This window comes from Pagrus major, chromosome 3 (assembly GCF_040436345.1).
Source record: "Pagrus major chromosome 3, Pma_NU_1.0".
Lineage (NCBI taxonomy): Eukaryota > Metazoa > Chordata > Actinopteri > Spariformes > Sparidae > Pagrus > Pagrus major.
Genome location: NC_133217.1, coordinates 12,310,310 through 12,382,398, shown reverse-complemented (window position 1 = coordinate 12,382,398; position 72,089 = coordinate 12,310,310). Strand labels below are relative to the sequence as shown.

General features: G+C 42.3%; 2 protein-coding genes across 2 annotated transcripts; one reads left to right on the top strand and one right to left on the bottom strand.

The window, feature by feature from the left end:
* Positions 1-44,502: 44,502 nt before the first annotated feature.
* Positions 44,503-49,281, bottom strand: trappc3 (trafficking protein particle complex subunit 3). The gene is made up of 5 exons (XM_073463683.1): positions 49,132-49,281; positions 47,511-47,608; positions 46,357-46,456; positions 45,362-45,544; positions 44,503-45,197 (listed from the first exon to the last, which is right to left on the bottom strand). The coding sequence occupies exons 1-5, from the start codon at positions 49,171-49,173 to the stop codon at positions 45,078-45,080; spliced, it is 543 nt and encodes a 180-aa protein (XP_073319784.1). The 5' UTR covers positions 49,174-49,281; the 3' UTR covers positions 44,503-45,077.
* Positions 49,282-50,165: 884 nt separating this feature from the next.
* smap2 (small ArfGAP2) lies at positions 50,166-69,021 on the top strand. The gene is made up of 9 exons (XM_073462900.1): positions 50,166-50,372; positions 62,902-63,035; positions 63,853-64,017; positions 64,180-64,239; positions 64,548-64,605; positions 64,734-64,891; positions 65,190-65,370; positions 65,617-66,176; positions 66,259-69,021. Exons 1-9 carry the CDS (start codon positions 50,267-50,269, stop codon positions 66,382-66,384), a joined length of 1,548 nt encoding a protein of 515 aa, XP_073319001.1. The 5' UTR covers positions 50,166-50,266; the 3' UTR covers positions 66,385-69,021.
* The last annotated feature ends 3,068 nt before the right edge of the window (positions 69,022-72,089 follow it).

Here is a 72,089-nt window from a genome sequence, read left to right as displayed (position 1 = left end):
CATCTTGTCTTCAGCCAGCTCATTAGCAGGACTGGTGTATGGTTACATGAGCAGAGACAAGGTGGGTGGAACATGAGGAACTGCGCAGTATTTCAGCAGGAGAAACAGCCTGCAGCTGCAGCCTCAACAGTTACTGTACCTTCTTAGCCTCTTCTGTGCATGCATAGTTTCGGAGGAATGTTCCAGGTGTTTCATGGGTTCCCATGAGGTGAAATCACAAAGAAGACATCAAGTGTTCACAGCGAAGACATGCCGAAAACGTGGCTTGTTGCTTTGAGATTAGTTGGACGTGGCCATAGAGGCTGCAGGAAGGTGGTGCACCGTTTCACACTTAAGTGTCAGGATTTTCCTCTTTGTGTAATCGACGCATCAGCTCTGATTAGCTGAAAAATGATAAAAGAAAGACCAAACTGGTGAAAATTCAAATCCAAATGTGTGCGAGGATATTCTGATGTTTATTTAATTGGATAAGTGTGTTTGAGAGAGTGTGTGCATGAATGTAAGTGTGGAAATATTAAAGGAGACACGAGGCCCAGTGTCACACAACTGGAATTTGGAAAAAGAGGAGCTGAAAGAATAAACTAATGCGCCTGATCAAAAGCCATAAAGAGGACGTTTGACAACATAATTCAAGTAAGAAGCCCACAGTTTGGGGCTCATTCCTTTGTTGTGGTGTGGGCCCTCTGCTTCCATCTATTCATGTCTTTTCAGGGACCAAAAAAAAAACGCTATTTACACATGACAAACTGCAAAGCACTTCCTTCTGCCAGGCTCTGCAAGGTGAGAAACAGCCTCGTCATTGATTTCAAATGTAACAGGAAACAGTCCGAGTGCCAAAGACGCATTGGTTTAGGTGTTATTCTGCTAATAGTTAAGTTCCTTTTCTCAGAAGAAAATAGAAGTCATATGTGATACTTTCAAGGCCGAGCTTGTCCTGATCAGCCAGCAACTGTCTTGAACCCGACATACTGCGAAAGTCTTTATTGATCCTTCGGAAGCCAAGTCCAAATAAAGGAAAATGGGATTCCCATCATGCATCCTCTTGACTCTTTCCGTACATGTGTTTCAATACAAAAGTGGAACAACAATATATCTTCAAATTACATTTAAAAGTCAGAGTCCAAAGTAAAACTCCCAATCCTATCCTTATTTTCATGCTTGTCAGGTCATAGCAAAAGGCCAATTCTGAATGAAAACATCCTCTATTGCAGTGTATCATTGCCTCAGAACTTGAGAAGGGGCTGGAAGCTCTTCAAACTGCAGCTCTTGGGAAAGCAAGAGAAAACATTTCCAAGCATGTCAGATTTTACTCAAACACATATCACCACCTCTTCCTCAGAAACAGGTAATCTCTGTCAGAGATAGGAAAGAGTTTCGATGGACTTGGGAGTCAAAAGTTGGAAGGTCATTTAGAGGGCTGTTTACTGGAGTTGGAGTAGACTTCTGGCAACCTTTTAAATGTAATTATATGTTTTATCAACTTCCTAGAAATAGAAAAAGAAGTTTCTCTTCAAGATGCAGACTTACAATTGATTTATCTGCACTTTGAGAGCCCACAATCATTAGTAAGTGGGTTTTTGTTTTGACAATTTCACACAAGCAAATATGATGAAATCAAAGTTTTCCTATTTCATAAGCACAAATTGTATAGTGTTTATTTGAAGGCTGGACTCATAGTTGTATTAAGACAATTGGACACCATGTCTCCAAGATGGTGCCCCATTTATTCCAAGGAAAGTTGCCCAACAGGCACATCTGAGCAACTGCCTAATGCTGCAGTCCATTGCAATGGAACAATCTTTCAAGTCGGAATTCCAAGTCACCAACATAAATACGCCTGATGTCACCGCAATATGGTAGCGCACGCAGCCAACAGTATGCAGAATTGCCTTTTCATCAATTTTTTACTCTTTGTAGACTTGCCATACAAACACCAGTGTGCCTTGTTCACCCATGTTTTCCCATGCAGATGGACTGGGACGCATTTAGAGTGGAAGTCGCTAATACAGACTCAGACCTATAGATGTACGACTTGCAATTGATTGCAGCATTACACTGAAAAGGCTCATTTCCCAAGGCTTTTAATGCCCCGCAAATTATGCACTGATTTAGATCTCTATTTGTTATTATTGCTCAGTGTCCTGACCCAGTGTCCTGTCCGGATTACTACAGGTAACGCATTGAATATTTTCCTCATTAAAGATATTATGTCACAGATCAGCCTCCCATCTGCTATTCAAATGAATGATAATTTTTATGGCCCGCCTCACCACGGACTGAGGTCCTCAGTTTACTATTACACATAGAGCCGTGCATCAGTGCCTTTCCCCCCCAGTTAGAGGTCGGTGCATTTGCTAATATACAGCCAAACAGAGTTGTTGATGGGACACGGGATTGGGAGATGGCGGAGGTAAAGAGTCCAACGGCCAAGTAACACATACCTGTCCCTCGGCAAGTCACACGACCTGCATTTCTGACCTGCAATTGTCTGGCTTTAAGTGAGATTTTTGGAAAAGATCTGACATTTTATCCCTTCAGAGCTTTTAACATTGCTCCGTGGAAAAGGTTGAGTTGAAACTACAGCATCCTGTGAACTTCAGTGGAGTTTTGACTAGCTGTTGCTTTAATGCTCTTTTAATGAAGTGTGGCCAGGAGCCTGGTCTCAGTAAGAGGTGATTAGTTTAAATGTCAAAATGTCAAAAACTGAGACTAAACTGACACAGCCTCCTGACTTAGCCATACAACCAGCAGCTTGCACACAACCAAAATGAAGAAATTCAAAACAGCACATACACTGCACTGTGCACGCTCACACGCTGGCATGCACACATGCAAAATGTCTAGCCAGGTGTATCCACTCAGGAGGTATAATACACCTCAGGCCACATTTTACAGGCCCTTATAGCTTATAAAAGCTGTGAACCTTTCTATGGCAAATACCTGCCTGCTCAGAGGCAGAAAATTACATTGTAGGCATTAGATCATTTTGAAACAATGTCCATGTTTTTATACCTTTTATTTGAGGTCTGTGGCTTATCCGTCTGAGCCTGAACATCAGGGGCCTCGTATAACCTGCATTTTAACACGCCATTATGTTGTTACACTCAGACGGCCTGCTTCTGTTCAATATTCCCAACTTTGGATGACCGCTCTTTGGCTTTTCCCTCACCATCTGTGTCAAAGGGACAATTTTCATGAGGTATGCCAGCGTGGGCAAAGAATGCCGAAAATGTGGAGGAATTGCTAAGATCGGATCGCAGAGTGCAGGGGGGTGAGACTGGAATCTGCTGCCATTACAGCATCTTGCTGGAAGCGCGAGGGAGGAAGGACAGCTACAGTATATACAGTATGTCCACATGAGGTTGAACATTGCATCTTTGCGCACACAATCGTAGAAACAAGACACGGTTATGCAGTCGCACACTCTGACTGACCCTCTCCCCCTCCTCTCACCGTCTCCGTGTCCTTTGGACTACCTATAAGAGTCCCTGATTGATGGCTGCAGGTCAAACATTTTGGCGGAGGATCCAGCGATAAAAGATCACTGGAGGTGCTGTTCAAATCCCTCTCCCCTTCTCCCACTTCAGTGAGAGCAGCTGGAGGCTAAAACACATCTGACCCTTGCCCTGTATTTGACCTGGCAGTTAAAACAAATACACACACTGCTCCCTGGACGGCTTTCCCTCTCTCCCTCTGTCTCCTTGTTAAATAAATGAACAGATAGCGCTCATGAGGATCCTTTTCATCTTTATGTCCTCTCCATGACTCTTTTGTTCCTTAAATTTTTCGAATTCATTTCATCTCTTCAGGAGTGCATTTTGAAAATGTCATCTAATCTTTTCAGCAGTGCATCTTTAGTTTTCCTGGCCTGATGAGAAGGAGGAAATAAACACAGAAATCCACGCACGCCATTGCTTAACCAATCCAGTCATGGGAGGATGGCAGGTACAGTTTGGATGACGACATTATTTGCCAGAGAAAAAGAAAACAGATGAATGGTGACTGTGGGAATCATTTTATCATCCCCGAGGTCTCGTCATGCTCTCAACAATGCCAACTATTCCTACCGCCTCACTGCCCACTCCTCTCACAACAGAGCGATTCATAGCCAATCAGCGCCGAACCTTTCCACTTTGTCTTTGCGTCTCCCCCAAAAATTTATTTTGACTACTATCTCTGCACTGGAGTCTAGACATGCACCTCATCACTGCTGATTCTTTTGTAAATGAAAAGAGGTGGAAAAAAAAGAGGAGACTCAGAGAGTGATGGAAGCATTCCTTCCAGTTCCTAAAAAGGGAACTCACAGGCACATTTTTGCCATAGTTCAGAACGGAGGAAAGAAACCTGAAGGACTTTGATGGATGGTCTTTGTAAAAGATACGAACAGATGAGTGTAAAGAGAGACAGAAAAATGCAGTGTTTGTCTCACGGAGTTAATATATTCATCAGCCTTGATTTGGCTACTTTTTGCTTCAACATTGTCCAGTTCCATGATGAAGCTGAAAATGAAGCATTAGCATTAAGCATTTTTTAAGCATCATGAAATTAAATCTGTAGGATTGGTGTACATGGGCTCAGACTGTCATTGCCTGTGATTGTCAGTATGAGATTTAAATGGAAAATGAATGACTGATGGTGATGGCCAGGAAGATTCAGTAGTCTTGCTGAGAGTCACGAAAACAATTTATGTACCAAAACCTGTAGATTATATTTCATGGCAGTTTGATGAACTGCTGTGATACGATTACGTGTTTACCTCTGTTGGTATCCAGCTACGCAGATAGTTTCAGTGTTGTGTGCCCAGGTTTTGACACCTGCCTCAGTTGGATAGAGGTGAATGAAACGTTGTTCGTGTTGCTTACTAAACCTTTGAAAGCATGCGCAGCAACTTTTCTTTCCAGAAATAATATTCCAGCTAGAGGCAGACAGCTCTCAACCTCGGCATATAAAACCAAAACTGTCCCACTGGCTGGATGCCACTACGGGTAAGAGATAAAGTATGTTAAATATGATTTGTGTGGTCTGATGCTTTAAAGGAAAGTCTTTGTTAATTACCTAACGAAGTCTTAAAGGTCCAATGTGTAAGTGTCTCATTACAACTCATCGAATACTGACGCTTTCGGTTGGTGGTCGACCCGACCTGCCTGAATGGGACTCAAAAGTCAACTTTCTTATAAATTGGACCTTTAATTCCACGTTTTTGGTCTTTGTTTCTATCTGTTCTGATATCTTTATAAAGTAACCGATGAGATCTTCAAACAAGCAGTCATTGCTGCACTTTCATTCATGCAGCAGTGTCCCCTTGTTTCTAGATCTAAGCCGTCAAATACACCTGATATGTTGCTAATAATTCATCATTTCACAGGATTACTTTGGCCGCACAACTACTGCAAGTGAGGTAAGTCAAATTTTAACCAAAGTCTGTCAGCTGTAATGGGTGTTTGGAATGGACAGAGCTTAAAGAACTTAAAACCCTTAACTCAAACTTAACTTAAAGAACTTAAACCCATCGGCTATCATCTGGTGACCATTTAGCCTCTAGTGGCAATAGCCAATGTTTCAGCGTGTGCGGTGTAGCCAGCCGGGTAAGTAAGAAATCGATATCTAGAGATGAATTAATAAGCGACTAAAGGCAAATGTTATTAATATGGACAGAAATGATGGCCACTAAGAAAATAAAACCCATATGAATGGATCTGAAATGTTCCTCTAAGGCCGTCACACCTTTCTCAGACAAATTCAGTTTTACACTTTCTCCTTTGCCGTGCCAGTTCGAACACTCCATGCCTGCCTTTTTTCACTTAGGCCAGTCAAAACATATACAGTCAGCGCTGCTCCTGTCCTCTCCAAGCACGCCTGATCAAAGCCTGGTGTTGAGGAGCGTTTCACCAGACCCTTTGCTTCCCATCAGCAGATAATTCCAAAATCCTGTGAAATCCCAGTCCGTGGCTTCGCTCCGAGCTTCTACCGGATATATTGATCAAACCTTGTAGAGGGAAAATGTGTCCAAAGCGTGGCCACACACCTGTGACCACTTGCAGAAAAGAAAAAAAGCATGTGATACAGCGGGACACCAGTGTGGAACAGGGAAATACTAAATGTTGATCCAGGCTCCCCAGAGAGGAGGTGGAAGAAAACTTGCTTTGCGGGGTCGAGAAAAGATTCTAAAAGAGGAATTAAAGAAGGAGGAAGGTGGGAACGCGATCGTGTCCTTGAACGACAGCGAGAGGGAAAATGTATTTCATATTTGCTATCGTTGCACAACTGAAGTGTGCAACTGAATTCACTGTTTGTTTTCTCACTTTCATTTTCCCTCCTCTATTTTGGCTTAAACGAATTTTCTCATCCTTACCTAAATACACAACTGTCACTTCTCCAAATATTCAACGTCTAAGGGAGAAGAAATGTTGATAATCTGCCCAAGAGTCCTCCAGCGGCAGCAGCAACCCCATCGCTTTCATCCGTCATTTCCCATTTATGCAGGAATCCACAGCTACGGCTTTAACCGGGCCTGTTTAAACACATTTGAGAAAGTTCTATTGTGCAATTCTTTCACGTAAAATAAACATATTTGGTCATTTTTTCAGTCCGAAATTATCAACAACACCAACACTAACGCGGACATGTTTAAAACTGCTGGATAGAAGTAATCTGTAATTATGTTTCCATCCAGCTGTGCAGGCAATCTTACATAAACATGTAACCAAACAGTGTAATGTGAGTTACATGTGCTTTGACTGGCAAAGAAAATAGAAACGATAAAAAGAACAGAACAGCATCAGGAAACACTTTGCTATAAATGGTGTGTCATTACTTATTCATGAAATGTGTTTCCATTGTTATTTAATGCAGAAATTCTCATGGCTTGTCTTTCAAGGACAAACAAAGCACAATATTTTCCTACCACAATGATTTCTTTAGTTTTGGCAAAGGAAAATATTGAATAACAAATATTATGGAGAGGTCAGAAACTACTGTCAAAGTCCTTGTATGGTGTTAGTACAAAACCAGTCTGAGAAATGCCCAATTTCTGAGGAAACGAGGAAAAATAAATATTCTCATCAAACTTGTTGAAAATATGTTTCAGTGATGAAATGAATAGATTGGTGTAGCCCTGGGTACAAAATTAAACGTACCTTTCTTGTAAACAAACAAAAGTTATGTTCACACACTGAGTGTATCTTAAATTTGACAAATGTCCCCCTCATAAACGATTTGCAAAACCAATTTTAACTTACGGTATTTTAAAACCCAAATGTTTGCTCGCTGGCAGTCTTTTTCTTCACGTCTTCGTCGGTCAGAGGAATAATGTGAAACCAGCAGCAGGATGTAAAACGCTCCACTCAAAAGTTTGAGTGTCCTTCACAAACAAAATGAGGACCCACTCTCTCCACAGCACGAGCTAACAGGACACCTATATAAGTTTTATTTTCCACACTTCAGCCTGTGATGGATTCAAACTCAAGGCCCTCTCGCTGTGAGACAGCAGTGCCAACAACTGTGCTTAAGCTTCAATGTTAAAAAAATAAAACAATGCATCACTTTAGGCTTCAAAACATTAAAAGCATTGCAATAACTTGTTAGGGATGTAACTAATAATTTGGGTTATTCTGGCTTCTAAACGTGTTTTAAGAGCATTACGTGCTCAAACTAGCACTCTACTTCATACCGTTTATAGCATTGTATTTCAAATGTAAGTAAACCTGAGACAAGAATGGCTCACGCTGTGCGCTGAGTTAGCTTATTCTCTGTCAGTGGAGAGTCTTAAAGGACCTCTTGAGTCAAGCCTTATTCCAGAGATGTTGACCCACATTCTCACCACCCATAGTCCAAAAACCACGTCTTGGGACTCTCTGGAATAGGCAATAAATAAATAAATAAACACCTTTCAACACTGCAGTGGTTTAGGATCACCCCTGGGTGTACAACATTGCTATCTGAGAAGGTCATCCTGTTTGCACCTGGTTGATATATGCATGTGAGATGCAAGTATCTGCATATACAGAATGTAGGTACATCTATATGTCTCTTTAATAGCCTCACTCTGCTCAGTGCACATAAGCCTTAATACTTACAGTATCTGGTTGTTCACATGCTGCTCTGTGCAAGATTGGAAAATATGAGCGCAACTTTTATTGCTCTGCAGGCTTTGGGGACATACAGCGAGGCCTCCTGCTGTGTAACTGGACAGTGATTGATGGCGGGGCTGATGGGATAGCGACTGGACCACCGAGACCTCCAGGTGCTCTGGAGTCTGAGGGCCAGCTGATCTAGAGTCTGCCCTTCTGCATGTGGCAGCGTTAAATCTCTTACACACTAACTTTATATCACACAAACACATAAACAGATATGAGCAGAACTTGTAGACACAAACACATAATCCCGCATACACCAGGCTGCAGCACCGGCAGAGGCATTAAGTCAGTAATCCAGTTCACTATGATGGGCTGCATGTATTTTGGCCTAGCGCACCAACCCTCCTTCAGTGAAGAATTATCAACAGAGAAAAGTGAAGCGGACGTTTTCTGAACGACTGCAGCCAGTTCTTTTCACACAGCTTAGCATGGCTGCTGTTGGAGCTGTGTGCGGATACGCTTGGCACAGCAGATCTCGTGTTCTCTGTCTGTCTTTCTTTTCCCTGTCCTTCATTCTTTCATTTTTCTCAACATAATAAGGCTAAGAATCTTACCTACCCTGCGACAACACTGTTAGGGATAGTCTTGGCACCTTTTGCATTGAGTATAGCCATTGAACATTGAGCCAATCTTTTAAATTCTATTATAAACACAAGAAAAACAGACGTCAAACATACCTTTGTCTGAAAAGGCTACCCAGTGCAGCAATTCCTCCTTACTGCTGTAGGTGTGTGCTTTGTGCTAAATGGATTAGCTTGGCTGAGGGGCTGTGTGCTTTGTGCTAGTGTTAGTGGCTGAACAATACTTTGTCACTGCCGCTGCAGCTCACTCGTTCGCTTGCTCGGGGCTGTGTGCTTTGCGCTAGGGTTAGCACCGAACGAGTCTGTTGCTGCCAGAGTGGGTTTGTTCTTTGGCTCAGGGGGCTGTGTCCTTTGTGCTAACAGTAGCGGCTGAATGAGTCTTTTGCTGCAACAGCGAGCGTGTGCTTTGGCTTAGTGACAGTGTGCTTTGTGTTAGTGAGTTAGTTGGCTGCTGAAGTACCTAATGTCTCATTCAAATGTAAGAAAACACCCAACATCACCGCCGTCAAACTAGCATGTTAGCATTGGGAAATTTTGGCTTTTTCGCTTCTATTTGTGTGCTAGCTAGCTCGCTGATAGCTTTCGCAATATATCCCCTTAGCCATGTGGAAGTATACAGCCAGGTAGCCTGTCCAATCTTTCCATCCAAGTTAGATTCCTACGACAGCCACAGTTACTGGATTTTTTTACTTTAATTAGTTGGAACATTTGATTTATTGATTGCTGTCAGGATGTTAAGAGATTTTCAACAAATATAACAAAAAATGCTTGGAGAATAACTTACCAACCCTAGCCTGAAGCAGTTTCAAAGGTATTTTTGCACCTTTTACTCTGTTTTTGTTTCTAGGAGGAACATCTAAACTCAAACTCTCACTGTCTCTCTCTCGCAGACTCGGTCCGTGGGCAGCAGGGAGAAGCAGTGGGCCAGCTAATCATTTGCGGAATGTGGCGTGGACATAAGATAGGCCCAGATTGGGAATTCACGGAGCCAGAGGAATGGTAATTACTGTGGAAATCAAACACCATCAATTGTGAGGTTTTTCAACATTTCACAGTGTCCCTCTCTCCCTCTCCCCTCCCAAAGCCCCTTCTCCTCTCGCTCCAACTCAAACGACCCTCACTGCCACTCCCTCGGGCCCTCAGCCCTCCCTCCTGCCCTCCTCTATTTTTTTTCCACTATTTTCCACCCTATTCCGCTCCTCTACTTCTACTTGCCTCTCTCTCTGCCCGCCCATTTATTTTCCTTTAATTTTTTCCGCCTCACTCCACCCTCTCACTTTATCTATCTTCACTTTGTTTTTCCTGTCTTTCGCAGTGCACCCATTTATACCTAATCCCTCGGTCAAAATCGTTTTGTTTCCCATCCTGTGCGCTCCGCCCACACCCGTTTGCACACACACTCACTCAAATGACCACATAAGACAAATGACCCTCATCACTGTACGTCTGGAATGTAAAAACACTGAAAAACGGCGCCCAAAACATTTGTTATACATTCCAAGTGCTTTTAGAGACTCTCATTTACTTCTGCACTCCGCTGTCTTGCAAGAAATTACAAGTTAATACTAATTCTCTCCATGCATTTGTCTTGCAGCTCAGATGATAAATGAGTTTCAGTATTTCTTTTTTCCCATGTGTCTGTCTGCCTCTTGCCTCCGACTAGAAACCACACACATGCTTGCGTGACCTCAGTGGTAGTTAGGGGATTGCGGGGTGACAGGTGATTACAGGTCGGTTATAAAGTCTCTGTTCCCCAGTGGGTAGTTAGACTGTCGACCTCACATATACCCACGCTGGGGTACGTGACACTAGCCAGCCTCGCTGCAATCAAAGGCACTTTTTGACAGTCGGCCGCATGTGTTCTTGAGCATGCCTACCACTTTGTGTCAGGCTCACGGGTGCAGATATCAAAGTGCTGTTGTTACGTAAGGATCTCTCTCACACACACAGCCTCTGTCCTGTCCTCCATCCCATCATTCCTTTTTGACAAACAGCAAATATGAATTGGACAAATAGGGCCTCTGTCAGGGGTGACTTCCAGGGATAAAGAGGAGAGCGTTCCTCGGAGGGAAAGAGGCGGAGGTCGAGCCCCACTTCATCCATCTTCCCTAGTGCGCACGTAACCCCCCACGGCAGCCTCCTCCGCCCAGCTCCAGTCAGATGTGTGATGGTCAGTGCTGCCAGATCTCGCGAGAGAAACAAACCAAGCCAATTCAAAAAGAAGCTAAAGTAAAAATGTTTTGCTTTTATTTATTCAGTGAGGGTTCACTGAGAGCAAAAGAAACAACCTGATCGCTGTCACACTGTTACACACTCAATCTGGAACAGTTGGAGTCATGGGCTTTGCTTAAGGGGCACCTTGGTGGCAGAAATGAGGGCGGGGCAACCGCTGCCTTTCACCTACTCCACCCATTGAAGGTCACTGTGACAATGTTAGTGAAATAGATAATGAAATGCCATCAATCACGCCAGTTTGATTTAAAATGTCTCACTCATTGACTGTCATCTGTGTGTATGGGTGAAGGGGAGGGCCAGAGGTAACGGGGTTGTGAACCGTTGCTGCAACAGGACAGACTATCATGTATTTAAATACCCTATTATGCTTTTCAGGTTTTTTTCTTTTCCTTCAGTGTTTTACATATGTTTATGTGCATGTGAAAGGTCTTGAAAGTTAAAATTCCCAAAGTCAGGAGCTCCTGTGTTTGAAATGCCTCATCAGTACTCCTTTAATTCTGACTTCTTGACTTCACACCATGTCGCACATTTGCACAATTTATGCCTATTCACGGTAGAAGTGAAGCTAACTGGAAGCTGAAAGTACGACAGAGTCGATCTGAGAGACGCTAAGCATTGCTGGCTCAGGTGTGTGTGAGCTGACCAATCAGAGCAGACTGAGTATTCAGGAGGAGGGCCTTAAAGAGACAGGAGCTCAAAGCATTTCAGACAGAGGGGGAACAGTATGAGAAAACTGATGTGTTTTTTGAGCATTAAAGCTTGTAAACCTCTAACCCAAAATAAAGGTATGAACCTGAAAATGAGCATAATATGTTTCCTTTAAATAACGGGTATAGAGAGAGGAGAGAGGGAGGAAGCCCAAATAAGCAAAAAGACTTTCGAAACAAGCCCAAAAAAACCCAGACTACCAATATTTGTAAGAGACTTTGAAAGAAAAGCAAGTTTAAAGATGCTTATAATAAGCGGTCTTGGCAATTGTGGTAAAGTTGTAGATCACAGATTTCTCTTGACAGTCTTCAAGTTGAGGCCTACTACTGATTTGGCATCAATTAAGATGTTTCTCCAAGCCAAAAATGTGTTTCTTTTTATTTATTCCTGTAATTTGTCCAACATTCATCAAAGTTTTGTCTCTAGCTGGAATGATACTTGGTGATGTAAAGGTCCAGCGAGGTTTCGAAAACATCTGAGCTCAATGACCTGGTCAATGAGGGGAGTGCTTTATGAGGCCTCTGAAGCTTATCTCCCATGAGCCCCCTGTGCAAAGTCAGCCGCCCGTCTGCGAGAAGACAAATAGACGGAGGAAGCGACGCATTAAGGGGGCAGGAAAACTCACACGGACGTGGACACACGCACGCGCGTCTGCATATTCGCAGGGCGGTCCAGACAGCAACAACGCTCGCTGCCAAGTGTCACTGGGCAGTGTTTGTCGGGACATAACATTCACGCTGCGCCATGGCAACAAGCACTTCCTGCTTTTCCTGCGCTCGCTGCGTGATGAGACAATCTGAGGAAATCAATTTTGCTGCAGCGGTGCAAAGCAGTGGAAAAGCACAAACATGCACATTCACAAAATAGCATGAAATGAAGTAATTTGGGAATCTAACACGAATTTCTGCATTTTATAGGCACAAATACTTTCTATATTTTATGTTTCAGCTAATTTTAATGTCATATCACATTTTGTTTACACAGCCAGCAGTGTGTCTTTCACTTCTGCTCGGCTTGATTGACACGGCAAAACAATGGACTTTTAGCATTCAATATCAAGTGGAGAAACCCAAACACGGTCTGATAAAGAAACTGTGAAAAAAGAGCTTTCACCACATTAAATAGAACCAGCCTCCATGTTTCATCACTTGGTGGAGCGAGCAAGTGTATCAAAATAAATCCACATTTGCATACAATACTGATGGGGGAAATGTTACGCAGGTCTAAACAAATCATAATCAAAATAAACTGCACTGTCGCTTGGGTTAAAATGCTTCCTGTTTGTGAAAGTGGGCCTATCATAATATCCTGTCTGCACTCGGGCGCAAACAACAGATTGGACGCTTAGTTAAACAAACATGTCGGGGCTCCGGAGGCAAAAGTGATCTCACTAGTTCAGATGCGGCTCAACAGGTGGAGTCAAAGTGTCATAACTTTATAATGCAAGTATGCGAACTGGAAAATGTTTAAGGAAAAGCGGAAAATATTTATATATGGAAGAAAATAGGAAAAAAAGAAGTGGCCTGTAATTCATAAACTCAGAAAATATTCATGCTGGTGTGGCCTCTCATAAATCAGTTAAGTAAACAATAAACATAACCATGGTGTCATATTCTAAAAAAAAAAAGATCATACTTCTACATTTGCCAGCTCTCGTGTTCATTGAGCTCAGTCTCATACTTCGCCACCGTCCTTTGGCACTGCCAAGAGATTGACAGATACATTGATACATTGAGTTAACATCTGAATTAAAATTGCTCTGTGGTCTGGATGCTGTCCACCTGTTGATCTGATGAGAAATCTCATTTTTGTTGTCCTCCCAGTCGGCAGTGAGCCGAGGCCACAGCCAATGATGGAAGAATGTGCATCTTTGAATGATGTAATTGACATATTTCACAGTGAAGACCGTGAAATATGTGAACGTTGACTGTAAAAGTATGGAAAGGTCTTTTTGCCATTGTTGTTAAAATCTTTCAGTAAAGGTTTCCACAGCTTAGTTCCTTCATAAAAGCTCATTTTAAGTCATTTTGGTCCTGTTTGATTTTTGACATCGCTTTGCTGCAAGCTTTCTTATTATTGATTTTGAGATGCGGTTGTTGTAATTTTCATTTATGGATGTTTTGAACTAATATTGCACCTTTACGTGCTGGCAAACAGTGAGTGTGGAGGGCAAAAGAGGCTCTTTCAGGTTGCAAATTGGCCTGTAAACCAGTGTTTTCCACACACAATTGGCAAACCATTTAAGCATTTTATAGGCTACTTTCATTTCTTGAAACCAACTGCCGGAATGACGCCACCCATGATGGAATAACTAGGTGACAATCTGCCCTCGCTCTTCCCCCTCCTGTCTACTGAAAATCCTGAATGGGAGGTGTGTTTTTTGGGCGACTTTATGATGACATTGCTGGTAGGAGAAAAACAGAAATTAAAGGCAAGCCAGCGTGCGTGCATGAAGATGGACAATAAAAGCAACACTATGTGGGACTAATGAACTCTCACTGCTATTCTGAAGAAGGTTGATTGTTGTGTTGACAGTCTGTGGGAAACACTGACCATCTTACAGTACAGAAGAGGAAGTCTTGGCCAAGATATCCTTCATCCGGATACCTTTGGCTAGAACGGAAGCCCCAAAACATCGGCCGCTGCACCCGAAGGCTTAATCATCATCAGGCAATAGCCGTTTTCCAAGATTGGGTCAAAATTTCCAAGAGGATTTTCAATCAACAATTCAGCGGTGCATATTTGCATGGACCAACCTTGAACTCGACAGAAAAATATGCTATTTTTTGCAGGGATTCCACTGAAATGAATGAATATCAGCAAATCGTATCAACGTCTGCTGTGATAAGACACTCAGCACCAGGCAACACAGAGGCACCACTTCCAAAACATCAACACTGAGCTTGTGAAAGACTTTGGCACGTGTATTGTATCAACCGCAGCACACAGTAAAGTGTGTGTCTGCAGTGTTATGTCAGGAGTGGCCACTTCCATACGCTGTCATGCACTAAATGTGCTGATTAAAGAAACCAGAAGGCTGCGACTAAAGAGCCGAACAGCACTGTAACGTGTCAGTCAACTTTTATGGATTACATTCCACTGTTAGATTAATCATCAAGGACGCAAGCACCCGTGAAGTGAATCGGCCCCCGACCGACACATGCACACAGACACACAGGCAAACATAAGGGAGCTAATAAAGGGAATCAAAGCAGGGAGCTCCACTCGGTGATGACAGAGTGCCCTGGGCCTCCGTCACACGACCCCCGGATGGTCTGTCTGCTCCCATGGTAACCCCCATGCGCTGATCTCATCTCGCTCATAAACAACATTCGATACCCCAGTAAACACAAACAGTGCAGCCAGCATCCATCATCCAGTGGTCAGAGCGCACTCTTGATTTACGGTTTACTGCTTTGTTGGCTTGTTTTCACTTTTGTTCCCAGAATTCCTCTTTTTCGTTTGGTTTTGCATTCCCGTGCTATGACCACTCGATGCGTTGAAAGTTTTGCGTGCATGTGTGCGTGTGTGAATGTTGTGACATTCATCGTGGTGAATGTTTGACACCTGGGAGTGACTGTTAGGACGAGAGCAGAGCCACTGTGTCGTAAATCTCGGTCTGATTTATTTTGAGGTTAAGTGATGTATTTCTTGACCTCGGCAGCATGCTATTGACACAAACACAGACAGTGATAAGGAAGAATCAGTGTGGGTGTGTGTGTGTGTGTCTGTGTCAGAGGTCAATATTTTCATCTTCAGCTTCCCACAGTTTTAAAAAGATTAAACAAACACGTGGTTAATAAAAGAAAAATGTGCAAACATCTATCTGTGAAATGGACCATTTAGAAATAATGTATATTTACTTTTATACAAAGTGGGAGTCCAAGGAACTCAACTCACTCAAGTTAATGTGAAAAGCAGCCACAGTGAAAACACAATATATTAAGTAGAATTCAAATACTCATAAGAAGCAGGCACTGATGGATTTTGAGGCGGAGCCCACAATATGTCTTGAAACACAACATTTACCCAAATCCACATGACTTGACTTCATAAAGAGTCTTGGCAAGCCACTCACCCACCCTATGAGGTAGTGCAGGGCACCTTTTCAGCAATGTACATAAAGTCCCCTCCATTAATCTCAATTTGGATGTATATAGCGCCGGTCCCTGCCACCTCGATTACGCCAAATCACCCGCACTCCCCGCCCATTAATCACTGGAATCATGTGCAGAAAGCGTCAGGGATCATTTCAGGAAATTCTCTGCGTTTTTTCCCCCCTCACTTCTGTCTTCTGTTCCTCTATCTGCGTTTCACTCACGTCCGTCGCTCAGCGGTTTGTTTTGCCACGGGAGCAAGAAATGCTAGATTGTGGAATAACAGTCTGCGTGACACAGTGAGAGACAAGACAGGTCGCACAGCACTGAAAATGGAAAACACGTGTACCAGTGTGTACCTGGTGATAAATGCCCTGCCGTGTACTAAAGCCCTTCTCCATAACTGAGTTTTTAACTTCATCCTAACTCAGTTTGGCATCTTTGTTCTGCAGTTATTAATGGTTATTAGCACCTAAAACTAAACTGTTTAAAGTGAAATTTGAATTCTCCCCTCTTTCTTTGTAAGAAAATATTAATTATAATGACACTGCAGCTATTGTGCACAGACTGCATAAGAAAAATTCGAAGGAGAATAGATTTGTAGTTGGACATATTTGTAAAAACAGGCCTCTGGGCGGGCAGCGATTGACTGACATCTGAGAACACACATTGCCAGGTGACGCAATGGCATATCTATAGGCAGAGGTGGAATGTATGTTCATATTGTGTTTTCATGAGTGTATTATCATCTGCAACTAACTCAAATTAAAACTTTATTTCAAAATCACAAAAGGGTCTGGCGAAAAGACAAAATAAAACATACAAGAACATGAATATAAAATAAGATAGGACAAGAGAGATAAACTAAGAATATGTTATCATTCATTTAGAATGAGCCTTTTGTAGCTACAGAGTTAGCATATTTCACTAATCCTAACACTAATTCCTAACATTAATTTTCATTTGTGTTACCTTAACACCTGCTGAGTCTTTGGCAGCTCCCACACAGTCAGTGTTGTGTATATCCTATATAATACAGGAGAGGGGGTCTAGTCTCTTTACCATGGGTACAGTTGTAGTGACAGCAAATTAGTTAATGTTAACGTTTCTGCAAAAGACTGATAAGGTCACGTTTGTACGTGCCACAGGCCTATGTACACTATTCACATTTCTACAAAACATGTCATATCACGTTCACATTACATGCTTATGACCTGACTGTCATGTCAGGAGGGGGAGGGGATGGTGGTGGAGGGAAATCTGTGTTTCAACACACAAGCACAAACTAGATATTTTTCAGGAGACCTCTGGACATTTTCCAACATTGGGTCGGAGGCGTAATCACTTCAGAAAAATCAATGTCAATGTCAATGTCAATTATATTTAGGCTAAATAGGAGCACAAAAATGAATTTTAATTTCGTTATGATTGATACTGAGTGATTAAAGTTCAACTCAAAAACAACCAGGCCAGTGAGCCGCATGGGATTATCCAGAAAAATGTGTTGATATACTCGCAAAGTATGGCAAACTCGCCCACAATACCCACAGCTGAAAACATTGCCACATAGAACAGTGTGAACTTGCTGCAGCTTAGTTTTGTTTGTCCACTTGCTCTGTAAGCAGTGAGACGGAGCCAGGAAGATGAGACATTAGTTCACAAAGGCTGCAGAAAAGTGTGAAAATTGAGACAAAGCACAGAAAATCATGCATCGGTGGTTGTTGTGCAAAACATTTCAACGAGCTCAGCATTCCAAGTTACTTGTGTGCTTGTACGGGCCAGCCGAAATCAGCCCGAGACTTCCTTAATATGTCAGATTTCCATATGGTAAAAACACAAAGCAAAGCCACCTTGTTCTGTACTGTTACTATAATTTTATAAAGTTATGTTAACAAATCCAAATTATGGAGCAAAATCCATAACACATGAATAAAGCAAATCATCTGGGAGCAGAGGTAGTGAACACAAACAGCCCTTTTCTGTTCTGTTTCTCCGTGTAATAAATATTTATACCTGAGCGCAGAGAAAATACACATGCAAAAAGACAATCACCTGGCTTGGCTCACACGGCCCTCGAAGCCTGCCAAAGACTCGAAGCTTGCATGAGAGTCTCGAGGCTGCGGCGTGTATGAGTCGTTCTCTAAAAGCCATTGCGGCTGTCTGTGGACCTCGGCCTGATCCTGGAGCTAAAAATAAAAGAGACTGCGATGTACAGTTCCCCCCATATTGGCTGTGTTTGGTTACCTAATAAAATATTAGCTCTGGAGGGAACAGTATGGAAGCCGTAAAGAAGCAGGGGGTGACTGGGTTCATAAAGGAGCGACGTATCCACCTGCATTATATGCATGCAAGATGTACATGCACACACGCACACACACACTGCAATTATGATTGTGAACAAAGCACAAGCGTACATGCCGAGACATAAAAGACATCCATCCGTCCTTTTTCTAAATCGCTTATCCTGTTTGGGGTCGTCTTATCTTATGGAGCACACATAAGTGCACACATCCCTACACACACACACGCGCACACATACAAGACGTTGAAAACCAAACAGTGCAGACGTTGCCCGAAGGAGTGTTCAGCTGCGGCGCAGATGTGCCGAATAGTGGATGGACCTAGTACACAACATACACATATTCACCTTTGCTTGCAAGTGTGAGAAAGATTCAAGCCAAGGTAAATGTTCAGAGGGGTGGGAGGTAAGCGCCACACACCCTCTCAGACAAGGTGAAATATTAAGACGCTCCGATGAAAAAGAGAATGAAAGAAACAAAGGAAATATTCCCCCCGAAACAGCTGCAGGGTCAGGAAGAGAGAGTAGGAGGAAGTTGGAATGAAAGAGAAAAGGAATGAGGATGGTAGCGAATGGAACCGAGACATGAGGTTCAGATTACGGCTCGATGCCATGAACATCCCAATGGGAGAAGCAGCGCGTCGAGCCAGGAAAACTGGCAGCGTGTGGCTGGAGGTATTCGGTGGGGGGCACGAGCAAACAGGTTCATTTATAAGGCATGTCATCACGCTGCCCTGATCCAGCACTCAATTGCGAGGGGACGTTTTGTTTCCTGTGGGGAAGCACATTGCACAAACAACATTTACACGCTCAAACACAACCTGTTTACGCCCCCGTCGGCCGTTCCTCCCCCCACACCCCACACCCCACCCCCAATTGTGTTGCACAACGTCGGGGCGCATCTGACTTTTGGATAAACTGTTTGGAAAGGCCAGCTGTCATCTGCAAACAGCATACACAAAACAACATGAAATTATCCATCGTTTCAGCGTCTAATCATGTGTAATCAAGTCACGTCAATTAGGCAGCGGAAAGCTTGCTTTCATGGTTTTTGTAACTTGAAAAAGACTAACGGCTCAGACGCACCTCTTCCTGAACAAACGCGCCGTGTTTTTGTTTCTGTGGTCTTAATGCACCGCCGATAAACAGGTAACAGAAATTAGGCGCAGATCCTCATCTTGAAGCAATCAAAGCAAAGTAGTCTCTGAATTTGTTCCTAATGGAGGCCAGAGTGTATGCAGATTATTACGGGGCCTGTTTCTGATCTGAGAGAGAAAACAAAACAAAACAACAAATCCACAGCACTCCGAGCTAGAAGGAGACACCGACAGACGGGAAGTCAATATTAGTGTGTCAACCCACACCCTTAGTCGATTGTGACAAGAGATTCCCAGTCAACATACTTTACTGAGATAACCTCTGGCCTAAATCATGATTTCATGACGTCTGCTGGAGTGCCTCTTGGTATTTTAACTGTTTTGCTTGGCACAGTAAAACACAAATAATCTGTTCTTGTAAATATTAGGTCTGATCATGGACCTACCAGAAAACAAAATCCTTCCATACTGAGAAATCAGCCAGGACGGTAATGACTGGATGTCAACAGACACAGGTAGGAAGCGGGACCCTTCAGCCTCGAGCTGCTCTCCACACCCGAGGGGCATTAGAGGGCCAAGCAGAGACAAAGACGCCACACACATTTGGATGGACCCAACTATCCCACAGATATAATCACCCCTGGAAGAGTCTCTGCTAGTCTGTTTCCCATTTCAAACCTCAATGAATCCCATCCTCATCCTTTTAAAAGTGCACAGACACACACACACCATGGCCTGGAGAGATGGTTACACTCTATGTCGACTCAGTGGAAAATTTCAGAACCACAGAAACAAAGGCATTTGGTAGAATCGGGGAATAGAACTCAAATATATCTCGAGTGATTGGTGTTTGAACAATCATTTCCGATGTAGAGGTTTTATAAACTCTGACTAATACCAGCCAGAGGCTCATTTTAGAATGATAATTAATAATAATCACCTAATCATAGCCTGACGTGTCAGCGTCTTGTCACTGAGTGTAATGTGCTCAAACAGCTTCACATTTTAAAGGGGCAATATGTAAGAATTTAGTGGAAAACGTTCATAAATGAACTAAAATCATCAAGAATAACAGTTTTGACATTATGGCATCTATTTATTGTGTTGAAGAGACGTTAGCATGCTAACCAGCTAGCCCCAGCCTGTCCCAGGCTGAAGCTCCTGTGCTCACACACATCTGGTCCCCAAGCTCCCAGTCCCAACCTCTAGCTGCATGGCTAATTGAGCTAACTAGCTAATGTAAGCTACCATTCGTAGCAGTTAGTGGTTACACTGCTCCTTATTCGCTTTAAAGATGAATTCGACAGGTGGCCAATTCTTAAATATTGCACCTTTAAGTAAAAACTTGCAAAAACTGACATCTCCTGGACTGACAATCTCATATAAAAAGATTAAAGGCAGGACTGTTTTTCAGTTTAAATTATCAGAAACAGTTTGCTAGTCTCACAAATGCAAATCCCCGTGACAAACCCCAGAAGGTATTTTTGTGCACATCATGGACAAAAAACACCAAAAAATGGAGAAAATGTTGCAGTAGCCTGGCGGCCAGCAGTGTTGTTTTCATGACAGCAAAGCCTGACCCTCCTTTGAGTTGATCTATTTAAAGACAGTGATTATTAGTAAGTCCTAAAGTGCTCTCCTCTTTCCTTTTCCATTCTGTATGATAGAAAAAGGAAAACGTGTTTGTAAGTTGTAACATTCACTCATATGCGCTTGTTTCAGAAATGGTCTTGGCCGGAGCCTTGTGTTTCCAGTGTGGGTTCTGAGGATCAAAATGGAAACATATTGAAACCATGGTACAGATCCAGCTCTCTTTTACTTGTGTACATTCTTCATAGGCACTGAGCACTGCTGAATCAGAAAGAGTTACATAACAAACGTTGCGAAACCGAGAGGCTCAAGGCAACAAAATGCCCCTGGTCGTCTCAGTTGTGTGACGGCCTCGCATGAAAACGCACATATTCTACTCCTTTCAGCTTGTACATATTTCTGTAGCTCTCCATTTCAGAAAGCTTGGAGTACCATCATGCGCCTCGATATTCGGCTCCTTTTAGGGAGCCTGAAGTGTATAATCAAGGTCTGGAATAGGCCCTGCACCGCCAGTTTGGCTCTGTGGACCCACAGCCACAGTTGGACCACGACCACCTCTTATTCTCTTCCCATGGTAATGGTGGGAATGATCAAATCATTAATGTCCTCTGTGTTCACAATTCAATTCAAAAGGGAAGGGAGCCAAATTGACCACAGGCTGTTCAACCACCAAAACAAGACTGCAGACAAGCATATTCTGTTTGCCTCTGGTTAAAATCAAACCATAGAGTCAGAGTAGGAATGATTTTACCATACAGCAGGATTACAATGACACTAAACATGTCTCATTTTTATACCATCATCCATCACGGGAGCCCATATTACATTCAACAGGGTATCAATGGAAAATCAGGGGATAGGATAACTGGAACACACTTGATGGTATTTGACTGAGGGCCAGAGTAATTCTTATTACAACTGTTGTCCTCATTGTTTTTTTCACTTTTAGCCATTGACGTGGCTTTAGGGACGGCGGTGTTGGTCTGTTGGTTGGCCCACCAAACTTAAATATCTCAACAGCTATTGGATGGATTGTCTGAAATTTTGTGCAGGCATCTGTAGTCCCAGGAGAATTAAGCCCACCGACTTTGGTGCTCCCTTAACATTTCATGTAGGCCACCAGCAGGTCAGATCTAGCAGCAATCAAGTGAAATATCTTGACATCCACAAATTGATTGGTACAGTTTGGTACAGACATCCATTGTTGACGCCCAGAAGATGACGCCTCTGAAGTCCTTTGATTTGTCCTCCTCCCATCAGGAGGTTGACATTTGTGGTGAAATATTGCAACATTTGGGTTGCCATGATATTTCATACAGACATTCACACTTAACTTAGGATCAATTGCTGTAAATTCAATGGCTCTCCTAACCCTCCCTCTGTCATCACCGGGTCAAAAGTTTAATTTGTCCAATACTTTGGTCTATGACCAAGTTCGTGCAACTACTAAAGACACCATAGTCAGTAGATAAACATCATGCCTGCCAGACACCAGAATATTAGAATTGTCATTGTGAGTATGTCAGCACGCTGACATTAAAGGATAAGTTCAGCCAAAAATGAAAAGTTTGTGATTATCTACTCACACTCGTAGTTTCGTAGTCCAAAAAACATTTGTGGAGCTTCACAGAAAATCAGCACTGCAGCATTCTCCTAAACAACTGAAGTAGATGGGGATATTGTTTGAAACGTAATAAAGACAACTGAAAAATTTTTATATAAGGCTCCATACAGCTTTAGATCCCAAACTGTTTAGAAAAGACATTATCTACTGTACAGCTCGACGTGCAGATAAGCTTGTGCACCCACCTCAGACCAGGTGTGCGTGTCCATTAGCTTACCAGCTAAACTGAAGTGTTTGGCTTTAAAAGGTTGTAAATAACATCTTTTATATCAATCTGGGATCTTGGTGCTTCCAGAGACTTGGGTTACGCCGGATGAGCTTTACAGAGCCATACTGTGGGGTTTTTTTGGTTGTTTTTTTGTCTCAAAAAAGTCCCCATCTACTTCAGTTGTTTAGGAGAATAGAGAGGAGAGAGAGAGTAGATAATGACAAAATTTTCATTTTTGGGTGAACTTTTCCTTTAATGTCAGCATGCTAACATACAATGCTAATACACTGATGTCTGGCAGGCATAATGTTTATCATGCTTACCACTGACTACAAATTTCACCTAACTTTCCATCGTCATGGGGGCGAGTAGATAATGACTGGCTTTTCAATTTTGGGAGAACTGATCCTTTAACAGTTAGCTAGAAGTGCCGTTGTGTCTCAGTACAGCTTCACAGACCTCTGACTGTGCAAAGACTGTGAGATACTTTATAGTGACCACACATTGATGTGAATAAGACTAAGAACGGTTTGGTATAAATCGTAAAAGCATTCACAGATTTTCCTTCAGAATTTAATCAAGTGAAATATTTATGACAGCGTGTTGAGTCTGGACTTGTTTTATGGTTTGACTTATCATCTTATTCTTTTTATGTGTGGTATCTATCAAAGCAAAACCATTTGGATGTGTAGACATGATGTCAGGAAAAACACAATGGTAATGTGGTGCCAATTTTTCCTGGTTATATGATTTCATCCACCACCCTCAGGGCGAGCATGACAAATATCACTGATGTGCCTGTTACTATTCCACGGTTATAATAAAGGACATGCCGCGGTATGTCGTGCTCACTGGTCAGGAAACTATCCTAAAAACATTTAAATATGAAGAACAGTTCAAAGTGTGGAGCAGAGCTGAAGGAACATTTGAGGCACAGATTTGTATACAAATGTTTTTCAGGTTTTTATTGGGAACATTCCCCATTGGCTCTTACATTTGAGAGGCCGAATCTACAAAACATATCAGCTATTAGGGAAAAAAGACATAAATGGGGTCAGTGTGGAGTCGCTCCAATTAGAGAACAAAAAACATGTGTATCAGATGCAGGTTGCCAAAATCTAATCTGTACATAATAAAGGTCTTCAAGATTGAAAGCTCACAGGACTGCTGTGCTACACACATCTCCAAACTCGTGCGTCCTTCTACGCACACTCACAAACACACACATGCTCATTTTCGTCCTTTCAGATACCATGCTCAGTAGTAACTTGGCATCTCTGTGGAGTTCAGCAGGTAGGGCAAATTCTCTTTCAGGACCCGCCATCGAAATCTCCGGGGCTTTGGAGCGCGTCATTGGCCCGACGCTTCAAAACACTACCCAAATCCTGGAGATCACCCTGAGAGGGAACATCTGTGGGCTGGGACGGCCTGCAGATGAGAACAGACTGCGCTGTGTGTGTGTGTGTGTGTGTGTGTGTGTGTGTGTGTGTGTGTGTGTGTGTGTGTGTAAGTGTGTTTGAAAGGGAGATTGTGGTTGTATGTGGTTGAATGAATAGGTGGGTAAGTTATGATTTATGTCAAACAGTGCTCATGTTCATGTTTGTGTGACATGTATAAGTCCTTCTGTGGAAACCTAATTACTACTTTTACTATGTATAAGTGTGTGTGTGTGTGTGTGTGTGTGTGTGTGTGTGTGTGTGTGTGTGTACTGTTTACAAGGTACATAATTCTGTAATTGGGATCATATGCATGAATCGACCAATAAGAGGCGTGTGTGTGTGTTCAAATTCAAGTTCCTTTAAATAAGACGAAGAGGAATTAAAAAAGATGTAAAAGAAGCAAAAAGACAAATAGGATTCAAAAAGAATAAAACATGAAAGAATAAATGAAGAATGACACAGCAACACATTAAAGGTGCACTATGTAGTTTTGGGGGGAAGATATTTTAATCAGAAGAGAAAGATCTTCATTGACTGATTTTTCTTTTGTTTGTTTGTCATACCAAATTAAATAAACAAACTCTCTCTGTTTTCATAACGAATAAACAAACTGACCCTAAAGGACAACACAATTTCAAACTGTTTTACTTGGCGGACCCTGACACCTTTCTAGAGTTCTGGGGACCTTATTTTCCTCTGAAAATAGCTTGTTTATTCAGTTATGGAAGAAATAAATATATTTTATTTATATCATTGCCTAATTAATATTGTAAACATTAAAAATCTGAGTTTGAATGTATTACTACATAGTGACAATTGACAATTCTAACCAGTTAGCCCTGTGCTAGCGGTGTAAAGACAGACACATCCCCGGTGCTTCGAGCTCCCAATCTGGACTGCTAGCTGCACAGCTAACTGAGCTAACTAACAAGGGTAGCTACAGTTACTGTGGTGCTATGCTGCCCCCTATTTGTTTTGAGTATGAATTTGACAGAATCAAATTCTTTCATATTAGACCTTTAACAATACAACAACAAGTATCATGCAGCAGCACACACTACACACACAGATTGCATGTACACACAATGGACACTGAAATATGCTGACAATTGAACTGAAAGACTTTCTGACCCTAGAAACAGTATTATCAGTAGAAAGCAACCAGTGTTTATGAGACAAACAACCTCTTGTTGTCATGCAAATAACTACTGCCCTTTCTAACAAGCAAAGGTAGAGGCAGCATGATATTATACAGAAGCAAAACCTCTTGGGAAGGAGGTCGGGTTGGACGGTTTGGCGAACAAAGCTTGTTACTCTGACCTTACTTGACTGCGGTTAGTGTCCCGTCTCATACCAGCAGTCAGTGCTGGTTTCATGTTAACCATGGAGGAAGTCTCTCTCAAAGGTTTACCACCATGACCATTCCTTTTCAAAACCTTAACAAAACAATTTTAATTGCCTACAAACCAGACTCTAACCATAGTGGTGGCGGATGAGAAAACATCAGTATGAGCTTTTTCTATAGCGGTCATACAGGTTGTTTCGGACCGCAATGACAACCAGTTTCCTCAATTAGGTATGAAGAATTGACTTTATACTAAAACTGTCAAGTGCAACATACATCGGTATAAGTAGTGCAGGATCATGGGAGTTACCCTCATTGTGAAACGACCACCATTGCTGATGATAATCTACCTACATGACTATGGAAGACAGCTTCCTTCCTCGGAAGTTATAGCAACAGGATGACCTTAAATAACCTTACCTTAAATAAAACTGGGATTTCTCTGCGGTTGAACATTGTTGTAAATATTTAGAATGAACACAACTCAACAAAATATCTGACAAAAGTCTAGTCATTATAGACATTTAAAAGGAGATATGTTACACATTATATCTTTAAGATACAGTCGCTGAGAAATGCCAATCCAGGGAGTGAATATGAAAAAACTACTGAAGAGTTGAGAGTTAAAATGTTGCACGGAAATAGGAGCTGGTGTGCAGGCTCACACAAACCAGGGTTACAAGCAAACTGAATTTGGAGAATATTTGCAAAAGAAAATGCAATTGATTGCTTGTTTCCATCCACTACCTTAATCTGATGATTATAAGTTGCTTTGATGAGATAAGCAGCAGGTGGCAAACTCCCACACACTGTCTACAGTGACTTGCAAAAATACATTTAGTTGCCATGCTTTTGCACTTGGCCTTTCATCAGGCAAATCCTTTGCTACAATGAGAAAACGCCATCTTAAATATGGAGTGGCTGCAAGCCCGCAAACAATCGCACCCCCCACTACCGAAATGTACTGTATTTTTGCAATTTTGACAGTTTGCTGGAGTTTGCTCACAATTTTTGGTCCACTAGTCCCTCTTCTGGGCAGGAAATCACAGAAAACCATTATACAAATGCAGAAGAAGAAGGCGCAACAAGATGACCCCATTACAAAGGGCCAGTCGCAGTTACAAAATACATGCATACAAAATGTGCAAAAAAATACATCGATGGAAACACAATTCACACACACGATTGAAGCACACTGCACACACTCATACAGCTAGCTAAACTGCACACACACTGTACATATGTCAAACTCTCCGTAACCACAGTACAGCCAGATGACCCGCACAATCCCTGCATACATTCTGTACCCCAAAAACCATAAGCACAACACAAACACACACAGACACACACTCGATCCACTGCACATACACACCTCCCACACATGCTGCACTTGCAGCCAACACCAACTCTGACTGACAGCTTAAGCAGATTCAGCCTATCTGTTCCCATCAGGTGTGATGACTGGCGGACTGAGGGGTTAAATCCAAAACTCCACTCTAAACAGAGAGACGGGCGTATGTTTAAACAGGTCGTGGCAAACTAGCCAAGGAAAGCAGGACTTTGTGGCCACCTCAGCAAACAGCTCGATTAAAAGGATTTACCAATGATTTCTCGGTTAAAGTTACAGTGGAAATATTTGGACAAAAGGCCGCTATCAACATGAATTACCACTGACATGTTTGCACGTTTGAAAGAGACAGACGGAAAGAAGGAATGCTTAACTGGGTGAAACCTAAGAAAAACAAGAAATAGAGAAAGACGCAAAGAAACAAAGAAGACATAGTGGAGATGAAAGTGAGGTGCAGATTTTATGAGGGCAGCCGTGAACGTCCCTGATGTGCGTTTCTCTGTGGGAAGCATGTCGGAGGCTGGGTACACTCCAGTATGTGGTTTTCCCAAGGCCAAGTAGATCCAGCTCGACCCACCTCTCTCTCATAGACACACCACCGCTCAGAGGGAGGGAGAGCCAGGGTTTTCCTGTTCATGTGGAAAAAAGCATGGAAGAGGGGAGGAGAGAATGAGCGGAGGTAACCCTAGCCACCGAGGTGGCCCTCTGGTAGGGCCCAAATCCTACTATTCTCCTTCCTGAGTGTCTCAGCCTCTCTCACTTTCACGGATACATACAAGCGAGCTGAGCACGTGGGGCGAGGCGCCGTGCATGGACGTCGACAATCAGGGTGGGGTCTGAACACTGCTGAAGCCTCTCCCTGTTTTTGACCACAGTTACGTTACATGCCGGTGGGTGTCTGGTTAAGAAAATAAAGCAGTGCGTGGGCCCAGTCCAGGCTCGTGTATGAAGCATATGTCTCCAAACACAGGAATCCAAATTCCAAAGGCAGGAATTTAGCAGAGCTCTTCAGTTCGACTTCACTGTGGCGTGGAGCTCTTTTGGTCCAAAATGTGATTATCTCCCTTACAAATTGTTTGAAAACAGCAAGAGTACAGGGCCTGATTTGCAGCGATACAGGGTATAAGATTCAACTGTCACTGTCAGACACAGGGGATATTTGTCTTTGTCTATATCTGGTATACACTTTCTTTCCGCTCTCTCCATCATTGTGTCCTGCGCTTTCCTCTTCACTTCATCTTCTCCTTTCTCTCTTTCTGTGTCTCTCTGGGGGACATTGTTCAGGCAGGCCTCCGCGTTTCTGCTCTGATCCCAAAGAGGGCCCCGCTGAGGAGGGATATGGATTCCATAAAGCACTCAGCTCTATAAACGTCTCCCGATCCACATTCAGCACCTGGTTAAATATTATCCCAGCAGCGCTTTGGTGACGTCCTCAGAAAACACGACTGTATCGTCCGATGACAAATACTCTGTTGTGATTAACGACGTGCTTCTTCAAACAGCACATCTGCTGTTTACGATGGTAACGCTGACAGATTTACTACTTGAAATTCTTTGTCATTTTTGAAACAATGGGTCTTTCATTTCACATAGAAATAGGCAAAAGCTTAGCTTTAGCGAGCTAGCTAATTGAGCTAATGTTAGCTCCATGAGTCAGCTGAAAACTCGTACAGACTTTTTAGCTGAACTATTTTAAAATTTATGAGGAATTGGAAGTACACATTTTTTTGTATGCACTACATACACGATGAAGCCAATGTTGAGATAAAGATGTGATAAAGGAACAGAATTGTTTTCGTATTGCATTGTAGAGTTAGTTTTAGCATTAGTATTGTCGGCCGTGATATGTAAGAAAAAATGTAAGATCTTATTTCGTTGACATAAACCTGTTAGACTGCTTAGCTTACATACTTCTTATTTTCACATAGCATGTTTTTACTTTTAACTTTAAAGGTCCAGCGTGTAGGATTTAGTGGCATCTAGGGGGGAGGTTGCATATTGCAACCAACCGAACACACCTCCACTCTCCCGCCCTTTTCCAAGCGTGTAGAAGAATTATAGTTTCGGGTAAAAACATAATTATGAATACTATATTCCAATATACCCTGCCAATGGATCCTTCCAAATACTACATATAGCCAAAAGACTATAACTTCAATTCAATTCAATAGAGAGTGGGACAGAGAGGCTAACGTTAGCCTAAACTGTGATAGCATCAAGGAACGGCTTTACCCAGTCAGTAGGGTTGTGAGTAGGGTTTATTCTAATGTAAATTGTAACCCTGAAAAGTAATGTGGTTGCCTAATGATGTGCCTCTGCCTTTGGAGTACTGGAAGGCTTGGTTACTACAGATTGTTCTGAGCTAGTTAGCTGGAAAGGCTAATGGTTGCTGCTAATGGAGCTAAACACACCTTTTAGTGTATTTCTTGAACTTGTGCGTTTGTGTCTAAAAAAATATGTCCTCCAATCTCCTTAAATCTCTTTTACAACAGACCAATGCACACTGCTTTGGCACGCTGAGAAAATCTCAAGCCTGACAGGTCTTACCCGCCTACTTATGATTTCTGAGCTATGATTGGACGGTTGCTGTTTGGGGGAGGGCTTTAGCAAGTGGTCAATTGTGGGTTTTTCAACGTAAGTCCCTTTTTTGGAGAGACAGTAAAAAAAAGAAAAACACTCATCATGGGCTGAAAACTGTACATTTTTTGACAGCTTCTTAAAGGAAAATACACTTTATCTGATTAAGTTTGAACAATGGATGCCATTCGGGCATCCCCAGGGCTCTGGTGGGTTAGGAACCCGGCACTGACACGAATCTCATCAACCACACAAAAAGACTGCATCCACAAATGACGCCAAAGAAAGTTCAGAAGCAGGACAGAAGAGTATGGTATCTTGCGGCTGCCCTGAGTAACAGCTGAACTTCCTGTTAGCGTACCAAACCATTACGAGAGTGTCTGTGAACACCTGAGTCTGATCTGTCTTATCAGTATATCTGGTATAAAAAGGGATCTCACTTGGATCCGGCTAGATGTCAGAAACATCCTGTTATGATGGGTTTCAATGATGTAACGAGTTAGCATCAGCATATTAAGACTTAAATGAAAACACACCATTTAATGAGGATCCTTGGCTACTGTGCATGGGAACCATAGAAGCATGTGACACTTTCAGCCTCGGCAACCCTCTCCTCCACATGGAATGACTTATGTTCTGTTTCTGACTGCCAGAATGCTTTGCATTTTAAAGAACAACCACAGTCATGTTTTTTTTATGATTTTATGATGAGAATGTCTTAACTCTGAGCCATGCTGCACTGTTAAATAATAACTTCAGGCGTGCTGGAGAGGCAGTCCAGGCCAGGGTTTAGAAATGGACAAAGAGAACAAGAAACAGATCATTTTTTTCCCCCATTTGCCTCGATGTTTAAGACTCTATTAATTACTCTATGACATGAATTAATAACATTTCATTGGTTTGCAAACGAAAGTCCTGTTAGCAGGTCGTGTTGCTGCCATGTTACCTCTCAGTCAATCCAAGCCTGACAAGAAATCTCACATGAAGTCAAAGATCTCTATCTAGATTCGATTTGATAAATAAGATTGTCCCTTCAGTTCAATCACAAAAGCAGGCTCAGATGTCAAACATGCTCACTTTTAATGGGCTTTGGCGGCTCCGAACTACAACAGAAGGCTATTGGGTTTCCACAGCTGCACTCTGCACGGTTCACAATTTGGGAAACCGATTTGGAAGGATGGATCCAAGATCGAGACGGAATCCAGTGGACTTGATGCGACCTGGACTACCTCAGCCAGTGCACACTGACAGTGATGGAGAAGAAAAACAAAAAGGCTGGAGGGAGGGAGAGGAATCGCAGAGGAAATGAATATCTTACAGTAACACATGGTGTGAAAGAAAGAAATGTCTCTCTCGCTGACCTCCTTGTGTTTTTCATTCCTCCCCTCCCCCTCGCCCCTTTCTCCTCCACCCCTCCGTTGCGCTCCATGCCGATTGAAATATGCAAGCATAATAGTCTGGGAAATAGGATCGAGAGGTTTATGAAGGAAAGTGCGTTTGGGCTGGGCCTGCTATGCGGTGTCAAGTCCATGTTGAAGACCAGCGAGAGAGATTTATGCTGTGTGTCAAAAGCATGAAGGTAAACGGGAATTATCAATTTGAAACCATAATACCACGAAGAGAAAATGACGCAGAGGAGAAGCTGAGTGAGTAAGAGATGAGGATGGAGCAGGACACTGAAAAGAGGAAAATGAATCAGTGGTTTATGCCAAAAACTGCCCAGGAATGACTTCATGAATATATGGTTTGCTGTGGTTTCACTACATGTACAGAGGCCAGGCCTCATCCAATCCAACCCCTTAATCCACCCCTCTATCTGGCATGTGTAACATCTCTATTAAACAATTATTTCTCTTCTAATTTCTTCTCCCATATCTCATCCCCTCAGCTAGCCAACATTCTCCCACAGCATGGGACATCCTCTCCAGTTTCACCTCAAAAGTGGTTTAGGTATTATGGGCAGCGGGATGACCGTTGTTCCCCTCCGCTGCAGGACAGCTTTGTTTGCCCTCGCTCATCCAGACACGGATAATAGCAGCCGATTATCTCGCGCCACTGGCTTCATAATTACTTTGGAGGGTCTGTGTGACAGATCCGTTCCCACCGAAGCTTGTCAAGAGGAACCAATCAGTTCCTTCAATTAGACTGATAGATAGAATGATAAACCTGGGAACAGACCCTGCATTAAACTCACCTTCTCACCTCTGCAGAGGGTCTGAATGAGGTTTGAAACACCGCCTGAAAAAGGCGTCTGCGTGCCTCAACCAAATCTGTGACTTTTTGTAAGCGTTTATAGCGTTACCCCCATCTGAAAAATGATCAAGTCTTGCACGTTATCTTTACCTTACAGGGCAGCTTTAGATGCGAGATCACGAGAATCCATCTTGTCAGGCATCTAGCGATGTGCTTGTGTCTGAACCACAGCGGTTCAGACCAATCAGTGTCTGATAAGGACCTACTGGCAGCTACTGACGTGAGTTTACGTGTAACGACCAACGAGTGGAGCAACTGTTGATTTGCAAAAACAATGGCCGCTCCTCTAGGGTTTAGCATCACTTATATCAGAAATGGAGACTATATTTAATTGAAAGAAGGGCAAAGAACGGTACTGTAGGCTTTTCTCGATGAAAATATGTTTTCGCTCTTCTCTTGAAGGACTTCAGCAAGTCAAGTTTGATTTACCAACTTAGTGCTCCCCTACTACATCATATGGTTCAAATTTGAAAGAGCTTGCATCTGCATTCGCCGCAATTGCCATAACCTCTTCAGGCTTCTCATGCTTTTGTTGTCAGTTTTAAGTGTGGTCAGTCATAATTGCTTTAAACACCCATACCAAGGTTTTAAGTTTAGCTGTCCTCCTCATTGCTAAATTAGCACAGATAACTAGTTTTACCTGTTAAGGCGCCACAACTTCTCACTCTACATTTAGCAGTTTGGATGAAATTTAACTTTAATGCAAACCTCTGGTCCTTTGCATCATCTGAGTTGACAATAGAATAAAAAGAAAATCACCACGCAACAGAGATCGGAAGCTGCTGTCACGTGCTTAAGACAGACAGACAGACTGACCTGGCCTGGCTTGGCCCCAAATGACGATTCACATTTCCTACGCCCATTCGACAGGTCAAACAAGTGCATTCCACTTCCTTTTCCTGCAGTGACCTCATCCGTCAGCTGTGGCGAGCATCGACAATCCTTTCACGTCAGTCTTCGGGTGACCTGAAACATTAGACAGGAAACGCAGCTACCATCCCACAGTCCTTTCAACATGAACATGTCTCTGTTGGATTAAAGAAAGTTCTCTGATGTTCGCTACTATATACATGAAACGATGCAGATGTGAGGTATTTGATTTTGAATGATTCCTTACAACTGGAAAATTCGGACACAGTGTACATACACTGTACCCATACATGCAAAAAGAGGACGTGTTCAGTAAATGGAAATAATTATACGTTTCCTTGGAGCTGCCTGTTGGTGTTAAAGGCCTGTTTGGCCTTCTGAACACCAGTAGTGAGGGTGGGTCTACAGGTGGTGTGATGTGTCTTTGAACACATCACACCACCACTATTTTGGTTCTTACTCCGTCACACACACTTGACATAAGTGCCCAAGATGTGAAAATGGAAATATCAGATGCAGTTTTCCAAACGTCTTGCTTACGCTTACACCTATTTTTAGGCACAGAGCACCTTTTTTAAAATGAAGTACACAACTCTATAAAGAGGTGCTAATGAATGACTCACATTTCGTGGAAGCCTCCACTGCGCCTGTCATTCTTTCCTTGCTGATTCAAGCGTCCACACCTTGCATCACTGACAACAGCCGTCCTGTTATTTTCACGGTCGCCATAAATGCCGATGCTTAGTCTCTCAGTTTTTAACTTACTTGTGCAGACAAGTAATCATATAATGGTGAAAGAGGATCACTGGGTCACTCTTTGACAACCCATTCATCCATCCATCTATTCATTTATAAGTCTACTCAACAGCCTTTCTCTCCGTCCAGTTCCACTCTTTCTGTGTTTCCTGTTCACACACTTAAAGAACATCGGCTGTTTCAGCTACAAATCACAGTAAATCTCTTCTTTCTAGGCAGCCTCTCACTTACCATTCATTGTTCTGCTATAACATCTTGCTGAGAATATATTAGCTTGATATAATTCATCATAACAATTAGAGTAATTTCATTTGAATTACATTATTGTCACAAGTTAAAGCTACTGTAACTGATTTATTTTTCATTAAAATAAGTCTTAAATAGCTCTATATTCCAACAGTAATCGCTGCTATAGAGTATTTGGTCAGTAACCCATGTTTCATGCAGTAAAAGAGAAAAGTAATTTACTGGTATCCCTACCCACTTTATCCAATCAGGACAGAGAACTCCAGAAAGAGGCGGTCCTGTCTGCTCATCAGTGCTCGCTCATGTGGTGACGTAAAGAGTAGCGAGGGGATTGTTAACTGCAAGACATGCAGGAAGTTAGCTAATATTACAACAACACTTACAGCAGCTTTAATGCAACTTTTAAGGTCGTACAAACATTAACAAGGTTGTGTGTTTCCTGGAATTTAAATTGTAGGGCAAAATCAAAAACTAAACGCAAACTCTTTCAGAAGCCTTTTCTGGCATATTTTTCTTGTTTTTTTTACCGTGAAGGTGGCCACATTAACATCAACCAATGGTGCTGGGTGAAAGATTAATGGATCACCTTAAAGTTGAACAAGATTAAGATTATACAGTCACACTTGTTATTTCGGCACATACTGTTTTGAGCTAAAAGCTAATGTCAGCATGCTAACGTGCCTAAAATGAAAATGTTGATGTTAAGCAGGTCTTATGTTTACTATGTTCGCCATCTTAGTGTTAGCATGCTAACATTTAGCAAAGTAAATAAATATTGGACACATTGAACTTTGGACATGATGATGGTGCGAGGTGAAAGGATCCCCAAAGTGATTAATCCAAAGACGATAAAAAATGTTCTCCCTGGTCTTTCAGGTCTTTTTGTAGCATGCGCAAATCCTCAATGGTAGAAAATCAATCTAAAAACAAAATAATTACTATAAAATGGTGCAGTATGTGTGATATGTGTTCATTCTTGGATATAGTGCTTTAAAGCAAATCAACCTTCAGTTGTACACGTGTGTGTTTAGCGCCACGTGTATGTGACCATCATACAGTACGTTGTGTATGAAGGTGTTGAGAGGTACGTCATGTGTCACAAGGAGCCCAGTGTTAGTGTTGTGTTGTGTGTCGGGGGGGTCAAGGGTCACTGAGGTGTGAAGAAGGAGAAGGGGCACCGGTCGAGGGAGCTGAAACTGTGATTGACGGCACCCTGTTATAATTACACACCTATGTACAAACCTGGATTTCTTCCTAACACAATCACCCCCTTGGCTTATTATTTTGTGTTCCTTTCCTCTCCTCACCGTTGTGCGCCAATCACAGCTCAATCCTCCACTGACATGTTTTCCCAGAGCTGGTGTTATTGCTAATACGGTTAGCGCTGGAAAACCAAACAAAACATGACACAGCACTCCATCACCTGGCCTGATGATGTCATGATGTCATAAATACCCCGCTAGAGCTGCAGCCCCACCTTCCTCCTCACACGTGTCAACATTTGGTGAGCCATGGGCAGGTGTGTGTGTGTGTGTGTGTGTGTGTGTGTGTGTGTGTGTGTGTGTGTGTGTGTGTGTGTGCAAATCAGTGACATTTTTCGGAGGTTGAGTAGTGACAGGGCATGTTTTTAAGACCCCCCTTCATGTTGTAAAGTTGAACCAGACCATGCAGCACCAGAGCTGGGTGTGAATGGGGGGGTTGTGTCCCTGAACAGTCCACTCTTTGAGCCGCCACAACCAGATCCACCCTAGCGGATCGAGCATTCATGGCAGAGGTGTCGCCATCAGGATGGTCGGTGCCTCTGGCCTCAGGCGTTAGAGTAGATGTAGTGTTTCAGCTGAATTGTGGTCACATCACATCACGTTACTACAAAATGTATCAACACTGGTGAGATCATTTATGATTCCACCTGGCTGTTGCTCAGAAGGTAGAGCGGGTCGTCCAGTAATCGGCAGGTTGCTGGTTCGAATCCCCAGCTCCCGGGGCTACATGTCGAAGTATTCTTGAGCAGGATATTGAACCCCAAATGCTCCTGATGAGCAGCTGGCACATTGCATGGCAGCCTCTGCCATCAGTGTATGACTGGGTATTATTCACAAACAGTGCTTCCTCTAGTGGTATGTGGAGGAATCCTAGAAATGTTTTTGACGATGAAACAAGTTAATTTAAAAACATATAATATCATCAAAACACTGCAGGATTCCAAAATAAAACACCTAAACTGACACTTGAAAAATAAGTAATGCCTTTGCTGTTACATAGTCAAGTTCATGCATGTTGCACGTGCATAAGTCTAAACTCAAACTGTGATGGGCAAGATAGTAAGCAGAGTTTAAGTAAAAGGTTCAAAAACACTATAAACATGGCTCCAAATGGGAACTATGTGCCGAGCAGGAGGAAAATGAGCTGACAGTGCTAACATTAGCAGCTAAACAGTAATCTGGATACACTCGGCCTACGTATTTTAATGTCGGTCATAACGGTGGTACTCGGAGAGCCTATTTTTTTCCGAGGTGGTGCACAGTGGAAAAGATTTGAGAAACACCGATTACATTTATCTGCGTTAGTGATTTTTCATTATATTGTGTTTTCAACAGGGTAATCATGTTTAATGCTCTGATAAGAACATCATGTGATGATTCACTGCAGTCTGGAGACACAAAGTTGTTGAACGTACCCTCAGAGACAGATGAACGTACCGCTCAAAAGAAAGTGTCATTTCTCATCATTTTTGCACTCAATTCACACATCCTATTGCACTCATTCACACCTGCCAAGAAGTAGATAAACCAGAAAAGGGGACAAAAGGAGATAAAAGCGAGGAGAAAACATGTGATCGTTGGATGCTCCCGTGCTGTCTGAGTCATGCTTTTGTCTTCCAACGCACATCTCCGAGGACATCCAGGACCCGTTCGCTCAGCTGCACTCGGTTTTATGTCCGCTGAAAATGTCTCCATGTTGTGTGCAAATGAAACCAAATGTGGTATTCTGAAAAAAAGACATTGTTTTCAGTGATTATGTTTCACTTTCCTTTGTTTCTTGCATATACAATTTTGGTCGAACTGATTATGGTTGAATTTCTGAATCAAAGAAACGCTTTCATAGAATTAAAGAAGGGGAAATAGGAAATAATTACATGGTTTCACAACATATTAACAACAAAATCGATTTGTAGTGACTGTGAAACATAAACCGCAGTGTGTTCAGAGGACAGAGGCTGGAAAGACTCAAACACACAGGCAATCTCACTTGGTGACAATCCCGCTGTTTTCTGAAACCCTTCATGCTTCTGGTCCGGAGAGAAAAGACTTGATGTTTGCGTGTGTGGCTGTTTGTGATTGCCTGTATACATGTGTGTGGTTGTAACACGGCCACAGAGATCAGAGTCCGTCTGGCTTTTTAATCTTTCCCTGCATGAAACCATATGACTGTTCTTTAACTGGCTAACTGATGTGGATGCTGACAGTCAGAGGTCCAGACGCTGACCTGCAGCATGAGAGGCCCGGAAACCATCCGACAAAATGCTACACAGCTTTTGACAACTTCCTTCCCCTTCCTCTCCGCTCTATCTGTCCCCTTGGAGCAGGACCCAGTGGGTGTTTTGTCTGTGTCGGATTTACGGTAGATCCAAGCACCACTGAGCCCAACCTGGCCGGCTAATTGGAAAAAGGTTTGCGCGTTATGAGGCCCGCGGAGAGCGCTTTCAGCACCTCTATGTTGAACGAGTAACGAAATCACAGAGGGAGGCTCGCAGGTGAAGCAGATGCACACATGTACACGTGTGGGGGGAGAAATCCTCTGCATGTATGTACACACGCAGACGCAAACGGCACGTTTTCAAGGCCATAAAATTAAGAGGAACTTATGGCTCGGGGCACACATTACTGAGTGACATGAGCGAGGAAATAGGAAAGGTAAAAGTTGGACATTCAGCTACACATGTTTGGCACGAACGTCGCCATTTGAGAATAGACTCCCATTATACATCCCTAATATGATGTATGTATACATGTCTTCTTGCACTCTCTCAGACAGAGTGAAGTAAAACTCTATTGTACACATGGAGCCATGGGACATCATGACAGGCAATAAAATGGCCGAGAAAATCGCCCCTGCTGTATTAGATGTGTCACCTTCTAATGCATTTTTAAATCTAATGTCTCTAATCTCATTTGACCTCTTATCTCCGTAATGGATCAGTGAAGAAGCACGCATCTGTGCATTTGGGTGTGTCAGATGAATACAACTCATTACATAAATCTCTCATCACCCCGAGGCCTTTGTGTCTCTGCCCAGCAGGTGAAGAAGAGGTCTCAAACTTGGCAGCGATAGAAAGACTTTGAAGGCCTTACAGTTGGGCAGACACGCCACCGCAGAAGCCAATATATTGGATGTGTAGAGAAACACTACACATGTCAATGTGAACAACTGTCTGGCCTTGTAATAAAGACAAAAGAGAGTTACAAAAACAAATTTATCATTTTTATCAACCACACTACAGGCAGAGTTCTAGAAATGGCAATGTTAGTCGATCCACCACTTTGCTCCAAGTATGCTGCGGTATTGAAAATTGACGGTTATCATACTGTGAACTGTTTAATACCGTGATATTGTGAAATTGTGATATTTTTGGAGATGGTTATTGTAACCCAAACATCTCATACTGTTGCAAGCCAGGTTCAGACTAAGACATCTCAACAACTTGGCTATTGGATGGTTTGCCATGAGGTTTTGTCCCCCGAGAATGAATCCAATTGACTCCTGACATTTTGTCAAGCACAAAATGAGGTCAGGAAGTCATGAAGTTGACATTTGGTTTTGAGTGAGCAACTATGAAACGTGTTGCCACAGGATAAACTATCTTTGCTGATCCCCTAACGTTTTATTTAGCACCACAATCAGGAGAAAATGTAACTTTTTCGACCAAAACTACCAATATTACCATAATTCCTTGGCCACACTTTGTGTTAAGTGCTAATTAGCAATTGTCAGCATGCTAAACTAAGATAGTGACAATGCTAAATATTACCTGCTTATCACTCTCATGTTAACATTGTCATTGTGAGCATGTTAGCATCCTGGTGTTAGCATTTTTCAGACAGCTACGTAAAAATGTAGGGAAGAAATTAAAAAGGTCTACTGAGTGCTATTCTAATAAATTGATGCATTGAAATATTCCCAAGTGGAGCATGACATGTCACAACCATTCGCCATCGGTAATGAAAAAATAACAACTTGCCCAGCACCATTTCTTCAAAGCCTTTTTACTTTATGTCGCAGCTGAACGTGTTGGACTGACGCTGATCGGTTTGGGCATTGGCTTTAATGGAAACACATAATTAGCATTTCATTTGGAGCCATTTCAAATACCGCATACCAATTTACACAACAGTTGAACGGAAATACAGCTAATAATGCCCCATCACGCATCTCCCACACTAGGAATTTTTCATAAGCCTCGGTCCACCTGTCAGACTCCAGTCAGTGTCATTTTCCAGTGTGACAGCTTGAGGTGTTTTATATGGAAAGTCATACTCACAGACCTGCAATGTCTAGCCTGCATAATAGGACATCCAGACCCCTTCCAATCACATTGACTGTTGTGAAAGGTGCTCGCAGTGGGCGGATAATAAATGACTTGCTGAAGACATAAACCCTTTGAGCTGGTGTCTAGATTTATGCCGGGACATCAGCTTCGGATATCATGCTCTAAAAAGTTAGATAGATGGCCTGCCCGGGAGAGCTACGTCATCAGAAGTACTTCGATCTAATCAGTGTATGGTGTGTGTTTTGTCACTCCATGATTTTGATGTGACACACACACGGTCGGTTCATGCTTGGCAGTGCTGAGCGGCGATATCCCGTCCAGTGCAGCTGGTGTGCAGCCTCCAGGCAGCCCTGTGCTCTGGGAGGGAAGCCTGGTTTGATTTTAGTCCAGGGCAAACCAGGACTTTCACATTCCTGCTTTTCAATTGGAATTAACGTATTTGTTACTGCCTGGGAGACTGATATAAATATATTCTTACATATGTGCATTTGGAGGAAAAGGCCCTGGAATAATGAAGACTAAGGTGAGGTGCCGTTTGCCCTCAGGGCTAGCAGTGTAATATTACATGACACTTTTTTTTTCGCTTTCTCCCACTCATTCTCCTCACTCCATCTTCAAGTGAGGCCGTTCCAAGCTGGAAAGTTCTGCCGCTGTTACATAAACTCCAGCTCGAAACGGCTGCGGGGTCAGGAAAAAGGGAAGAAAGAAGGGGGGAAAAACAAGACAAAAAGTCGAACGCATTGTGGGAAAATGAGGCACAAAGATAAAGAGGATCTGGAACAGGTAAAACCTGTATCATCAGGAGCGTCGAGAAACTCCTCTTCATCAGATCCCAGGGAAAAGAGGAAGAACAAAAGAGCAGGAGGAAATTGGAAGCAGAGTGAAGGCAGCTTAGCAGCTCCCATCCAAAAAGCCTGGAAGAAAGGGAAGGAGGAAAAACTAAAAACAAGGCATTAAATGGCTCGGAGGCGTCCAGGGCTCCGGTTGAAACCCTTGTGGAACCAGCCAGGTCATTGCTGATACAGAAAAGAGACCCAGCTTTGGACCAACATCATTCTGACATGTCTTCCTGCCGAGAAGATGTTTTCTTTGTTAACACGAATCCCTTGCGACACTGGCGATCCAGGATTTTATTGAACGGGTTAGCTGGATCTGATCCATGCTTTTATTTTGGAGCTCGGGGAGGCGTGCTTTACTAGTTTTGTTTCTCGTTTCGCCCTTCCTGCCAACACTCCTGACGACCCAAACATAACTTCAGGAGGCCTAAAAGTTTTCTCACTTTCTATTAAATGTAGAGCCACATGCTAAATGGCTGAGCAAAGCATGAGTTATTAGATTTATAGGAAGTGCTCAACAGTTTGTCTGGAAGAGGGTGATGATTCATATTCCAAATGGCTTGCAGATGCTGCAGCAGATCTTAGTGGGTACACACTGTGACTAAATAACAAATCATCTCGTAATTACCTCTCAAAACCACATCCACGTTTATTCGCTGAGGTGTTTATGCCTGTAAATCCTCACGAACATCCACGCAAACCGCTAAAATCACACTTTCACCCGGAACGACATGATGTGTCGAGCTTAGATATGATGTAACAACTCCCGTTTTCCCGCGAGCATCTTTTCAGATACGCAGCAGAGACACGCTCATTAAATCGACCACTTCGCCCCACCACTTCAGAACATTATTCAGTCTGTCTGGGATCTTTTGCTGCCATGAACACACTTGTTTGCTGACTCACTGCATTCCCTTTTCAAAGAGCGCCATCCATCCCGCTGTCATGCCCTCTCTTTCCACTGACCAGACACAAAACACACACTCCGGAAACCTCTGAAAATCTTGGGTGACTTCCATCCTCCGTCAGCCCTTACCTCACCTGAGAGGCAGCATGTTTCCCATGACTACCACACATCCTCTCTTTGATTTAGAAACTGCCTGAGCACATCAGCAAAACATTAACAAGGCTTAAAAAAAAAAAAAAGAAAAGGAAAGGAAAATCGAAACAATGAAAAAGGACTGAGAAAACAAAGTGGGACAACTAAGAGAAACGATGGATGAAAATGGATGGAGTGGAGATAGAAGAAAGGGATGCAGTATTCAATAAGCGGCGGTCAACACCAGGCTGTGCGCTGGGCTTTACTGTCACAGCGTGCCTTTCACCATTTGTTTCCCATAAAGGCCACATGGAAACGTTTAGCTGGCTTAAAGCACATCGGCGCACGTTGTCTCGGGCCCGTAACATTTGCTACTTGTTTTCCAGGTCTGTCCTAATAAAGTTTTCTGAAAAGTATGGTCGGCCTCCATAAATAACGTAAACGACAATAACAAGATAAAATATGTAATAAATATGGCGCATGCGTCAGTGGGAGACATCAAACAAACTGAAATATGAGAGAAGGGAAATGTCCGTCTCCTAGAGTGCACACAACTATTAGAAGAGAAAGAGAAGGGAAAAAACAACAGATAAAAATAGTATCTCTGAAGCAATTCCTCATGGCCAGTGAAGGTCTTAAAGGTACCATATTATGCTTATTTTCAGGCTCAAACTCTTTGCGTCTAGTAGAAAATGTCCAAATGCTTTACTGTTAAAAATAACATTATTTTTCTGACACTGTCCATTGATGCAACACCTCTATTCACCATGCTTCAAAGAGTCTGCCCACCTTGTTTCTGCATCTTCTCTGCAGGTGTCGTGGCACAACACATACCCATACCTAACCAACTGAATAACCTCCCAAAACAACACGACTGTTGCAGCGTCTCAACAACAGGCGTACCCGACCTTTGTCATGCAGCTAGAGTTTGGGTTTAGGCGACAAAACTACTTGGTTAGGTTTAGGAAAACACTTTACTAATGTTGCATTCAGGTGCTCCTCAGATTTCCTGAGTTGGGGAGTGGTTCTTCCATTTTCGGTGTGTTCATGTGCGTCATGTAAGAATGTGGGAGCAACATGGACGCCAAAAAGAAGTTGTTTCGTTGATTAGAAGTTCCTTTTTATCACTCGGAGCGTTTGAACAACACGTTGACAGCTGTTTCCTGTATTTGGGTGACAAGGCAGAGAGGAGGAACAAAAGGAAATGATTATACAACACATGACCATGGTAAAAGTTTCTGACCATCAGCCCAATGTCTACTTTTGTCCTCCATGTTCCAGCGTCATATGACGTCAACTCTGCAACTCGAGCACCAACATTTTCTCTGACTTCCCGAGTTGAAAGTTGAAAAAACATTTTCCAGTAATTCCGACAGCACCTCAATGCACAGTAACATAAATTATGTTAGAAGTGTACCGATGTTACGTGTGTACGTAACTTAACTGTGTTAGTCAGTTAAAAATAACTCACCACTGACTTTTGCTTTCACACTGGACACAAACAACACTCTCCTGGATGACTTCCTGCTGTTTATCCCAACCATCCACCCAGACCTCCTCCTTATGCAGACTTTATTGCCCTTGATACTACTTCACCTGACTTCCTCCTTTGCTGCCGTAATGATTGCTGCGGTTGCCGCCTTCCAACAAACATCATTACGGGTTGTAATGAGCTTCTTTCACAGTCAACATATGGTCGTTTTTCTGATGGGAACGGGCTGTTTGGGCTGTGGGTGAGTTTCTGAAAGCTTTGTGCCTCTCTCCATGGATTGAGACACTTTCACTGTATTTATATAGAACCTAGACCTGCTTTATAATCCAGAAAGACATGCTAATCTCACTTTCTAGAGTATGGGACCTTAAAGTGCCTCAGCAACTCTTTTTTTTTCTCCTTGTGTTTTCATTCTGTGACAACATCTGCTGTCTTGCGAAACTAATAGAAATCACAGATGCACAGCTTACGAGGAGTGAAGTCATCAGGCAGCATTAGTTGGTTTGTAGTCATCATACTTTCTGGTTTAATGGGTAAAACTGTGAAAACAATCAACACAAAGCTCTCACTAGACATATTAGTAGAACTTAAAGTGGTGGGAGACTGAATAATTGTTTGGACAAGGTCCTTCTAGTGTGTATTAACACCTATTTGTGAGTACAGTGGCTGTAATAAATTCATCCTCGCGTTGGCCAGCGCATACAGTATGTGTGCATATATACGTGTGTTTGTCAAGTCAAATTCCTGCAAGCATATGGCAGAATAATACAGGTTTTTACAAATACACAAACCCAGCTGTCCATCCATCCCCCAGGTACACGTCTCTAATTCTGCCAAGTCATTTACATTGAGCTTCTGCACAAAAACTATTTCCTGCCCGCTTTCTATCCAACATCCACATCACGGGCCTACAGGGTGCATAGATATGTGCACGTAATGTGTTGAGAGCTCGCCTAATGGCGCCGAGCTTATTGCATTCTGACGGCCGCCACTTTCCACTCTTCATCCTTTTAAATGAGCACTACCCTAGACAGGAGTGGGCAGAGGCTTAAGACAGCAAATAATACTAAGAAATCCCATCCTAATACATCTTCTTCGGGATTATAAAGTACAAAGACTGCATGTTGTCATCGTTCGTCTAATCTCCTGCCAAATCAAAACTAGAGTCCACATATTGGCATCGGCCACTCTGCTCATCTACTGCATATTGTCTGCTCTTCTCATATTCATAATCTGAAAATGAACTTGTTATTTATGTTGTCTGGCAGCTCTAGACTTCACTCCCACAAATAAGGGAATGTATCTCTCCCACAGTACCCATCTTTGGCCAAAAAATGCTAAAATGTACATAACTTAAGCCTCGTGCTGAAAGCTGCCCACAGCTCAGGAAGGTAATGTGCACAGCAACCTCTGGTGGCCTCTTGGAGGATTTCACCTCGACCGCCTGAAAACTGTAAAAGCATAAATGGGTTTGTGTAATAGCGGCTATAAAATAGGATGTGTAGAGCCTGAAGGTTTCCAGCAGTCTAATAGCTGACAGATTTCTCCAAAAGGAAATCCCTATCTTACAATCTCATCCTCTAAGAGCTTTCAGCAGACTCATGAGTTTGGTACTAATGTTATTGTTCTGTTACACAATGAAACAAAAAAGACTGAGAATAAGAAAAACATGGCTAATGCTCTAGTGGTATCCAGACCAGATTCTTCCTCCTAATACAAGACCAGGGAGGATTTGTGTGTGTGTGTGTGTGTGTGTTGTGAATGAGCGCCTGTGTTTTTAGTTATTGATGAGGTGTGCAGCAGGTCTAAATGAGAAGTTCTGTTCGTTACCTCTGGGTGATGTAAAGCCATTCACAGGTGTGACAGCCAGAGCCGAGCACTGGTGAGTCCTTTTCTACGAGCACGCACGCACACACACACACAACCGCAAGCACACAGATTACTTCCATGTACCCTGAACAAACATAAGAGAGGCATTAGGTCTGTTATTGTTTGCCTTGTAGAGCGGCTGCGGTACTCCAAAGGAATAACGCTCCCACAGTACACTGGAGCAGAACTGACAAGGTGGGACAGAGGACACAGTGTGTGTGTGTGTGTGTAACTAGTTAAAACTGTTCCAGGTTGCCCAACAGGCATGTTATAGAGTGTCTCCACTCACACAAAACACATATGACAAGCATCATATTAAATATGCCGCATTTATTTGACATATCCATCCACATAAATTAACATGCCAGATAATTGGCAGCGATATAGAGTGTGATTTCTTTAAAAAAAAAAAAAAACAAGACAAACATTATGATGTAAGGTTTTCCAGCCGTACACCGGGAACAAAAAAAAAGTTCATACATGATGAAAAGACGTTTCTTCTATTCAGATAACAGATAATAAAAGGGACTTTCCATGAGGGATGGCAACAGATAAATGGTCAGAGGCAACCTCTTCTTTTCAACAGGGCCATGTTATTGTGTTGTGTTTCAATAGTGTACAGTGTTTCTATCCTCTGCGTATCTCAATAGTCACGTCTTATTCCTAGCATTCTTCTCCAATCATACAGAACAAAAAACACGGTAGATGAAGATACCAGGAATCGAGGTTGCAAAGTAACGTCCTTCAGGCTATCGAGATAAGCTGCTCATCTTGATGTTCTGAGTTCATTCGTTCCTTTCAGTCTGTGTGTGACGGTGTTGTTCCGTTTGTGACTTGGTCCTCCCCGAATGAGACACAAAAGGTTGAGGGAAGCCATCTTTTCCATCACTCGTCTCCTGCTGGGAGGTTCTCCTCGATCCTCTTGATGAACTTCATGCGGATTTCTGTCACATTGTCCCCTCTCAGCGTGTCCTGAGCAAATCTCACATCCACAGCCATCTGGACCTAAAGCAGACACACAAACACGTATGTTTTTATGTCCAAACTGAAACTGGTGCATTCACTTGTGCAGGAATTCTATCGACGATTGAATTCTATGTTGACCATCAATTTATTTAAAAAATATATAATGAGAATTGCCTTTTTGATATTATTAGTGTTGACCTTACCATCTCCAGGGCTCCTCTGAGGACCCCACACAGCAGGTTGGAATAGATGAGTGTGCTGTGGTTATCCGGCAGCTCCACAAAGTCGACCAGTGGGTTGTTCTCAAGGATGAGGGAGAACTCATCTCCTGCTGGGCTCCAGTTGGTCACGCTGGGGGTGATTCCCAGGTACATCTTAAACGCAAGCTAACAACGACCACAACACACAAATAAAGAAAACAATGGAGGATTACTCCATAGAAAACAGTAATGTTTGATGGCACGTTAATTAAAGCAACATTATGTAGAAATTGGCATTGCGATTTGGCCTAAACTCAACAATTATCTATTCCAGAACGACTGAGTTGGTTTCAGAGTTTACTGTAGGACACGTGATATCGTCAGGCCAGGCTATCATTGCACCTTCCAAACCGCTGTCCCTTAGTGGTCCTCCATTTACAGACATGACCCGCCTCTTCATGACCAAGAGCCAGTTCCCTAAGCTAGTGTGAGGTTACATCTGTGGAACGACTCCACTAACAAAGCATCGGTAACACCTTGAGAACAGCTGGAGTGCTGAACACACAGTCAGGCCTGCGAGGAGCAGTCATTGTTTGCCTGTGTCTTGAGTTTTGACAAAACAAGACAAGGATATGTTGACAATCCACAGGCCATCTCACAACAGTAACATGATGATCACCTTGCCGAGGGAAGAGATTACATTACATCCCACATGTAACTGAACCCTCGCCTTTTGATTATTTAGGCTACCATCACACAAAGCTAAGAGGAACGTCATCTTGGCCCCAAGGTCTAGAAGGTTTTTAATCTACTCAGTCACAATCACCAGTTTTCCCCTACCCCTCCCAACATCCTTCCCCTCTTCCCCCATCAATTGTTCAGATGTTTCATCTATGATCTTTTTTTTCTGTCATCCCTCCTTCTCCTTCTTCCTCCCTCCATCCATCTTGGGAAAAGTCCACGGTCACGCTCTGATTGGCCCGGAACCTTCCAATTACCTTAGCAATGACATCGGCTGTTTCTCGGAAATCCTGACACCTGCCGATGCTGGAGCGTGCCAGGAAGTCCTCGATGAGACGCACTCCGATGTTATAACCCCTACAAAAGAGAGACAGGGGAGAAAGAGAAACAACGTCATTATTGCTGATTACTGTAGAGGGGAAAGGATTGAGGAAAGAATGATAGCAAAGAGATAGAAGTCGGTTCCAACATTTTTGGGTCATACACTTGGCAAGTGGTTATAAGTCTGATTAGAAGGTCAAGTCAACTTGTTCTGAAGCCAACCGATGCATCCCGATCCTAACATGGTCTGCCTCTGACCAGTTGGCTGGCGACTAACAGAGTGGGCAGTGCAGACTCACTGCCTTCTAAGGCCAGGTAAGACGAGCCTCGTCACGACTTAGCTCGGAGAGAGCTTAGGGTTGCTGCACAACCAGAAAAGCAGAGTACATCCAGTCCAAAGACCTGTCAGCATGACAGGATGTTTTGAATTTTTCGAGTTAGAGACCCATCGATTTTTTTCTTAATCTCATTTTGCGGGGGAACGGTATCCAGCGTGGCCTTCCAGAGATTTCTTTTCTCATGAAAACACATCTCTTCTTCAAAGGCCCCACAGGTTCAGTGAAATTACAAGAGCAGAGGGGAACCTCTGACACAGAAGTGAGAGAAATAAAAACCTGATTATGTCATCTTTCTACTCTGGTTGGTGTGCAGGTGTATGATGAATAGAGGGCCACAGAATGTGTCAGAGCGGTGTGAAGATGTGAGTTAAAGAGAGACACAGAAGAGGCAAGAAAAAAAATCACTTCTTTTTCCTCGGTTGAACAAGCAAAAGATAAACTTTAACATGTTGAAGCAAAGCAAATCAGCTTATGAACTCAATATGTGATGTACTGTATATTGTGATGTTGAAAGTTGGCCGTTTCAAACTGTACCAGCAACATATTCCACCATATTTTTGCAAGTCATGATATATGACATGATCAAGGTTAGATTAGGACTGATATTTTGTTTAATATAAAGGATCCATGCAATTAATGAAACAGAAGGAAAAATGATATGCTTTGTGTGCGTAAATCACTGCTGTTTCACACCAGCACACCAGTCCTTGTAAACTACAGTTGGCCTGATGACAGTACATGAAGATACTTACATCTTGTCCAGTTGTTTGTTCACTTCCTCATCATTCTCGTAGTCTTTACAAAGCTGAGTGACCAGCGCCCCGTAAGTCAGAGTGAACAGCTCAGAGTTCTGCAAGAGAGAAAACAACAGAGGTATCATACTGTTTGTGCTGCTCAAAAAGAAATGGGCATCAAGAAATTACAACGATAGAGTGTGGCAAACTACGGGCTTCATGATATGGTACAAAACAATCATATTGTGATTATTTTTGACAGATGTCGCGACTGTGATATGATTCACTATTGGTGGGGATGAGATTTTTTGCATCACACTTTCCGTTTTCACTGAAAGAAGAACTACATGTGTACATCTTACACGTGGAGGACAAAATATGTTGTCCAGGGAATCTCTGCAGTAGCACAGTACTTCATTATGATGCTGTTTTGTCACACACTTTATCAAAAAATGGCAGCTTGATGGAAATCAAAATAGTATAAAAGCAGGCTTTCTTATTGCTATATGTGGAAAACTGTTTCCATTACCAAAAACATACATGTACGTCCGTAAAGATTCCTGAGGTTAGCAAGCTTTAACACAGACAGACGGAAAAAGGTCTAAGACCAATCTCTTAGATTTCTTCAAATATAAATTATACTGTATATTCATAACACATGAATAGTAGCCAGTAGACCCTGGTGGTATTGGCGTTACAATGATAGCAAGGGCCACGCTTTTTTTTACGCAGCGTAGCCAGTAACACAACCTCTCTCAAGCTTATAAAACACCCTGAGGTCTGTCATAGACAGATAATAAAACACGATCTTAACTTGCCACCTATCAGTTAATTATTCAATGTACAGAGAGGAGTGTAAACAGATACCGGCCTACTTCCTGCAACAGGAAGTCTCACAGGTCATGCTATGGACAGCTCCCGGTGCTGAAACGGTGACTGACATCAGTAACACAGAATAAAGGTTTTAATAAGTAAACACTACTTTATAGTGAATTAATGTAATGTATAAAGTCTTTACGTATTCGCAGGGAAGGTTTGGGGCTTCACTGCAGCTGGAAAATTGTAATGCTAACCATGTAACAGAGCTAATAAAACTGATCCATAACTGAATACGAGTACAGACCCCTTACATGGCACAGATGGTAAAGTCACCGGCTGACTTCTTATTGACTTAAGTGTTTACAATGTTTTTAGAGGAAACTGTGACTGACAGTGTAGCTCAACTGAGTAAATATGTTGAATTATTTAGTTTCATTTGCCCAGGTGAGGATGCATGACAGCAATAACTGTTACGCATATTACTAATTACATTCAGAAGTTTATCTTTAAAGTGAACGGGCTAGGAGGGGACCGTGTACGGCTACGAGGGCTAGCTAACTGTTTAGCTTGCGTGCTACAACGAACTAGCTACACTTCCTGTCAAAGTCAGTGACATTAAACAATGAATGAAATACGTATTCAACTGTTTAATACTGTTCGTGTATCTATCCAAACCTGTCTAGCAAAGATAAAAGGTTGACGAGTAGCGTCAGGCGTAGCGTTACAGTTGTCAGGTTAGCTATTTTGCTAGCCACGGTTATCATTCTGCTAGCTATGCTAGATAGGTTTGGCTAATGTTAATCCTGCGGGAGTCGCCTACCATCTTCTTGTTGTCTGTTGTTCGGTTGGATTGCCGGGACATTGTGGACAGTAATACGGGCTTACACAGGTGGCGAGTCGATATTAATCCTTTATTTATTTGATTCTGGCTAAGCAGTTATTTCCGTAATCAGCAGTTTAGCCATACACTTCCGCTAACCTCAAGCTAGTTGGATTGAAGGCGCTAACTTCCGGTCGTACTTTACAGTAAGAGAATTATTGAGAAGAAAATCTGAGTAATAGAAATTTAAGGGAAAAGTTAATTCGAGAAAATACAATCTTTAGATAAAAGCAACCTATTATTGCTATCGTGTGCCTGCATATAAGTTTTCGCCTTCTTGTAGAAACAAACTACACGCTTTATTTTGAAGACCAAATCGTGTGATTTCCGGTTTTGCTTCGGTGACTCTTTTCTAGCTTGACGCAGCTCCTCAGTCAGCTGTTTCTCCAGCCTTTCCTCGTCTGTTTTCCTCAAAGGCAGGTTGTTTTGTCGCCCTCTGGTGTCCCGGAGGGGAACAGAGGACCAGAGTGAGACCTGATTCTCACAAACTTCTTAGGATCGACCACAGGATGGCAGTATAAATAGTTAAGATACTGTCAATAAGGTAAGAAACTACCTGAGATTTTGTTTGTAACGCGGGGAATGCAGCTTTAAAATGTTTTTTGTTTATGACAGCTGTGTTTTCTGTTTTCTTTTAGAAGTGGATTTATCATTGTGCATGCGCGTGTGCTTGTGTGTGTGTGTGTGTGTGTGAGAGAGAGAGAGAGAGGGAGAGAGAGAGAGAGAGAGGATCACTCAGTACCAGTCAGTGATAGGTTACAGATGCTCTTTAAAGTCGCCATCACATTACATTTTGAATCACAGCGATCACATGGTGTGTTTGCCTTCATTAGGCTCTCTTCATCTCGAACAAGCCCGCATGCTGGTTGGCTGAGAGGCAATCATCCCATCGTTGTGAAACAAAACTCGCTCTGCTGCTTTAACACCGAGGAGGAGGAAGAGGAAGGGAGCGCTGCACACACACACACACACACACACACACACACACACTGCTTCAGTTTGGTGAAAGAAGAGGGCGATCAGACTACAGCCGGCACGGACTGTACAGGGGCTGTGGAGGAGGAGGACCGGTGCGATGATGACGGGCAAATCTGTGAAAGACGTTGACAGATACCAGACTGTCCTCAACTCTCTACTGGCGCTGGAGGAGAATAAATTCTGCGCTGACTGCGAATCCAAAGGTAAGGTGTTTGTCTTGATCCCGTCCATGCGTGAGGATGATGATGGTCGGTGCATGAATCGACCCGTCTTCCTCATTTACTACGCTGGAAAATGCGGCATTGCATTCATCACCCCCTCGACCAATTACATTGTACTATGGTGCAAGACACGGGGGCCACATCCTCACAAGGCTGGAGCGTGGCATGCTGCTTCATCATGCCAGCAACTAATACGGGGGGGGGGGGATCCATAATCACCTCCAGGTAGCTTCAATACATAACAGATTTGTTCCATCTGAGAAGGTTTTTGTTTATAATTAGTATTGGGCAGCTATATAACAGGATGAGATCATCAGTGAAATTGACTCCAACTGTTAGGAGCCCTTGCAAAGACACCTGAGGCTCCCTGAACCCCAGTATGGACACCACAGACAGAGATAGACACATGTATTGACTTTGAGTCACCCTGAACAGACTGTGCCTATGAGCTGGGTGCAGATGGGAACACAGAAGCTCTTAACACGAGGGCACCACAATATTTAAAGGCATTATAGGCACATGTCACAAGCCTGTCACCCTCAGTGAATAGGCTGCTGAGAGAGTACACACAGTGAGCTAAGGGATTGGTTCTGACGTCATGCTGTCCCTCATGTTTTATTAATGTTCTTGGGTGATGGTATAGTATCCTTCTGCATCACCATAGCGAGACGCTGACACAGTGTTGTGTGTTTGTCCCTCCGTCTGTTTGTAGCTTCAGCGAGGCCTTGGACTATGTCACCAGCTATTCGCTGAACCTGTTTTGCCACGCTGGTGTGTAAACACTGATGTTTTGGTCACAAATACACCGAGTTGGAGAGTGAATCAACAATCTGTAGCATTTTTGTCTGTTTAAACTGTCAATGACATCTTTTACTGTAAAGCACGGTGGTGATTACCAAGTAACATTTTTCCATTTCTTTGAAATAACCCCGCAATTACCAGAATAATTGCCTCAAAATGTATTGAAAACCACCCACAACATTGTTTAATAATAATGTTTTGCTATTTTCCAATAAGCATAGCTGGTATAAATTGCTGGTAATTTCTTTAATACATTTTCAGACTGGTTTTTGCTTGACATCTGCTGATCATGCCATGCCTAATTTCCTAATTTCCTACTTCCCCTCAGCAGGCGACTAAAATGAAGTGATTTGTTGCAGCTGAATTTCCACCTTGTTTCTGTCGAACTTCCCCTCAGTAGGCGACTTAATATGAGTGATTTGTTGCAGCTTAACTTCAAACTAGATTCTTTAGCAGCTCTTTATTAACACTTTTTTTGGAAAATATCAGAATATTATCATTAAATGATATTCAATCAATTTTGAGGTGATTATTGTGGTAATTTGGGGGTAATTTCAAAGAAATGTCAAATACATTGCGTGGTAATTACCGCGTACTTGCCGGGAAATTTCTAGGCCTCTAAAATGGAGGTGTTTTACCAAAACGCTCCGGCAGATAAAGTGTCATACACATGAAAACACTAAACTGCAAATGTCTATAAAACTATTTTGTCTCACTGAACAGTCAACATGTTTATTAGAAAGTTGTCTCATCCTTTTTTGACAAATGTCTTGTTTTCTTGCAAGTTATGTGAGGTTTTAAAGGCAACCCTGCTTTAGTATTAGCTTATTTGATACCAATACGTAGTGTTATTTCCTATGTTACGATTTCACACTGGCTCTGATGTAACTCGGCAACACTGCTGGTGTTGTAATTGATGAGAATGGCCTCTCCACACCTTGTCCGAGAAATGCCTCAACATGGCAGCTGCGTGTCACTGCTCTCAGCTCTGTCATAAATTCTCGAGTGAAGGCCTTGAATGTACATAAATCACTGCAGGCCGGGGGTTTTCTTATGAAAACTTGATGAATGGCATGAGTAAGCGGCTTCCCATACGTAACAGGGAGTGAGATGTGTTCTGTGGTGCTGCGTTCAAGTTCAGATCTGTGTTTGCTTCCTTGACAGACACAGAGATAGACAAACAATCAGACAAATAGGGGAAGTGTACAAAGCACTCTCGTATCTGAGTTGTGCCATGCATTAAAATCCTTTAATCTGTCTGTGCCTGCAAGTACTCTTTCTGCTTCATGACAGGAGGGGATGAAAGAGTAGAAATCATTGAGTTATGGTAGCTTTTCTCTCGATTTGTATACCAGAGGGGAAACATTTCTAACGGGAACATTCGGAGAGCTGGTGCAGGCAAACAGTCTGTTTTTTTGACCTCCAGTTGTTCGTTCGAGACGTCACGATCCAAGTGTTCTCTCTTTGTCTCTCTTTCTGGCTCTCCGTCTCTGTCTGCCTCTTCCTCCCCGTTCATTTACTGAGTCGGCATCTCTGTATCTATTTCAGGTAGCTGCCAAATTCAGGTAAAAACGATCTGCGGTGCTGATGCTGACATCACAAATATCTCACGTGAAAGACAAAGCGGCTCGAAAAGCTGCTGAGAAAGAAAGCGACTGTCAATACCTACAGTTAAAGCCCACGAAAAAGTTTAAGTTGAAGGAAAATGCATTTGCCACAATATGTAGTGATATATACTCATTTTTTTTCTGTTTTCTTGCTTGTTGGTAAGGTAGTAATACTGACGCTTTGGGATTGTAGGTCACGGTGGTCGCCATCCGAAAGCGTCAGTATTTTACGAGTTGGGAATGACGCTCAAAAATCAACTATCTTACCAACAGGAGCTTTAAGTTTGTCGTTACCTGGCTGACCAGGTAGTTGGATTTACACAATCATGTGAAACTCGCAAGATCACGCAAGAAAATCATGCATCCTATGAGAAACCACTGGCAGCTGTGGGTGAGGTTTAGGTGACAATGGCGGCTCCCAGAGAGGTTAGCGTAGATGCTGCTATAGCATCAGTAACATCAGAACTGCAGCGTATTCTTAATTGGAAGTATAGCAAAGGACGGCACTGAAAGCTTTTCTTGATGGAAAACGTGTTTCCGCTCTCCTCCTGACTGGCTTCAGCTACATCATGTGGTTCGTTGCTGTGATGGGTCGAAGTTAGCCCGAGATGGACCGTGATATCCAGATGGTTCATCCGATCTCCTGCCAAAGTGCCCGCCCCTTATAAAAGTAGTTTCCATGGACGACTTCTCAGATGGTACTGTGAAACAAACCATATGGCGCTTCAGGTTATAATTTCCCTGTCAGAACACAAAGGTGAAATGGAGTTTCATAAAATGTTGTCTCTCACACACAGAGAACAAAGACGATGGCAAGATTTGTAGAGAACTTGGTTGAGGTTCAGTTGACGTCACCAGGACACCATGAATGCTGAGTTTATCAATACAAGGTTTTGTTCCACTGCTTACGGCCTCTGGATGTTCTTTTTATTAAGGTATAAATAGAGCTACAGATGTTGTCCGACTTCAGGCAAAGACACTTGTGACTATCCAGAAGTCAAATTTAAAAAGGCAGACTGTGATCAGACTCTCGCTGCTCACTGTAGCTAAAGACGTGACTGTTCTAAGACAAAACGACAGCTGAGAAAAGCACAGAAAACAAACGGCAAGGCGTCATTTTTGTATTTGTGAAGCGGTAGACACGTGCAGAGGCCAAGTTCATTTTGATCTGTTTTCTTTTTCTCACATACTCAAACACGTGGTCATCAAACATGCCCGTGCAACGCTTTTTTTTGATTGGCGTGACTTCGCTGTGCAGCAGACTGATCTAATTAGACTGCAGATAAGATTACAGAAGGTGTAGGGGAGAAAATAGCAACCACACACACACACACACACAGCAGGGACGCTGAAGCTCTTGGTTTAATCTTTATGAAAGGGACATTTTTATGTATCCTCGACAGCTGCGGCCGGAGGCGAATTTGTTTTCGGGTTGTCCGTCTGTCCCATGCTTGTGAATGTGACAGCTCAGTAGCGCCTGGAGGGAATTTGTTCCAATTTGGCAGAAACGTCCACTTGCACTCAAGAATGAACTAATTCGATTTTGTTGATCAGGGGTTAAAGGTCAAGGTCACTGTGACTTCACAAAGCACATTTTTGACCATTATCTAAGAATTAATTTACTAATAATAACAAATTGTTTTTTAGTGGTCTTTAACTATAATCTAAAGCATGTTTTCTGTCAGTTCTGTAAAAGAAATATAATAATATAATATAAAATACACCACACTCCCACCTTTCTTCATGTGACAGTGCTAATAAATAAGCCAACGCTGTAATCTAGGTGGATGCTTGAAGAGAGGTATTTTACCTCCTACCTGATTAGCACATTTTCTTCAGTCTTGAAGGGTTACTCTTGTGCGTATTAGATGACAAGCGCACACTCTCACAAAACCACACACGTGCACACCTTAAACACTTTTGTCCCCTCCCCTTCCTTCTGTCAAGTCAGGCATTTGACCATATGGCAGCATGATGAGGTTTGGTTTAATCTTGTTTGCTTTGACAGAGATTACAGTGTGTTTCTCACCTGCCTCCTTCTGAGTGATTGAAGAGGAAGTGGCGAGATGTATGGAGCCAAGTGCGTGAACACCGGCACAGTTAAAAAACACACACAACAACACATCAGCGGTGCAATCAGGCCGTCCCTATCTTTGCTTACTGTACAGATACCGCAGCACTGAAACCATCTCTCTTGCTTTTTTACTGCCTGTGCTGCCCAACTTCCTGTCTCTCTTTTCCTCTGTACCGCATGACGTGCTGTATTATTTGTTTACCACTTCCTCACAGTGTGACACTTCTACTGTAACTCCTCAGTACTGCCAGGAAATAATGAAGAAATGGGGAAGAGAGGGCGAGGCAGGTGCATAATGTAGTCAACACTTCTACCTCTGGCCTCAGTCTCAAGGGGCTGTGTGTGTGTGTGTGTGTGTGCGTGCGTGCGTGCGTGCGTGCGTGCGCATGTGTGTGTGTGTGCATGTGTGCGTTTGCATGAAAGCCTTCCTCCTTTATTGTCTCCATTGTACTTGTGTTTACGCACACACCAAGCCACGGTTGCCGTGGAGATACTGTATCACCTGGCGATACCATGCCTTATCCCTCCACCACCACCACCTACTTCCCCTCCCCTCACACCCCTTAATCTCATCCAATCAGAAGCCAGGAGGGATTTCCAATGAAACAAGGAGGCGATTGGCTGTTTGCGTCCTTTAGCTGACATAGAGTTCAGAGTCCCACAGTACCAAGGGGAGGGCGGCACAGTGGTAGAGTCTACAGTATATGACTGTGTATTAAACAGGACCACGGCCAGATTAACCTGCTCAGGAAAAATAAGTTGCTGGGTCCCTGTTAGCAGCCCAGATCCACACGGCGTTAGGTGATGGTAATAAAAACTAGATCTTGATACAGAGCCCCTCTATAGAGAGATAATCCTTTATTGATCCCACAGCGGCTCCAGTTCAGGAAGTAAAATTATCTCTATTGACGTTTCAGAAAGTCATTTTAGAAATAGTTTTAACCTGCTGTTATTCCTTAAAAATGTGTGTTTATTTATCCTTTAAATGGCGATACCAGTCCAGCCCAAAGTAAATTGAAAGCTGTTATTGAACCATTTGAAGCACAGACGTGGTTTTGGGCTCTTTATATAAAAGCTGGATTCTTTTCACAAGCTGTTAGAAGCTCTGTAAGTGCTTCTGGCATTAATCTATAGGAGTTTGAACAAACTGAATTATTTATGTATTATTCTTGCCAAAATGTCTTAATGCAAAAAGAAGCCTGGAGATAACCTTAAACTGCCCCTATTAGCTGGGAAAACACAACGGGTCCACGTCATGTAGTCTTACATGGTCCACAAGTTATTTATTTCCTTATTTACACCAACTTGTGGAAAAAAGAGCAAAATGCATAAAACTACATAAACTTGCATCATTTCCAAGTTTACAGCTGTAGAAACTGATATAAATCATGTATTACTGGATTTGACATTCCATTGGCTACATGATGCATCAATCATCAGTTGACTGGCATGTAAGTGGCTCAGTCAGTGGCTCATTGGCTGTTGTAGGCTCTAGGGTGGGCATATAAGCTTAACAGGTTGGAACCAAGGCAACCAACTACAAGATGAATTGTGACCATAAAACTTGATGCCAAGCAAAAATCAATATAGAAAAACGTACAAGACGTATTTAACGTACAAGAATTATTTAAAGAGTGAGAGCTACTCATCCCATAATAAACACCAAGACTGAGCTCTGAGCAGAATCAGCTAGCAGAGCTAACTCACAGCTGCAGTTACAGGTTGCTTTCAGGGAAGTCCTTAAGTTACAGAGTTGAGGCAGAGCAGCTGGAGGACATCGGAGGGAAAACCAGAAATAATTTTCCCCATAAAACATGATCCAGTTTCACCAAAATCAGTGACAGTTGGTGTACTGCCGTAAAGCATTGCACACAGTGGTCCTACCCACGCATCGAAGTCACTGTACCATCAAAATGATTATGATAATGTTGCTTTAAGGTCCTCATCATGTCATTTGATATTGTTGCTTGGGAGAGTCATATTCCCATTCTTCTCGTTTGGCAGTCTGAGGCCACAAGGCAGTTGGTAATCCAGCCTTGTACAACTGTGTATGATAGAAAAACACATAAAAAGTGTGATAAGGTCAAACCAACATCTGCTATGCCCAGCTTACCTAGAAATTGCCTTGTCACTGCACACCAAGAAGACAAAATACTAAGAATAGCTTGCAAATAAATGTGACAACATCTTGAAAAATTACCATAGAGTTCAAACAATTCACATTCACAGAGGCGGGCAGGTATTTCAAGGCTATTATATTGTTACTGTTATGTTGCCCCCCCTTTTGTGTCACCAACAGGAGCTTTCAAGTGAAAAATAGGGCTCGAGGAGGAATTTAAATTCAGACTTGTAGGTAGTGTTTTTGTTGTAGGTGGCATCAGTTTATCTCTCATGTCTTGAATTACATAGATTTATAGTTGGATGAAACATTCTTATTGTTCTCCTAATAAGATTACAAAGTTCTCTGCAACATGACAGGAACAATAATCATATTAGCTTGAAGGAGTACAAGCAATAACAACAGTAATAGGATCAAATGACGCATAAAAGCTAAACATGTGTTTTGAGAAGAGCCTAAAGCTCACAGTGATGGAGTGTCTTACTCATCTTTTGATGTCTAACTCATTCAACCTCAGTGACTCACCTGCAGGAGCACAGTCGTGACACTCGCATTGACACACAGATGGTGGGTGTGTATTAGTAAATTATCAATAGGGGTCCATCTGTTTAGCTCAGACTGTGACTGGGTCACTGGGTGGCCTGAGGGTTTCTGGATCGCTTTAGATTCTTGAGAGGCCGGAGGATGGGACAAGTGTGTGTGTGTATACATGAGTGTGTGTTTGTGTGGTGGCAGCTCGGAGGGCGTAGGATCCACTGATGACTGAGGCTCTGTGGGATTAACTGGGTGCATGCAGAGCACCATTTATCCTTGTGGGATATAGGCTAATGAGCCATATGCACCTGCTCGTGCACGTGTGTGTATGTGTGTCAGTGTCGGTCAGTGGGTGTGTACATGAAAAAAATGTGTGCCTGTGTGTCATTAAGGGTGTAAATGACAAGTTCCATCATGAAACATTATTATATTGATTCTTTGGATGATGATGATAAAATACCCATTTGACTTAAAACTTGGCTTAACAACAACAACTTTGACTCTATAGAGACTATCAACGAAACAAATCAAATGCTTTTTGCTAGTCACCATTATTAGCTTCGGCTTATTGCATTTTACATTTCTTAATTCACCTAGCAGCTAGCAGACTTTTCCTCTACACATAGCTGAACATATTACATGTATTATTTATACTTTTATTCACTCACTGTTGGTTTAAGTCACTGCATCTCCCAACAGAACACCACGGCTGAATTTCAGCCTAACATTGTTTAAACAAAGCAGCTGATATTGCTGTAGCAAGAGTTAGCAGTTGACCTGTTTTTTTTTTGGTCTTTTTTTCAAAATCCAAAAATATTCCCACACTGCTGATTTATTCCCAAGAGGGGAGTCAATGTGCTCATTATCTTGTTTATTTTTATTTATTTATTTATTTATTTTTGGCTGCTTGCCATTACCTGCCTGGTGCTAGCACTGTTTTAATGTTTAGGAAGGCGGTGCTCTTGGACGAATGTGACAGACCTGTCCTGGGAATTTCAAAAGCTGTATTTTAAAAATGATGATCAATATTTTCACTTTGCATAGATGATATCGGATTAATCATTAAATCATTTTACCGACCCCATGTGACATGTTCACTGGTGTGTCACCTTGTCTGAAAAGCACATCTGGGAAATGGAGATGTTAATATTATGTGTGTCTAAGTATGAAGTATAATTTAGTTTTTTAGTTTAGTTTAGTTTATTTGACATCAGGACATCATTACGACTACAAAAATATCAATGACTACGCAATAAAGTCCTAGATTTTTTCTTTAATGTAAACATAGCAGAGATGCCTGGCTTCCCCCAAACTGGAGATTGTCTTTGAGATGGGGGGGCTTTACAATTAGGAGTGTGATGTACCACACTGAGTTGAGCTGTTGGACCTATTTGAATCGCTTGTTTTGTCAGATGTGCAAGTTTTGTTGTAAAAGTTTTGTAGTAAAAGCAACTCAAACTGTTTGCCAAGAGTCTTTGACTTCCTTTAACAATTAAATTAGCTTTTCTTGCTAAAAACCTAGTTCTGTTGTTCACGATCCCCAGGGTCTTTAATGCTATTCTCTCTCCACCCATTTACATTTAGATTTACATTTACATTTAGGGCATTTAGCAGACGCTTTTGTCCAAAGCGACTTACAGTAATTCATACACACAAATAATTTAGTGGTCTGTATTCTTCTATTTCCACATTTTAGATGATTTATATCCTCATAAGTTTGATAAATTAAAAAAATTCCTCCCAGTTTATGGTTACCTTCCAGCCAGCCACTGATTTCTATTTAATTACGTATGGTATGAAAATGTGTTGGCAGAATCTTGAAACTTGCCTGAGACGTGTAATTCATCATTGGGAACATTAAGTCTGTATTAGTTTTTGACAAATTTACACTGTCATTATGAGGTATTGACGTTCAGTGTTCCAATTTCCAGTTTTTCCACATTTTATTATTTTATTTATATTATTTTAAATGTATGCAGACTTAACATTAACTGTAGTGGATTACATAGTTCAAGTCAAGTTTATTTATGTAGCCTAAAATCCCTTTGATGGCTTACACTTAACAACTCAACAAGTTCCAAGAGTTTGCTAATTGATCTTCATACTGAATGAAAATTAATGGGAATCAATGGTTACCTAAAAGGTGGATAAAATGCGGACAAAATCTGGCTGAAACTGTATCGCATGCTTTTAAAAATGATCAGTAGGAAAGTAATTTATGTATATAGTAATAGTTATGTGCATAACACTGCAAATACACTGTTGCAGCCCTTTGATTGTAACATTTTATTGATGGGAAGTATCAAGAGTCTGGAGCGTGCTGGAGACATTTACAGCGAGGGATTACTAAATGAATGTAGCTCGTAAAGGTCCTCACAAGTGTTGTAATGCCGATAAGTGTGTATGTGGGTGAGTGACATGGAGGTTCATTATAGATCTGTGTTTGCACTCGCCGCTCGTCATACCCCCTGCACATCCCAGCGGGTCATCAAACAGCTAAAGTCCACCATTTGATGACTATAAAACCCCCTCTTGTTTGTCTCTGTTTTTGGCCCGCTCCCTGGCTCAGCCTTCTCCTCCCCTGATGTGCTTCAAGCTGCATGTATGACAACCACAACCACAGCCAGTTTTTGCCGGGATGACTCATTGGTCTTGCATGCGAACCCTCTACTTTTGGGTACTTTTCCCTGTAAAAAGTGAGGACATATTTATAAGTCAAACCTAGTAAATGTTTAATTACACCTCAAAGACAGCGTTGGCATTTGTTCTTGATTACAAAAAGAGAAGAGAGAGCTTGCTCACTGCTCTTACTCAACAGTGGAGAAATGGACACTGCAATGCAAAAGCTGTAACACCGACAATCGGATTTGTACAGATTGTTTGTTCAATCTTTCCTTCCTTTTTTAGATGTCTATTCCTCCTACTCTCTACTTACTATATCTGTTCAAAGTACCTGGAGGTGTGTGCATTGTTGCTGGACAGACACACTCCATACAGGCTCTTACTCAGGATTGGAACCAAAGAGGCTACTGTGGTGCAGTGTGCAGGTGTGATTCACTTAAATAACTAACCTTCAGCTCGTGATGAGACCTACACTTGTGCTTGCACCAATGGACACCTAAAAATATGGCCTTCGTGGAAACAAGACTAGAAGTCTGCAGTCATGCCAGCAGCTCTGTGAGGCTGTATTCAGCTGAATGCTAACATCAGCATGCTCGCAATGACAATATTTGTATGCTGATGTGTAGCAGGAATGATGTTTGCCATGTTCAACGTCTTAGTTTAGGCTGTCAGCATGCAAACATTTGCTAATTAGCATGAAACACTAAGCTGAGCTTCAGTATTCAGTAGTTGTTAAGACATTTAAGTCAAAACTACAAAGGCCAACCTCATTGTGGCCTCTATACAAGGAAGTGAAGGGATCAAGAAAGTCATGATGATACACTGTCTATCAACCCTTTAGCAATTATATTATATTTCACTGCAAAAAAAAGTTTGATCTACTTGTGATGAAAAGTCAAGGGAACATTTGAATTCATCCTCTGGGTGATATGGAGTTATCAGATTTTATGGCAGTGCAACAAGTAGTTGTTGAGACATTTCACTAATAAACCAAATATGTTAAACTCATTGTGGTACTTAAGGAAAAGTCAGTGGACCATCAAAATAGTATTCATCCTCTGGATACCATCGTTCTCTGTACCAAATGTCATACCAATCCATCCATTAGCTGTTGAGATATTTCACTTTGGACCAAAGCAGTGGATTAACGGTCCAACACTGCCATCCCTAAAGCCATGCCACTAGCATGGCTAAAGAGAGATATAAAGTCAGCACAATACGCAAAGAAATAAAAACACAACAGTGCCGGCAGTTGGGCCAAACCCCATAAACTAAGGGTGGAGAGGGCAACAGAAAGGGAGAATTATAACTGTGAGTGAGAGATATGGACAGACAGGGGAGAGGAGGAGGGAGGCAGCGGTGGTGAATGACAGAGATAAGAAATGGCGGCCAGGACACAGAGGAGCATTAGAATGAGGATGAGGAGAACAAACTAATTCCAGCGTGCAGGGAGTTCAAAACACAATAGACAATCTCTCTATTGCTCTCTGTCAGTGCCAGTGTTTACAGCGGTTAAGCAGGCTTTGCAGAGTAATTCTACTATTATTAGCCGGCGTGGCAGCTAATGCTGCAGCCAGACGGTCAGGATGATGGACATGCTCTGTCTGTCTGGTGACCCTCTGTTTATGTTTACTGCTTTACCCTCTGTGCTTTTGTTTTTCCCCATTTTCTCATTTGAAAATATAGCTCACAAACATAGGCAACCAAAAAAAAAACATGAAAACACAGAGCTTATGATTGCAAACCCTTTTAGCAGGATGCAGCCAAGACACATAGCTATTATTTGACTCAGCACCCAGACACTGTTTCCGCTGCTGCTGTTAGGATATAGCTTTTTTGCATGTTTTCCCTTCTGAAACTCAACTTCCTTCTTCATTTGCATAGAATGGCCTTTCTTAAACAGGGCACAATGACTCTGTCTGGCAGGAGAGTCCATTGAGAAACCCAAATCGAAAGCTGCTCTTCCACCTAGTGGCGTAAAGGCCGCGGTGCACCAACTTGTAGCAAGGTTGCAAGAAAGGAGACGAGTGGGAGAGGTGGAGACCGAGGCAGAGAGTGCTTCAGCCCCGGAGGGAGGGGTGAGCGGGAAGAGATGGAGGAGGAGGGGCAAGACGAGAGAGAAAGATGTAGGGAGGGATGGGGAGAGGAGCACCAGTATTCTCTTTGAAGCCGACTGTATTCTCTGAAGAGGTCGGTTGCATAATTTCAGCAGCAAAATAGCCTGAGAGTGTTGTTTTTATTTCCCCCCTTCTCACAGTTGTCTGGTTCATGACACATAGAAGACATATGGGGAACAATGCAGTACAGCCATTAAGACACATATGGCAGTAAGATGGACAAAATGGCCCACTCAGATAACCACGCAACCCACACACAGAGGCTCATGACCAAATGAGTAATCATCCCTGCAGGTATCCAGGCTCTGAGTGTGTGTGATTGCTTGTGTGTGTTACTTGCTACTCCCCCTCTCTCTGCTCAGTCCCAGCTATGTAGGCTAACTATTGGATCCCATTATGTGTCAGGACACCGTATGACTTACACAGGATTAGATGTGTTCCCAGCTGGATTCAAACTCATAATTGAATTTCAGGCTTGTCTCTCTATAATTGGACTAAAATTAATCAGAGCTTCTCTACCTTCTCTATTACACTTCCACCTTCACTCTCCATCCCCTTACTTAGTTTTTGCTCTGTTGCCCACTTATTTTACCAGGCTCCTAAAAACAATTAAACGTTAGCTTCCTCTCTCCGCCAGGTCCGCGATGGGCATCCTGGAATTTGGGCATCTTCATCTGCATCCGCTGTGCCGGTATCCATCGAAACCTGGGAGTCCACATCTCCAAGGTCAAGTCTGTCAATCTGGACCAGTGGACGCAGGAGCAGGTCCAGGTCAGAGGTCACACTGCAGAGCCAAACACCACATACATGTTTCAATATTACAGTACAATGTTAATGTGATGTAGTACATGATGATTGGCTTCACATATAACTAAGTTAGGGTAAGTTAGCTCACTGCAGAGGCAATACCAGCTTATGTTCTTTGGATTGAATACAATGTAGGTGCTGTTCCTTATAGTAATGAATGAAGTACAATAAAAACAAACACTTTTGCCCTTTGCTAATGGCAGTAATTAGGTAAGGCGCCCAAACAGAAAAGCTGCTAAAGAGATGTTACAGTTGTTACAGCAGAGAGCCCTGAACAGGTTTAGTGTCTTAATGAGTATAATTTATTTCTTCTTTCCTCTAAAATGCCCAGTTGTTTCTCCGTTGTTCCCCGTGGTCTTGTTTTCTTTCACACTGCATTTAAGTACCAGTAGGAGCCTGTTAGTGTTTAATTGGTATAAATGCCGCTGTTAAAGTGCTTTTCTTGTATTGAACCAACAGTTTTAAAACACAAAACCTTGTATAACAAACTTCTGACATCTTTCTGGTTTCTGGATCTGAAAGACATATCACATATAGTAGAGGAAGTAGATACTTTCTCATCAGTATCCAGTTCAGCTTGTCTGAAAGTCAGCATTATGCTTCCCAGTTTGATTGTTTTCCTATGGTCAGCATCTTGATTTTTCTCTTTCCCCCACAATAGGATTTCACACTGTTTTATTATGAGGACTCCACCACATGCAGCGTGAGAAGTACCCTGGATGTTGCGTCTTTGCTGTATTAGAACAATGTGACATGATTTGTTGTGCTTTGCTGCCACCAGTGTGTTCAGGAGATGGGAAACGCCAAAGCCAAACGTCTCTACGAGGCTTTCTTACCTGAGTGCTTCCAGAGGCCCGAGACAGACCAGTCTGCAGAGATCTTCATCAGGGACAAGTATGATAAGAAGAAGTACATGGATAAGGTCATTGACATACAGATGCTTAGGGTGAGTCCTCACACACAGACAGAAAAAAGCTCTGTGCTTCAAACAGGATCAGCAGACAGAAAATAATCTTGACAGGACAGTGAATCACACTTTTTTGTCTCGTCTCTCTTGAGGAAGGTCAGTCCACTTGAAGTGTCAGTAACGTTTGTTCTCTCTGTACAGAAAGAAAAGAGCTGTGACAATATACCCAAGGAGCCGGTTGTGTTTGAGAAGATGAAATTGGTGAGTACGTCATTTCATGTTCATACTTGTCCCTGAAGATTTTGAACGTTTAATCGATCTCTTTTGAGCTGAAGAAAGAGGGAAGAGGGTTTCCGTCAGTCAGTGACGAGAATGAGGTATGATGAGGTACATCTCGAAGAGATGAGTTTTCAGCCAGCAGGGGAAAATTGGGAGTAACTCTGCTGTTTTGGCATGAGTGGGAGGTCATTTCACTAACAGGGAGTGTGGAGAAAAAGATTCTGGATCCAAGCTCGTTTGTCAGTGCCGACATTTTGCATTAATTATATCGACTTTCTCTCTTGTGACAGAAAAAAGACATCAGCCCGAAGACAGATTCCCAGTCTGTTACAGACCTGCTTGGATTAGGTACTGCACACCCACATGCACACGCATACGCACGTTTACAGTATAGCACTTACGTATAATATACAGTAAATTGTGGGTCAAGTTGAAGGTTGATCATAATAGCCATGCCTCCATCTATCCTTTCCTAGATGCCCCTGCTCCAAGTCCTGCGGTGTCTAATGGTGGAGGATGTGTTCCAGACAGTAATGAGAGCCCAGCGGTGTCTCATCCAGCTCTGGCACACTCTGCACTGGATCTCTTTAGCTCACTGCCAGCACCCCCCTCTGCTTCCTCCACTAAAACCACGGTAGGAGAGATAGCACACTGTACACACTGCTCACTGTCTGCTCTCCACAGTTTTTTACCAAGCAAGCTGAAGAGATGTTGGTGTTGGTCGGTCTTTTAGACAGTCTACCACTCTGATCCAGACTGAAATCCAGACTGCTGTAATTTGTTTAGTGTTAATTAGCAAATGGTAGGATACTGTACATGGTAAACATACCTGCTAAACATCATCAGCATGTTAGCATTGTCACTGTGAGCACAGTAGCATGCTGAAGTTAGCGTAATAAGCCTAATACCACCTCTTTGTCCTTCCTCTCTAGCCTGTTTCCAGCTCCCTGCCTCAGAGCAGAGTGACTGCCTCTGTGCCTGAAAACCTCAGTCTGTTCCTGGATTCAGCACCCAAAGCAGAGGAGGGCGCTGTCAAGAAACTGTCCAAGGACTCAATTCTCTCCCTGTACGCCTCCACCCCGTCAGTGCACGCCAGCAGTATGGCTACTCAAGGTGAGAACTGGAAAACCCTTTCTCAGACGTGCCTTTTCCGATTTTGGAGAAAGATAGTTGATTGTTGAGTCTCATTCCCAGGTTGTCACATACACATTGGGTTGGCGTCCATCCAACCATATCCGCAAAGTTATATATTGTTGCTTTGAATCTTAATATAATTGGTGAGTTAGTTTCTTCAAAGAGACAAGAGCATGATTGATTGCTTACAGATTGCTGCTTTCTGACCTTCATTATTTTTCGCAGGCTTGTACATGAACCAAATGGGATACCTGACCCACCCATACGGTTCATACCATTCTTTAGCCCAGGCAGGGGGAATGGGAGGCACCATGATGACATCACAGATGGCCATGATGGCACAGCAACCAAGCAGCATGATTGGAGTTCAACAGAACAGCATGATGGGACAGCAGAATGGTTTAATGGCTGCACAGGGTGTCATGGCTCCACCTAGTGGAGCTATGGCATCACCTTACCTGACAGGGATGACCCAGGGCATGATGGGACAGCAGCAAAGCGGAATGATGCTACAGCAGCAGACTGGGATGATGGGACAGCAGCAGAATGGAATTATGGGACAGCAGCAGCCTGGGATAATGGGGCAGCAGCAGCCTGGGATGATGGGGCAGCAGCAGCCTGGGATGATGGGGCAGCAGCAGCCTGGGGTGATGGGACAGCAGCAGAATGGCATTATGGGACAGCAGCAGAGTGGGATGATGGTACAGCAGCAGGTTGGAGGTTTACCTCATCAGCAGGTGTATGGAGTGCAACATGCTCAGCAGCTACAGTGGAACATTACCCAGGTGTGTTTGGGGTTGTGTGCATATTTGTTTTCAACCATATGAATTTTGAAAGTAGTAACAATGTGTGTTTTGTGGCTTTCAGATGACTCAGCACGTGGCCGGCACGAATCTCTACAACACCAACAGCATGATGGGATACAGCAGTCAACACATGGGAAGCTCGACAACTCCGAGCTCATCGCATATGACAGCACACATTTGGAAATGATCTCATATATCCAAAAAGTGAAGTAATGCCAATAATCCACAAAAGAGAGGGGAACTGAGTTGTAGGAATCTGGATTAGACTCTCTGTGAGACATTTTCTAATGCAAGGGAGGAGGAGGAGGAGGAGGAGGAAGAGAAGACAGTTGTGAAGAAGATTAAGGTTTGGGAAACCACTACTACCTCTCTTTCTCTCTCCTCTCTGCCCATGCTTCCTCTTCTCGTCTCATCCATGGCCATGTTTTGCATATTTCCATGCTTGCCTTCAGAACATTTTCGTATGATAACCAAGACAACAGGGTTCAGAGTTTAATGGCTTAGGACTACAAATCTTTTTTCATACTTAGCCTGTATGTGAGTGTGTGTGTGTGCACACACATCTGCTGTATGTAGGTGTCAACTAACTGCTTGACTTAAACACTTTGGTTTCTGGAGACTTTTACAGTTTTTCTTAGTTGATCAGAATCAAGTTATAAAATGCAAAGGTTAGCCTAGCTTAACTCAAACGCACTGGAATTATATTTCACTTTTGCAAAGCTGATGTTTTCAGACAGAAAGCAAAGCAAACTTTCAGGACCATTTGTGTTGGTGTTACTCAAATGAGTTTGACTGAGGAATCATTCACGTTTATTCACACCAAACAACCAGAATATGTGACTACATTATCCGTAAACTAGAGAGCAAAGGCAGGCGCTGGCTCCACATCAGAGCAGAATCCGGTGTGACTTCAGGTGTTTATTCCTCCAGAAGTTCCAGCTCTGCCCCCCGACTCTCTCCTCCAGAGATCAGCGACTGCCCGTTGGCGAGCAGGGCTCCGTCCCTCCAGTCTGCCTGGTCCTCCCCACACGACACTGTGCAAAGCCTCAGGATACACACCGATGTTTCAGTTGAATACTTCACACTCCTGCAAATACGTGTATGACGCAAATTTTGCTCATTTGTGTCTATTTGCATCTTAGCATTGACTTCATATGTAATTGCACCTTGCAAAAAATCACTTTGCTTTCTGTCTGAAAACAACATGAGAGTTTAATGTTTCCTCATTTGTTCGAAATTTTCAGAAATGCACATATTTGCGAGAGTTAGATGAGGAGATTAATACTACTCTTGTGAGTGTATGTCAAATATGAAGTTAGTTAGTCTTAGCTTAGCATAAAGACTGGAAACGAGAGACAATTCACCTGTTTTTTCTAAAGGCAACAAAATCAACCTGCTAGCACCTCTAAAGCTTACTAATTAATACATTATATCTTGTTTGTTTAATCCACACAAAAAAAAAGTGCTAACGCATTGCGGTGTCAAGTGGGGACTATTTCCTGGCTATTTTAAGCCAATCAAGTTCCTGGAGGCTTGTTATCTTGTTAAAAAAATGAGATATGAAATGTTAGTGAGCTTTTGCTGTGCTGGTAGGCAGATTTTGTTACTTTGGACTACCTGTTTTCAGTCTTTGTGCTAAGCTAACCAGCTGCTGGCGTTAGCTTCATATGTACAGATATGGGAGTGGTATCGATCTACTCATCTAACGCTTGGCAAGAAAGTTAATAAGAGTTCAGATTATGTCAAACAAAAATGCTGAACTATTCTCTTAACCCAGCATTAGCAATGTCTCTTTACAAATCATTCCCGGCAGCAACAATTAGCTTCATTTTAGCCACAAACCACATTTGTGAAGCACCAACTATGATGAATGTTTTCCCAACCAGCTTTCAAGTTCACATGGATTAAGATCTCATTCTTTAGGTGACATATTTTTAAAGTTATACAACCCTTCCTGTCGGACGATTTAAGCTTGGTTAGGCTAGTCTCTTAATGTATCACACCTTCAAGCTGCAAGTAGACAGGACATGATTTTGTCTTGCTCTGTGTTAGTAGGAAAAACTGTAAAATCTTACAAACACCAATGTATCCCTTCCTAACCACTTAAGTTATCCTACCCGTCCAATAATATTAAAACTTAAGAAATCCCTTTACTTATTGATAAGTTCCTACTGTCTCACAAGTTAGAGTAGCTATGAAACCTACCTAAGCAACCCTTAATGATGATGTCTTCTGCTCAATTCAAAGAGGGCTTCTGTTAGAACCAATATCTAATCTCAACTTTTAAGTGTCAAAAGTCCTGAACTGGATTTTGGGAGACCAAAGATCAATGCTAGCTTTATTAAGGTTGTAAGGTATTCCGATGCTTTGTTACATCTGTATAGCCAAGTAACTAGTGATTATTAGAGACTTCAATTCAGCCGTCCTTTAACAGTATGTTCGGTCATACCTGCTCTTACACAATGAATGTTGGGATATATCAACTCACTGTGCTATTTCCTCAGCAAGGGTGGGACACTTAAAAAGTCACTACTTGCATGCCAAGTCATCATGTATAATGTCGAGTTAACGCACACACACCTCAAGTTAATCTACCTTGTACAATAGAGGCCTCAAACAATGTTGAATGTCCGTAAATAAGAGAGAAATAGAGAGAGAGGGGACACTTTAAGGTACAGGTCGGTCGTGTTTCAGATTCTTCCACTGAACTGCATGAGGAGAATGTTTTATCTAGCTCTGATTGTATGTACTGTATGTTTATCATGATATCCGAATGTGTCTCTGAATGTTTCTCTCTACATGTCGATCAGTCTCTGACCAAGACCAACAAAAAAAAAAAAATCTCAATGAATGTGCTGTCCTGAATGTGTTTCATGATTGTACCGGACTCATTGCGACTATACACACACCTGATTGTTGCCGCGGTGCGTTTGTTTTTGATATTCTATGATTCTGTCGAGCAACTTACACTTGTGTGTTCTGAATGTTCTGTGGTCAGCAGCGTCCTGTCCGTTTTTTGGTGTGTTGTTCAATTCAACCGAGTTTAAATGTTACCGTCAAGTTAGGAGCAAACTGTGACCGGGCTGACGCGTTATTTCAGGTCACTCGGGGGCGTTTACAATTTGGCCAAACCACATTGTGAAGCAAAAGGAAAAAAGCGGTTGTACGACCACAATCTGTCACCTCTCAACGTTCGAGTCAACCTCCCCAACACACGCTTACACAGACCATCTCTCTGTACTGATTTCTCTGAAAGTGTTTCTAAATATGTCCATTCTTATAAATGCATGAAGCCATTAGTGTAAATAATCTTTCCGTTTTTACATACAAGCATTTTTGTGTTAATTTGCCATTGTGAATGTGAGGGGTAAGAATGTAAAAGGAGCCGCTAAAAGAGAAATAAATGACGACACTCTGGCATAATAAGATTCCCATTAATAATAAACAAGCAGCCTTCGCAACTCAGAAACTAGTCTGTTCCTTCCAGGTATTTCTTTCACTTTTAGCTCTTTTTGTGGCAGCTGAGGCAACAGTGTGACAGCAGCAGTCACTTTCTCTGCTGGGAGCAATATCACCACAACACAATGTGTCGCCTGTGCACTGTAACAGCAGATCTTTCAGCTAGCGATGAGAAGTTTCCTGGAAGCAGTAACAATCCATCGCTGTGGGCGAGGAGGCTCCACCTGAGCAGCTTTTTCATTTGTAATTATCTCAGACTTTAGGTTGCTTGTGATCTGTTCCTTTGTTTTGTCTGGTATATTTTCTGTGAAATAAGAGCAAATGAAGGAATGTATCTTTTTATGTACTTGGCAATCAAGATATTGTGTATCTTATCCTTTATCAGATTTTCTCTGTATATTATGTTTCTGAAACAATATCGATGAACATGTACTGTATATGAGTTCTTTCCCTTTTTGATTTCATGTTGACACAAGGTAGTCACTTCAATTTGAGAATATATATGTAACATACAATACTTGTCTCTGTGAAAATATACAAAATAAATATTGTTTTGAATAATTTTGATACCTGGTATTGATTTAAAAAATGTTTAACCGATCTTGGGTCTGCTGTCATATCAGTCCCGTCTAAATGCTGACATTCTGCCGGCTGTTTGAGTAAAGCTTATGAATGGTGTATTTTGCTCAAGGTATTAATAATCCAGTTCCTTACAAGAAAGACTACCTATTATTCTTGATTGTGGCCTTGCTTGTTGGTATTGGCAATGTAAGCAGCATGGGCACATCAAGATTTGTTGTGAAGTAAGGAAACAGGCCGTAAGAAGTTCATTGTTGCCATGTAATTTGCTGACGTCATGAATTGGTTATGATGCGTTTGTGAACCCTGTTCAGTCAAACACATCAGTGACATGGTTTAAGTAAAAGCAAGGTAAAATGTTTATGTTTTAAATGCTAAACACCCATTGGATCACTACTATATCAGTCATATACATTTATATGTGGTAATTCATTTTCTTTCATTTTTTTAGGCAAGCTTTGATTCTACATACAGCCATAAATACTGAAAACAACTTTTCATAGAAAAAAACTGCAAAATATCCATATTTGAATGTAATGTCCATTTTTCAATGAAACAGTCAATGAAACAACTATGTGTAATCTCTCTTCATGGTAAACAGAATCATCACTCATCTATGCAGTTACTCTCAATGTTTCATAGAAACTTTCAGCTCATTGTATTAGTTTTTTGGTCTGCAGCTTTTGTTTATGGTCACTCTCATGGCTCTATTTTTGGCCAAAGAAGCTACAGCACAAAACAAAAGACAAAGTTAGCAGCTTCGTGAACGTAATGGAGCACCGAAGACTTAACTTTCTTCCTCAGGAGTTGGTGGAGGCCAAAAACAGAGCTAAAAGAGAGTGACCTTTGGAGTTACATTCATCAGTTGGCCTGAAACACAATTCTAAATAAATGCTAACGCTGAAAAGATTAAAATACACAGGACAACTGTTTGTGATTCAAATAAACTTTATTGACTTTGCGTCCAGATGTCAAAGGGCATGCAAATACAGGCTTCTGAATCCGAAATTGTTCTTTTTTTCCTCAGTTTGGTTCTATTTTCTTACAAAACTACGTGCACCTTAAGTAATCAATTCTGCAGCGTACAAACCACAAAAATACCAGTTTTACATTATCAAATACTGCACATAGAAAACATTTACAAAGCACAGGTATAAAATTACAGCTCCCTTTTTTCTTCTTTGCCATAAACTGCATCCTTTCCTCAGACCGTCTGCTATGCTTTGCCCTTTAAAACGTACTCTGTGAACACTCCTCGGTGGAAAGGTTAAGGCCGGTATAGAAAAGAGAACCGCTCTTTTACCAAGACCAGCAATCCAATTTAACTCGGCTGAATGTTTTGATGCTCCCATCCATCTTTACATTTGATTCCAAGATGGTAACATCGTTAAATATAATCAAATCGTCCCACATTCAGCCATTAGTTCAGGTTGTTTTAGTGCGGTTTGTGCTTTGCTGGGTTTGATAAAATGAAGGTTGTCTTGACAGTGGAGAGGGGAGCTACAGTGGCCTTAATATAGTCTAAGAGACAGCTAAAAGGACAAAAAATTCCTACTCAGGAAACTTGTGCTGTGATTACAGACGTTTATAGACGCGGATGAAGACGTACTGGCATATTCAGCAGCAAAAAACTTGCCCATCAGCTCAGGAATAATGTCTGTTTTGTTCTCATTGACAGCTGCTACATTGGCAAACAGACACGTGGAATGCATGCTTCATTAGAAAACAAGAGTCAAATAAAAAGTTAAAAAGATAGAAATTTGTTGCTCGTGGGGGCTATCATAAAATAGCAGTTATTCACAATGCATCGCATGCTCTGTTGAGTCTAAATTGCTTCTAGTGCTTGACAATGTG

What these genes read in the sequence shown, in the direction of transcription:
- trappc3 (XM_073463683.1), bottom strand. Translation starts at nt 49,173, where the DNA reads ATGTCCCGGCAATCCAACCGAACAACAGACAACAAGAAGATG. An exon ending in CAACAGACAACAAGAAGATG is followed by an intron (nt 47,609 to 49,131) that starts GTAGGCGACTCC and finishes TCTCTCTTGCAG; the next exon opens with AACTCTGAGCTGTTCACTCT. An exon ending in TCAGAGGAGCCCTGGAGATG is followed by an intron (nt 45,198 to 45,361) that starts GTAAGGTCAACA and finishes TGTCTGCTTTAG; the next exon opens with GTCCAGATGGCTGTGGATGT.
- smap2 (XM_073462900.1), top strand. Translation starts at nt 50,267, where the DNA reads ATGATGACGGGCAAATCTGTGAAAGACGTTGACAGATACCAGACTGTC. An exon ending in TTGACATACAGATGCTTAGG is followed by an intron (nt 64,018 to 64,179) that starts GTGAGTCCTCAC and finishes CTCTCTGTACAG; the next exon opens with AAAGAAAAGAGCTGTGACAA. An exon ending in TACAGACCTGCTTGGATTAG is followed by an intron (nt 64,606 to 64,733) that starts GTACTGCACACC and finishes ATCCTTTCCTAG; the next exon opens with ATGCCCCTGCTCCAAGTCCT.